Below are 57,521 nucleotides of genomic sequence, written 5' to 3'. Positions count from 1 at the left end.
ACTAGTAAACACAGAAGAAATAGACCAGATTTGACATTTGAAAATCATGTGTGACTGAAAAGTCCTGATAGTTATGCTATAAAAATATTTTTAAATATTTATTTGCACACAGAAACAGAGAGAGAGAGAGGGAGAAACAGAGAGAGAGGGTGTGTCAGAGCCTCCAGCCACTGCAAGCAAACTCCAGATGCACATGCCACTTTGTGCATCTGCCTTTATGTGGGTACTGGGAAATCCAGGTCGTTAGGCTTTGGAGGAAAACGCCTTAACTGCTGAGCCATCTCTCCAGCCCTAAAGGCGCTTTTAATAATATTATTTTTTAGTAATTTTCAAGAGTTTTAAAGTTTTTGAGTCACTTCATTCAGTTAGTTGCTAATGGCCTGTGGAGTATGGGCCATTTGAGATTAAATAATGTTCAGGCCACATTTCTTGTCAGATAGTATTAAAATCAGGGAATGGGAGATCACCCCAGTGTGACATGATCTTGAAAAGCAGGAAACAGTGTGAACTTTTCCACAGCCTACTTTTGTCTCCATTCTGTTGCCAAAGTCCAGAATAATCTTGTCTGATGACTGGCAGCCTTTAGTAGTAATCATTAAACAAGGAATTCAGTACCCCCAGCATCATGACCTAACCTTAGATAAGTCATTATCTCTATGTCACTTTGATCATCAACTCAGTATACAGTAACAAGTTTGCCAAACACAGAACTGAAAAGATGAAATAAGATAATGTATATATGATAAGCTTTGAACTTTACATGAGTTTTAACAAACATTTTGTATGTGCTGGAAATACTTGATCTCTAGTAATAAAACAATAGACCCATTTGAACTTGTAGACTAGAAAAGAAAGCAAATATGTAAGACACACAACACAGGGGAGTGACTGGTATAGTAAAGAATATAGAGATAACTAAAGCACGCTATTGAAGTACAAAGAGGGAGGCAATCCCAGTAACTGCCGGCTCCATATTTGGGCCTAATTATTCATATCTCTCGTTATTGAAGATGGAATTTGGGATGTGTAAAAAGGAAAGCAATAAAGAAAACTTATGAAGGGAAGTGTTATTAGAGTAAGGCTTTAGTGGTAAGTTCTGTGAACAAACGCAGCAACATGGGAACGTACCCCAGTCAAAGGATGCCCTAAATTATGGCACAGTGGTGTTAAAGCATATATTTGAGGAGGGCCAAACATGTACCAGTTCTTCACCAGAAATGAATAACTAGCATGTAAAGTTCATGGAAGTGGAATAAACAAAAAGGCAGGTTGAGAAAGGTTATTGTAGGTTCATCTTAAGAGTTATGTGATATATATAATAAAATGCACTTGATCCCATGGTTAGGTATTGGGCTGCTAGTTTGGAAAATACCTCAGAAACAAAGTATCATGCCTCACCACACGGATGGCTTTCCATTCCACTTTGCTCATGATTGTGAAGTTTCCCGCAATGTGCTCTTTTTCCACTTTAAACCTAAAAAGCCTAAAGTGTCTCTGAAGATAGCAATCATCATCCATTTCACTGCAATCTACGGAAAACGTCACTCAGCATGTTTTCATCATCTAATGTATTCCCTCCATGGGCCTCTCTCTTCTTGCTTACCTAAATACACCTGGAGATATAAAAATTTAAGTGATGCAAACATATGTAGAATGCATCAAGTGCTAAGATCCTTGTAAGTAGTCTCAGTACTGTCTTGGTCTTCTAAAAATACGTACATGAGTTCAGGCTTATTATCTAGAACCTTACCTATTTTTTTTAAATTTTTTTTATTTATTTATTTGAGAGCGACAGACACAGAGAGAAAGACAGACAGAGAGAAGGACAGATAGAGGGAGAGAGAGAGAATGGGCGCGCCAGGGCTTCCAGCCTCTGCAAACGAACTCCAGACGTGTGCGCCCCCTTGTGCATCTGGCTAACATGGGACCTGGGGAACTGAGCCTTGAACCGGGGTCCTTAGGCTTCACAGGCAAGCGTTTAACCGCTAAGCCATCTCTCCAGCCCAAACCTTACCTCTTTTTAAGATGAAATGTGAAATAGTATTTACATAATTCTTCATAGCTTTAGCACTGTGACATAAGTATACAACAGTAAAAACATATCTGTATGTTTTTTCAGATGGTATGTGGCAGTGATGTAGGGAAATGTTATGTTTGGGTCACTGAGTCCTTAAATTGTGATTAGTGTGATTAAGGAACTGATTTGTAATTTCAACTATTTTACACTAACATGTCAATAGCCTCATGTGGCTAGTGGCTATCCTGGGTTGGTTAACTCAACTGTGTGAAATGTGCTATGAACGTTTTTCAATCCCAGTTACTGGCAGGCTCCACATTTGGGCATAGTTACTCATATCTGGACGGATTACTTAGGCAAAGCAAAGCTTGATGCATTTACATGAATCTGAAGTAGTGGTCCTGCTTTGTTGACACAGGGGTCAGCTTTAAAGCACCTTGTGAAACAGCTTTGAGGTAGTGAACAACATGAGGCTTGATGATGTATTCAAATGTACCGTGTGTGTTAATAAAACAATCAGTTTTTCGCAAAAGTGCTTTATTTCTTTCAAGTTCATGATGCTGAATCAAGTTAGGAAATTCTAGTCAGACATGATTCTTTTGTATAGTGTTTAATCTTTATATGATCTGCTGACGATTCTACAGCGAAAATTCCCTCCCCTTGAGCTCTTTTCTGTCTCTTCAGTGAACCTGCCTTTTTTTTAATTTATTTTTTTATTTTTTCACTTCTTGTTTCAAATGGTTGTCTCATTTCAACTTTGTTTTTAGGAACTCATTTAAGAGTACTATAATAAACATTAGAGACAGTCTTGTGATTTTATTTTTTATAAGCAATTTGGTTACTTTTAAAAATTTACTAAGCAAAAATGGTCAGAGCTATCTTATTCAGGAAAATGAATCTGAGTAGTAAGTCTAAATCAACATATGAAAGTGAGTAAATAAAAACAAAACCAGGAAATCTGAGAAAAAGTCTCATTGGAGTAGATGGTATCACAGAGCTGGGGAAGGAGCATGAGAGAGTCCAGAGGCGATCCAATGCTTAGACCATTCAGTTTTCCCATCCTGTCCACCTGGCTCACTCTCTCTCTCCGCCCCCCCCCATATTCTTTACCACTCAGAGTCACCTCAGTAGGCCAGCTCAGCCTCACTCTGCTCTTGCCCTTTAGAGCTCTCTTTTCTTTTCTTGTTCCTCTCCTTATACTTTTACTTTTGACCCTCTCCCAAAGAACGTAGTCTTGTTTGGTTTTCATGCTCTCTGTGCCTCAGCCACCTGAGAGGCAGGACCATTCTGTGGCATTAAATAGCACATATTTACTTTAAAAAATTCTTTCTTCAATCTACCTATAGCCAAAATTGTATCCCCCCATTTTTGCCTCTTCAGTTCACACTTCAATTTATATTTCCTTTCTCTACTGCTTCTGTATCTTCCAAATACTAATAACTTTTTTCATACTGAGTTTTGTTCTTTCTTTTTCTTTCCACTCACACTCATAACAACTAACATGCTAGTCCACACAGTACTATCAATGCTCCTTCACTCCATAAAATGTTTTCTGCTTAAGGGATGATTGTTTTACAGTTGACTAGTGCTCTATAGAAATAAATTTTAAACACCGAGCATATGCCCTGACAAGTAACCTCCCGCCCATGCTCATGCAAGCAACCCTGAATAAACTCAGTGGGTCTCACAAATACAAAACAAATAATAAAAAGGCAGCAGGGCTGGAGAGATTGCCTAGTGGTTAAGGTGCTTACCTACAAAGCCTAAGGACCCATGTTCAACTCTCCATCTCCCACATAAGCCAGACTCACAAAGTGACACAAGTGTGCAAGATCGCACGTGCACACAGGTGACATATGCATCTGGAGCTCAAATGCAGTGGCTGGAGGCCCTGGTGCACTGATTCTCTCCCCCTCCCCCCCCCCACCACTCTCTTTCTCTCACATAAAAAAAGGCCAGTCTGTTGAGCTTGCCTCAGAAAAAAAAAAAAAAAAAGGCATCAAAGTAGAAAAGGGATTGGTTGGGAGGAAGAAGGAGTTCAAAATGGAAGGGGAAAGAAAGGTAATGGGATATGATTATGATCAAACTAAATTATATATGTACATAAAAATTATCAGTAAATAAAATTTTAAGTCTAAAACAATTCGGATGTACAACTCAGCACAAAACTAAAAGTAACATGAAAAATGAAGACAACATGTTTCCTCCAATATCTACCAATCCCAGATTAATGGTCCTGAATGAGAAAATTAGATGAAATCCTAGAAAAAGAATTGGAACAAATGACAATCATATTCAAAGAAAAAAAAGAGGATGTGAATTAATTCTAAAAGAACACAAACATCTAAATGAAATGAGGAATTAAAGTCAGGATATGAAATTTTTTTCTATAAAGTAATTGCAAACCAAAATTAAGAACACATTAAAAAGATCATTCAGGCAGGGGAGATGGCTCAGGGGATAAAGGCACTGGCTTATGAAGCCTGGCAGCCCATGTTCAATTCTCTAGTACCCATGTAAAGCCAGATGCACAAAGTGGCACATACATCTGAAGATCCTTTGCTTTATCAAGAGGCCCTGCTGTGTAGATCCTCTCCTCTCCTCTCCTCTCCTCTCCTCTCCTCTCCTCTCCTCTCCTCTCCTCTCCTCTCCTCTCCTCTCCTCTCCTCTCCTCTCCTCTCCTCTCCTCTCCTCTCCTCTCCTCTCCTCTCCTCTCCTCTCCTCTCCTCTCCTCTCCTCTCCTCTCCTCTCCTCTCCTCTCCTCTCCTCTCCTCTCCTCTCCTCTCCTCTCCTCTCCTCTCCTCTCCTCTCCTCTCCTCTCCTCTCCTCTCCTCTCCTCTCCCTCCCTTTCCCTCTTCCTACAAATAAACATAAATTTTTTGGTTTTTTGGGTTTTCGAGGTAGAGTCTTACTCTAACCCAGGCTGACCTGGAATTCACTACGGAGTCTCAGGGTGGCCTTGAACTCACAGCAATCCTCCTACCTCTGCCTCCCGAGTGCTAGGATTAAAGGTGTGCACCACCATGCCTGGCTAAAGTGTTTTTCTTAAAAGAATCATTTAACCTGATCAAGTGAACTTCATTCCAGAGATTCATGGATGGTTCAACAAACTTAAGGCAATAAATGTAAGTGGTCAAAGTGCTAAAATGCTGAGCGCTCAGCTAAATTGAACATCTATAGTATTCTTTTCAATGCTCAAAGAAGATTGCAGAAGAGGATTGGAAGGATAGTAAGATCCAAAAGATGGGGAGGAATGCTGTAAAATGTCATCTTCTGGGCGTGACATGGTCTTTGCACTCATGAACGTACAGTGGCCGTGATGACATTGACAAGACCTGCCCACATTCCATCATACGCACTGGGGGTGGAGTTGAGGCCCACTCCTCTGAGGAATTATTGGCAGTTAATGGCAGTTGAATGAGGAGATTTTTTCCCCCAGTGGTATTACTACTATTGGCAAGCTGCTTACGCTCCTGTAAATCCCCAGCCATGCTGGCACAAGCAACCCCAACTAAACTCTGTGTCACAGAAAACCAACAAGGGAAGTAGGGGGAGACGCAAAAGAAGTGTGGAGGGGAGAGTAATGGAGGTGAATATGATCAGAATGTCTTATGTACATATATGAAGTTGTCAAAGGATAAAAACATTAAACAGGGCTGGAGAGATGGCTTAGCAGTTAAGATGCTTGCCTACAAAGCCAAAAGGACCCAGGCTCAGTTCCCCAGGACCCACGTAAGCCAGAGGCATAAGGTGGCACATGTGTTTGGAGCTCATTTGCAATGTCTGGAGGCCCTGGTGTGCCCATTCTCTCTCTTGTTCTCTCTGCCTCTCTCAAATAAGTAAATTAAAATTAAAATATTTTAAAAAGAACATTTAAGTAAACAGAAAAGCCAGAATGAGGTAGTCTTACCATTTTTTACTCCATCCACCCATTTTTCTCTCTTTTTTTAATCCATTATAAATAGAACTCCCTATGGATTTGAGCCACTTTTTTTTAACCACTTATTCACCATCATGGAGAGATACCTCACTCGCTGTCTGGTACAGCAAGCTTTAACAGTCATTTTTTTTAAAAAAAAATTCAAATAATTTAAAACTTCAAATTTAAATTAACTCTATAAGGCAGCAGTGGGATTCTATACTATTACCATTGTGTTTGAAGCCATTCTACCTCTCTTTTTTTTTTTTCTATAGCCACTTAATTCCCATTTATGTCCTAACTACTCCGTGGGATTGTCACAGGAGCAAGAACTGTGCTTCATAGAGCCGACTCATGATAACATCCAGGTTCTGGCAACGGCCAGACATCTTTCCTACAGAGCCTCATGTGTCCTTTCCAAGGTACCTGAATGTTCTTTAAATTCACAGATCAGCATGTTCAACAGAATTGCCCTCGTTGCAATATTATCAAGATTTTGAAACAACAGTGAATTACTGTCATCACTCAAACGTCGCACCATCGTTGGGATGTAGCTCAGCAGCACAGCACTTGTCTACTGTGTATGAGAGGTTCAGTCCCAGTGCTGGGGGGCAGAAAAGCATGTAGTGATTTGATAATTTTAGTCACGTGGTACTTGTACCAAACCATCATCTTTAGGTAAGCCCTATCCTGCACTGTCACAGGCCAGGGTTCTCTTCTTACTACATTATATTTTTACTTAAAATGTATAAGGAAAAAGCCAGGTGTGGTGGCGCACGCCTTTAATCCCGTCACTCGGGAGGCAGAGGTAGGAGGATCGCCATGAGTTTGAGGCCACCCTGAGACTCCATAGTGAATTCCAGGTCAGCCTGGGCCAGAGTGAGACCCTACCTCAAAAAAACAGAAACAATGTATTAGGGCTGGAGAGACTGCTTAGTGGTTAAGGCATTTGCCTTAATAGGACCTTGGTTCTATTCCCCAGGACCCACATAAGCCAGATGCTCAAGGTGGTGCATGCATCTGGAGTTCGTTTGCAGTGGCTGGAATCTCTGGGACACACATTCTATCTCCCTCTCCCTCTTTCTCTCTCTTAAATAAATAAAAATAAAAATATTTCAATTAAAAAACATATTTAAAAGTTCTGGGTTAGGAAGGGCAGAAAAGGGAATTAACATTTATTGAACATATATCATGTGTCACATATGGTATAAATAAATATTCTCTTTGGTCTTCACAGTAGCCTAGTGAGGCAGGTAGCCTTCCCTACTTTACACATAAAGAACCCCTTTGAGACAACATAGGATCTTTCATTTACCTATTAAAATTAATTTCCATTAATTTTCTTTTTATTTTTCCTATTGCAGATTGGGACAACTGTATTCCAAAAGATAGTCTACTTCCACTCAATAAATATTAATTTAATGAACTGTTTCACTGTACCTCAATGGGTGATTAGAAATTAGAAGCTACCATTCTCCCATAGCAGATAAAAATTCTCTAACATCTGTTAGTGACCAGCTGAGCTACTAATCTTTCTTGCTGGGTTCCCATCCTTTCTGTTACACACACACACACACACACACACACACACACACACACACGGCAGAGAGAATTTTTTTTTCCACAATCTAACTTTGTTTCCTTTGACTTACTGTCCTCACCGGCACTAGGACACAAATCTGAGGTACAGTATCTCTTAAATGTTCTTATGAGAGGCCTCCTCCAGGTCTAATTAAAAGTACTACTTTTAGTGTCTCAGAGTGGGGTATCTGTACTCAAGGTTTTTTTTTTTCTTCAAGGTTTTTCTTTGTAATTCCTCTCCAACGTTTATGAAGTGGCTGGAGATGAAGAACTTTATGTCCCATCAGCATTAAAGCAGCACAGTATCTTCCTGAAAGGGAAGGAGATCTTGGTCCCTACCTATATTCCTCAGCAAAAAGAACCCTGGATTTTCTTCCTCATGGACTCCTATACTGGGTTTCTGGTCATTCATGCTATTGCAGTTTCTCTAACAGTCTAGATGCAAATGTTTTCCAGGAGTAAACTAGCCTGGGGTGAGAGGAGCCAGCAAAGCCTTTGGAATGACGTAGTCCTTTGCTATTGTTTTGACTCAGGCCTTCAGGACTGGATGAGCAAACTGGGACCGACAGCAGTTCTCAGCTCGGGGATGTGGTGCCCAGAGCCTCATGTAGCAGCATTTCAGATTTCTTGGGGAAATGTGTGTTGAAGGGATCCATGCCGTTGCTCTTGCTGCGTGGTCCACTAGACAGCCCATTCCTTCTGCTCCTGCGGAAACTGGTTCCAGGTGAACGTGAACACTCATGTGCGGCTCTTGTCGCGGAGGACGTCTGTCTTCAGGGAATGCTGTAGGGCTCTGTCTGTCTTCAGGGAATGCTGTAGGGCTCTGTCCGACTTCAGAGGATGCTGTAGGGCTCTGCCTGTCTTCAGAGGATGCTGTAGGGCTCTGTCCGTCTTCAGAGAATGCTGTAGGGCTCTGTCCGTCTTCAGAGAATGCTGTAGGACGGACTCTCTGCAGTGACGCCAGCCACACCCGCGTACAGCTCGGGCACCACCAGCTCTGGCACTTGCAGCACCGCCTTGTCATTGGCGGATCTGGCGGCGGCTTCTAAGCGCAGGCGCAGCTCTCCAGGCAAGGGCCTGCTGTCCTCCTTCCAGCGCCAACAGGACTTCATGATGTTATACCTGACATGGGAGCAGGAGAAACATGATGTTATACCTGACATGGGAGCAGGAGAAACGGACAAGTGCATGAGGAACGTGTCTCCTCACCATAAAAATCAGAGTTTCCCTACCACTCTCCAAAAAACTGACCAAACAAAACTCAGTAATTCTGCAGACTTCTTTTTGTGCCCTGCCCATGGCACCTCCAGAGACTGACACTCTTTTTTATTTTTATTTTTGGTTTATTTTTATTTATTTGAGAGCGACAGACAGAGAAAGAGGCAGAGAGAGAGAGAGAGAGAGAGAGAGAGAGAGAGAGAATGGGCGCGCCAGGGCCTCCAGCCACTGCAGATGAATTCCAGATGCATGTGCCCCTTGTGCATCTGGATAACGTGGGTCTTGGGAATCGAGCCTCGAACCGGGGTCCTTAGGCTTCACAGGCAAGCGCTTAGCCACTAAGCCATCTCTCCAGCCCAGACACTGTTTTTTTCCCACGCTTTTCACAAGTAGCTTAATATCATCTCCTCAGTATGGCATCAGGTCTGAAACTGAAACGTGTCTATTTTACTCTGTGAGTGAGATGCCATTTTTAATCCTTGCCATTGTATTGCTTCACACCCTTTCTGCTGATTTCCATGTTGTTTCAGACATCTACTTGTCAAGTTTGTGAGGTTAGGCACTTTGTCACTGAGGTGTCTCCCCCAGCATCAAGGACTGTCTTGCCACACAGAAATCCTATAAGAAACATGGATCAGTTGTTCAGTAGCTATAGAGTTAGCCACTCCGAGCACTGTGCTCTGTGCATGTACATGCATGCATGTCTGCAGGCAGCTAAGATATCTAATGTCCAAAACATGCATTATATAGCCATTGCTTATTGTGGAGGAAAAACAAGTGCTAGAAACATGCCCCTTTGGGTGCTGAAAGTTTACAAAATCTTAAGCGAAATTTTTGTTAATCTAATCTCTGCTACACTCTTATACATAACTTAATTTTTTTCCCATTGACACAAGTCTCTAAAGTTTATTAATAATGGAATTCAATGTGTGATTTGGATTCTTTTCATTTTATCTCTACTGAGGGATTAACTGACCACCACTTTCTGCTGACCACATCTCTCCCTGCTCTGCCTTTCTAATATATATATTTGTTTATTTATTTGACAGAGAAAGAGGGAGAGGGAGGAAAGAGAGAGAGAGAGAGAATGGGCATGCCGGGGCCTCCAGCCACTGCGAACGAACTCCAGATGCTCTGCCTTTCAAAAATATTTTATGTATTTATTTATTTGACAGAGAATGAGGGAGGAGAGAGAGAGAGAGAGAATGGGCACGCCAGGGCATCCAGCCACTGTGAACAAACTCCAGATGCATGCACACCCCATGTGCATCTGGCTAATGTGGGTCCTGGGGAATCGAACCTGGGTCCTTTGGCTTTGCAGGCAAGTGCCTTAACCACTAAGCCACCCCTCCAGTCCATTGCTCTGCCTTTCTAATGTCTTCCTCCTTCCTCCTTTTAGTAGGTTATAGAGGTAAAGTAATAAGAGACAGTACACACTCAATCAGCAAGTCTGGTATGGTGGACATCTTCTGTGTGTGGTGCTGGCATTGAACCCAGGGCTCCTGGATCTGCTCTGTCCCTGAACTACATCCCCAGACCTTGTGATGCACATCTCTGAACTGAGCTTGGTGGAATGTGACCATTTAGACAAATGAGGCAATTCTGCATTGGGTATTGCATCTTCAATAATGTCTACTTGTGTTAGAAGCTTTTTTGTAGAACTAAATAATAGGTACTTGTTGACCTGGAATTCACCATGTAGTCTCAGGATGGCCTCAAACTCAAGGCAATCCTCCTACCCTGCCTCCCAAGTGCTTGGATTAAAGGTGTGCGCCACCACACGTGGCTCTAAATAATATAGATTCTCAATAGAGTTCTCAGTGGTTGCCTTGATATTGTGTGTGAGGTTGTATGTATGTATATACAGGAATATATGATAGGTATGCTTACATTATATTTTAATAATTTGATCTGAAATGTTGCCCACAAGTTCAGGTTTTAAATTTGCCTGGTCCCTAGCCTGTGACATGATTTTTGGAGGCTTTAGAAATCTGCAAGGTGGGCTTGGCTGATACGTCACTAGAGGTGGATCTTGGACAGTTATAGCCTCCCCTGATTCCAGCCTGTGTTCTCCGCCCCCCCCCCCACTGGTCCACAACCATGTGAGCAAATTTTCTGCTCAGGGCTGGAGAGATGGCTTAGCAGTTAAGCACTTGCCTGTGAAGCCTAAGGACCCCGGTTCAAGGCTTGATTCCCCAGGACCCACGTTAGCCAGATGCACAAGGGGGCGCACGCGTCTGGAGTTCGTTTGCAGAGGCTGGAGGCCCTGGCGCGCCCATTCTCTCCCTCTCCCTCTCTCTCTCTGCCTTTCTCTGTTTGTCGCTCTCAAATAAATTAATTAATTAAAAGAAAATTTTCTGCTCAGATGCCACAGGCTGAGCAGCTCTGTCAGCCTTCTCTACCATAACAGGCAGTGCACTCAGACCATGAACCAATGTAGTCCTTTTGTCTTCTGGCATTATTTGTCAAGCATGTTGTTACAATAAGAAAAGTGACACAATATTTGGGTCAATGTGTTTTACTTTACATGTTTTCTGTAAGGCTATGTATTATGCACATAAGAAAAGATAACAGGGCTGGAGAGATGGCTTAGCGGTTAAGCGCTTGCCTGTGAAGCCTAAGGACCCCGGTTCACGGCTTGATTCCCCAGGACCCACGTTAGCCAGATGCACACGCATCTGGAGTTCATTTGCTGTGGCTGGAGGCCCTGGCATGACAATTCTCTCTCTCTGTGTCTGTTGCTCTCAAATAAATAAATAAAAATAAAGAAAAAAATTAAAAAAGAAAAGATAACAGTCATATGAGCCACAGTGAAAAAATGTGATTGATGGGGAGCAAGATAATGATTAAAATTATAGAAAAGCAAATATTTAAAAGTCGCTTACATGGTCTGAGTGCAGCTACTGGGTCTCTTCATGATCTTCTTTCTCTGAAGATACTGCAGGATGCTGGCAGGAGGGACTTCAGGATATGGTGGTGCCCCTACCAACATGGAAAAAAAATTAAGAGTAGAAAGAGAACTTTCGGGCTTCTAATATAAGAACTGAAATAACACCCCTCTCCATTGACTTGAGCCAACTGTCTGTGAAATCACCATAGGAAAAATCCTAGGGACAACATCAATGCTTCCTGCTGATCAGGTAAGAATACAGTGACTTGGGCTGGAGGAATGGCTTAGTGGTTAAGGCGCTTGCCTGTGAAGCCAAAGGACCCAGGTTCAATACCCTAAGACCCAAGTAAGCCAGATGCACAAGGGGGTGCAAGCATCTGGAGTTCGTTTGCAGTGGCTAAAGGCCCTGGTGTGTCCATTCTCTCTCTCTCCATCTCTCTTCAAACAAATAAAATAAAAAGTAAAATGAATAAGTAAAGAAAGATAGGATGCTATTAAAAAAAGAAAACGGTGACTTTTGAAAAGCAGGTACTTGGGAGGTAAATCTAATGTGGAAGATTCTGAGTCTTTAGGAAAGCAATAAAATGAGATGAAGCAGGACATCAGACGTGTCTTCCATTCTTCACAACATGGGAAGGTCATGTAGCTTCTTTGTTAACTATATTAACGCATTTGAAGAAAACATTTTTTTTATATTTTTATAACATTACTCTGGGAATTTTCCTTTGCACTTGAAAGTATCCTTTGGAATTATTTCATTCAGGTGGAAAAATGAGGAAGACAGCAAAAATAAAAAGTTCAGAAAGGGACAGTGGGAAAAGAAGGGAGGAAGTAATCATCACTTTTTTTTTTTTTTTAGTTTTGCTGTGTGTATGTGTGTGTAATATGTGTGCTATGCAGGTAGTGTATGCACATATATATGCAGATATGCAGACCCTGTGCCTAGATATGAGGTCATGGGAAGACACTGGGGGATCTTAGACGATAGAATAGGTTCTGTTGTTCTATTGCTTTTCTACCTATTTCCCTAAGACTGAGTCTCTCAGTGGACCTGGAGATCTCTGGTTACACTGGTGAGCCCCAGAGATCCTCTTGTCTCTGCCCACTTCCACTCTGAGGTGACAGGCAAGCACAGCCATGCCTAGGTTTTTGTTTTTTGGTTTTTTTTTTTTCAAGATTTATTTTTATTTATTTATTTATTTATTTATTTATTTATTTATTTATTTATTACAGAGAGAGAGAGAATGGGCACACCAGGGAGGGCCTCTAGCCACTGCAAACAAACTCCAGATGCATGGGCCACCTTGTCATGCCTAGGTTTTTATGAGTCCTGTGGATTAGGTTCAGGTTCCCAGGCTCATGTAGTAAGGGAGATGAGCCATTTTCCCCCAGTCCCAGTGTCATTACTTAAGACTTTTGGGGAATGAGGCTTGGCACCCATGTCAGCCTAGTGCAATCTTCCAGTCTAGACTAAAACACTTTCTCAAGCAAAACATCAACTACCCTCCAAACGAGCAAATCTGCCTATTTGCGTACAGACGCAGTTCTGGATGATCCTTACCTAAAGTCACCATCTCATAAAGTAGAATCCCAAAGGACCAGCTGCAAAAGAAACAAAGCCATATACTTAATTTCTAGTTTTCCTTTTCTAAAGAGAGCTCAGCATAACACCAAAACACCCCATAAAGAGAGAATGATGGTGAGTAAAGGGTATCTGACAAAATGAGCAAGGTAACAGAGCTATTAGAGAACATTTCTGTCTAATTCTCTTAGATGCTAATCTTTGAGGACTAGATCCTTGTCTCTTCTCCCGTAGTTCACATTAATAAATGTTCAGTCTTACTCATTAACCTGTGTGTGTATCTGCGGTCACACGAATCCATTCACCAAGACCAAGGAATTCCCCTCTGTCTTTCTCAGCCTTTCCTTCCTTCTTAGCTGAAACTCTAGCTTTTATTGACACATGACCAAGACAGATGCCTCATTTAACCACAACTCTCTCAGTGGATTTAACTGGCCAAACCTGGAAAAATAAAATACTAATTAAGCTTTAGATATATTTGGACTGAGGATTTGCTAATCAACATGACTTGAGAGATGCCTATTTCACTCCTAGTACTATGATAAGACGATTATATTTTACAAGTCAACTCTGCTGAGAAGTGGGAGTCAGTGGCACATTCATGAAAGTGTTGTAACTGACTCGCCATGTGAACTGATGCCGGAACTTCCTTGGTGTCTTATGGTGTACACAGTTCATGGGATATTGTGCATTGTAGCTATGCGCATCTTCAAGAAGTTGGCGTATAAGATTATCAAAAAGAACTGCAACTTCTTACAATTCCTGATTATACCAATTGTATGTGCAGCTTCAGTTATGTGACATTATGTAATCAGTTAAGAGTGTAGAGGCTGCTTAAATGTATGTATAAGGTATTGTCCCTCTAAAATGTTGAATATTTTTAAAATAGTCTATAATCAGATTGAGGAGATGGCTTAATGGTTAAGCACTTGCTTGCAAAGCCAGAGGACCCAGGTTCGATTCCCCAGGACCTATGTAAGCCAGATGGATAAAATAGTCAATAATAATATATTGTGAAAGAAAAATGCTGGGGCTGGAGTGATAGCTCAGTATGTAAAGTACTTTGACTTGCAAATATGGAGACCTGAATTTGATACACAGAACCCACATAAAAATGCTTTAGTAACATGCCATGGACCTGTCGCCCCATCCCTGGGGAGGCAGAGACAGGAGAATCCCTGGGGCTTGCTGGCCAGCAAGACTAGCAAACTGCACTAGCTTCAGGCCAATGAGAAATCCTATCTCAAAAAAAGAGAGAACTTCTTGGGGAGATGACTCAGCAGTTAAAGGTGCTTGCTTGCAAAGCCTTTTGGCCTGGGTTCAATCCTCTAGTACCCACACGAAGCTACGTGCACAAAATGACCATGATATGCCCATTCTCCCTCTCCCTCCTTCTCTCCTCTCTTTTCTTCTCCTCTCCTCTCTTGTCTCTCTGTCTCATAAATAAATAAATGAATGAATTAATTAAATAAAATATTTATTTTCAAAAGGTAAGGAGGCATGCTTGAGGAATAGCACCTGAAGTTTCCCCCTGGTATCACAAACATGCATGCATGCATGCATGCAACCACACTCATGTGTGCACACATATATACACACATGCATTAAAAAATGTGCTGACATTGTGATGCACACCTGTAATTCCAACAACTGGAAGAACGAGGCAGGAGGTTCACTGATTTGAGGCCAGCCTGGACTACAAATAGAAACCCTGTCTCAATAAACAAACAAACAAATAACAAATAAATGGATTTGTTTAAAATAATTGTGTGCATGAGTCAAAGGATAGAGGATTGGAAGAAATAACAGAAAAATTTGGTCTCAACTTGTTTTAGTTGTTTCCAAGTTTCTCACTGTACTTAGAACCATCCCAAAGTAATCAAACATTTGTCATTACAGGTACTAAACAAGAAGCATGACTCATAGCCAAGCATGGCTGCACACACTTACAGTCCCTGCACTTCAGATGGAGAAATATAAGGAGTTCAAGGCCAGCCTAGACTACAGAGAGCATCTCAAAACAAACCCACATAACTTATGCATTGTATTTTCATTTCAAAGCCCCATCTTAAACTGCGAAGCACAGCTTTGTCTCTTCTTCAAAAGAATGCCAAATAAATATGTATGTATATTGTTTGATTTAAAGTAAATAATTTGGCATATATACATTTCATTAATTTTCCCTATTACTGGCCTCTTTAAGTAAAAAAAAAAAAAAGGCTACAGGGTCAAAGTCATCAGATATTAGTGTGAATTATATTTTCATTTTTCTTTTCCAATAAAGACTATTTCACAAAAAAAGATAAAAGAAATCACTTGAAAAGGCCCTAAAAGAAGACTGCAGGCAAGTGGCAAACATGAACTCTGTCACATAACAGTCTGCTTGAGAGAATGTCTGACTTCCAAGTAGGGATCTCATTTGCACACTCAACTGCAACAGACCTAGTCATTCCGGAAGCACTCCCAGGTCATAAAGAGGAGAAAAAAAAGGGCAGGAACAACCCGTACATGTCTCCCCTGATGCTGGCAGGTCTCAGAAGAAGCCGTTCTGGAGCAAGCCACTTCAAAGGGACGGTGTGAGTGGAGGAGATGGCCCCTCGGGCGTAGACTTCGTAAGCCAGGCCCAGGCGGCAGAGCTTAGCAGTCAGATCGCTTTGGATCAGGACATTCCTGGCGGCAACATCCCCATGAAACAGATGCTTATCCTGCAGGAATTCCTATCAGCAGGAGATCAAAGGTAGTCAGTTTTCTGAAGGTCAAAGTTCACAGATGACACAATCCAAGGAAGCCTCCAAAAGACAAGGGCATTTTCTGCTGTAAGCAGTCCGACTAGCAATGACTTTCTGGGCTGGAGAGGTGGCTTAGTGGTTAAGGCACTTGCCTGCAAAGCCTAAGGCACAGGTTCTATTCCCCAGAACTCATGAAAGCCAGACACACAAGAAGGTACATGTGTCTGGAATTTGATTGCAGTAGCTAGAGGCTCTGGCACACCAATGTTCTTGTTCTTTCTTTCTTTCTCTCTCTCTCTCTCTCTCTCTGTCTCTCTCTCTCTCTCTCTCATAAAACAATGACATCTTTTCCAAATGGCTAACAGATCACACATTTTTATTTTGTGTTTAGCATGGTCAGACTGAGCAAATAATCTACATGGCATGACCACAGGATTTTTCCCCCCAGGGTTGGGAATGAACCCCAGGCTGAGGGCTCGCACTTGGGTCTCATGCATTCTAGGTGAACACTCTATCACTGCATGCCACCCCTCCCCCTAATACTGGAATAAGAAAATTTAAACGTTAAGGTGATAGGGCTTTTTCAGTCATTGATGAAAAAAAGAAAAGAAGAAAAACCAGTGATTAGCAGTTTTCAGTCTCCTGTGAGGTTCTGGAACAAAGAAATGATGCTATAATGAGAGGAATTAAAGAATGTATTCACTTTGAGGTTGATAAGTGAGACAAGTGACTATGCCATTGCTTGTTACAGAAAACACAGGTGCCCAGCAGAGGCATCCTTTCATGGATGCATTACGATAGAGAACCTCTGCATTCATGGTCCAGAAGGCTGAACCGGACATCTCACTGGGGTGCACACTAACCGTGCCCTCCAAAGTGTGCTGACAATTCCACCCATGTCATGTGGTTCATCACCCCCATGGGGGCTTCAACTATAACTTCTGCTCTTTTTTCACATCACTGCTTTTCTTTCTGTTTCTCCAGATTCCAGTTACATGCCTGATGGGCTAAGGCTAGAGCTTAGTGCTAAAGTTCTTGCCTAGCGTGACCAAGGGCCAGGGTTCAATTTCTACACCACCACAAAAATGGAGGAACAAGCTGGGCGTGGTGGCGCACGCCTTTAATCCCAGCACTCGGGAGGCAAAGGTAGGAGGATTGCCGTGAGTTTGAGGCCACCCTGAGAAGACAGAGTGAATTCCAGGTCAGCCTGGGCTAGAGTGAGACCCTACCTCGAAAAACCAAAAAAGTAAAAAATAAATAAATAAATAAATAAATAAATAAATAAATAAATAAAATGGAGGACCAGAACTATAAGTCTAATTAGATCTTTTGTATATTTCACATATTGTTATGGTAAGATACATAAATAAAAAACTAAATAAAGGGCTGGAGAGATGGCTTAGCGGTTAAGCGCTGGCCTGTGAAGCCTAAGGACCCCGGTTCGAGGCTCGGTTCCCCAGGTCCCACGTTAGCCAGATGCACAAGGGGGCGCACGCGTCTGGAGTTCATTGGCAGAGGCTGGAAGCCCTGGCGCGCCCATTCTCTCTCTCTCCCGCTATCTGTCTTTCTCTCTGTGTCTGTCTCTCTCAAATAAATAAATAAATAAATAAATAAATAACTAAATAAAAAGTTTAAAATAGTAGCATCACAAACCAGCCATTGCAAATGAACACGGCTCATGCGCTACCTTGTGCCTCTGGCTTACGTGGGTCCTGGGGAATCGAACCCAGGTCCTTTGGCTTTGCAGGCAAGTGCCCTTATTTTTTTAAATACTTTATTTATTTACTTATTTGAAAGAGAATGGGCATACCAGGCCTCCAGCAACGGCAAACAAATTCCAGACACATGTGCCACCTTGTACATGTGGCTTACATGGGTCCTTAGGTTTCACAGGCAAGTGCCTTAACCACTAAACCATCTCTTTAGCCCAAATCCAAACAATTTTCTAGAGATAGTCATAAAAATTTACTGAGAGGTTCAGGTGAAGGTAACTTTTTTCTCCCTTATAAGAGAAGTTCTTTCTCTTATATCTTTAAATTATTTAAAAATAAGGAACAAACTCCCAGCTGGCCCTTCCTGTCCTTTCTTTTGTACTTGTTCTTTATTTTATTTATTTCATTTATTTATTTATTTATTTTGGTTTTCCAAGATAAGGTCTCACTCTAGCCCAGGCTGACCTGGAATTCACTATGTAGTCTCAGCGTGGCCTCTAACTCACAGCGGTCCTCCTACCTCTGCCTCCCAAGTGCTGGGATTAAAGGTGTGCGCCACCACGCCCAGGCTGTTCTTTATTTTTTTAATATCTGCATTCCTGGTCACATTCATTATCAATGCAAGATTACAACCAAACATGCTCTGAACTGGTCATTCTGGTTTTTCGGGTGTAAATGTATAAACTTCTGCTTCTATGGCCCCTTCACCTATTCACCTTCTCTGCGTATCTCGTCCACCCTGTCCCTCCTTCCTCCTTTTGTATCTAAGTGTCGGGTAAATCGCTCTTAGCGCTGGCTTCTGCAGTTGAGGGCTAAGCGACTTTTTCTTTAAGTCCTTTAAGTTCCTACAATCAATCCTAAAAGACCACCTTCTGCTGAAAATGCCCCAAATTCTACTGCATTACCTAAATGATTTCATAAAGAAGAGAGTAAAAACCATTGTCACTCATTGTTCCCCCTAACTTTATGTGATTATCTTGAATATATATCTCCCATTTAGAATTTATATGATCATCTTGAATATATATCTCCCATTTAGAATTGTCAGCATGGAAAACAGAGCATAATGAAAAAAAAAAAAAAAAAAGACTACCACCACTGGTGTCTATTTAGGCCGCTCTTACCAGAGCCAAAAGGACCTGCTTTCCAATGTGATATACTTGCTTCTCTGTGAGATCGTAAAGAACACTATCCATGGTCATCACATCCTAAAGACACAGAGAAACAAACAAACAAAACAAATTATGTGAAAGTGACATGAACATTTTATTTAGTTAGTTTTTGAGGTGGGGTCTCACTTTAGCTAAGGCTGACCTGGAATTTACTCTGTAGTCTCAGGGTGGCCTTGAACTCATGTTGATCCTCCTACCTCTGCCTCCCGAGTGCTGGGATTAAAGGTGTGAACAACCATGCACAACTGAAAATTTTATTTTTTTTAAATATTTTATTTATTTATTTGAAAGAGAGAGACGAAGGAGGGGGGCAGTAGAGAGGAAGGAAAGAGAGAGAGAGAGGAAGAGGCAAGTAGAGAGAAGAGGGAGAGAGAACGAGGCAGGTAGAGAGAGAGTGTGAGAATTGGCATGCCAGGATCTCAGAACCAATGCAAACAATCTTCAGGTACATGTGCCACTTTGTGCGTCTGGCTTACATGGGTACTAGGGAATCAAACCTGGGCCCTTAGGCTTTGCAGGCAAGCACCTTAATCCCTAAGACATCTCTCCAGCCCTGAAAATTTTACTTTTAAAATTGTGGTAGATATATTCTAAAATGAAGATATCAAAGCTAAGAAAGACACTAAAAAATAAGGAACAAAAGTGAGAACAAGAATAGGTTGGAGAGATGGCTTGGGGGTTAAGCAAACTTCTAGCACAAGCCTGAGGGTCCAAGAGAACCAGAAAACACCCAAATTCTAGTCTCCAGCTCCCTCTCAAACAGCTGGGCATGGCCACACATTCCTCTGATTCTGGTCCTGCAAAAGAAGAGGAGAGACCAGGAACTCTCTAGGCCTCACAAACAAGCAAACAAATAAGCAAACAAAAACCATCAAGCTCTGGTACCAGTAAGAGACTCTGGTTCAAAATTAGAAAAGGCAGAAAGGTGATGGAGCACAGCGCCCTGATGTTCTGTTTTAGCCATCATAAAGGCAAATGCCTCCTGCACCCCCACCACAGGCAAGGGCACATTCACGCGCATGTCACCACACATGCCATATTATACACACACGTAATACATACAAGCAAAAAATAAACAAATGGAGGGCTGGAGACATGGCTTAGCAATCAAGGTGCTTGCCTATGAAGCCAAAGGACCTGGAGTCAGTTCTCCAGGTCCCACGTAAGCTGGAGGCCCAAGGGGGCGCATGTGTCTGGAGTTCATTTGCAGTGGCTGAAAGCCCCGGCATACCCATTCTCTCTCTCTCTCTCTTAATAAAATAAAATAAGTGAAAAAGAGTCAGAGACAAGGACATGGGAGATGTGTAGATATGGAGAGGAATGTGATTGCTGCAGTGCAGAAACAAGGAGGAGAACAGGTGAACAGAGGACCAGAAGTAGTCCTTGTAACGCTTCCCACTGGATCCAGCGGGAGGTTTTCCGGGGCCGTGTGCACGCACGTCATTAATCTGCCACATTATCTCAATGCAGCTTCATTGACGGCCTGTATTGAGACAGTGCCCATGTTAGCAACTTCAAAGTAAACAGAACGTAAGTCATAAAGAGAAAAAAAAATTAACATTCTCTAATGTTGGCTGACCAGTGAGCCTCAGCAATTCTCCAGTCTCTGCTCCCCTCAGGACTGGGATTACACACATGCAGGGCCATGCCCCGCTGTTTATCTGCATACTAGGGAATCGAACTCAAGACCATCTCTGGCCCTCTTAGGCCCCGATGCTTGAGTGCCAAGCACTCTTTCCCGCTGGGCCTTTGTCCCAGCCTCTATGTCTCCTGTTTTTACACAGCAAACTCCAGACCAGAGAAGTAACAAGGAGCTAGTGGGTGGAGGCAAGAGCCCATACCTTAAACTTGCACTGAGTAACATGGTGGCCCCGAGCTACACATGTCCACTTAACCTTACACTATGTGAAATCAGAAGTGCAGTCTCTCAGTTTCACCTGCCTCATTTCAGGTGTCAGAATCCACCTGTGATGACAGGGTAACAGGTAACACAGGTGAGCAGATAAGGAACATTTCTGTTATTGCAAGGAGTTCAGTTGGAAGGTGGTGCTCAGTTATTCTGGTACGTTCTAACATCGTCGCTATGGTTTTTTTTTTTAATTAATTATTTATTTATTTGAGAGCAACAGACACAGAGAGAAAGACAGAGAGAGGGACAGAGAGAGAATGGGCGCGCCAGGGCTTCCAGCCTCTGCAAACGAACTCCAGACGCGTGCGCCCCCTTGTGCATCTGGCTAACGTGGGACCTGGGGAACCGAGCCTCGAACCGGGGTCCTTAGGCTTCACAGGCAAGCGCTTAACTGCTACGCCATGTCTCCAGCCCCGTCGCTATGCTTTGTCACTTGTGGTGTCCACTGCCACGTGACCTGCTAAACATCCAAGTCTTCTCTCCTCCCCCTCGGCCATGCTTCTCACCCGGCGGCAAGTCCAGAGAAAGCTGAGCAGGTCCCCCGGGGCGACGTCCTCCAGCACCATGTAGAGCGGCAGGCTCTCTGTGCAGCAGCCCTCCAGCTCTACCAGGTTCCTGTGCTTTCCCAGGTACTGGTGGAACTGGATTCGCCCCACGAAATCCTGAACCTCCTGGAGTCCAGCTGGTGCTGTGGGCGACAGGAGAGCCGGGCAGGGGTCATCACGGCCTAACCGAGGACGGCACAGCAGGTGGGAAGCAAGAGAGTGCTGCCGGCGGTTCGCAAGGCTTCTGGGGAAGGGCCCGCCAAAAGGAAGGACGTGCAGGCAGAAGAGCAAACAGGCAGGGACAGATCGGAAGACAATGATGCTCACTGTCACCTATCTTTTATCAAGGGCAACCCAGAATCGCCGGTCTTCAAACCGGACAGGTCCCCATCTGCCTGAGTCGGCAAAATAATCTATCCACACGGAAACATTATCACTATCTGGGCCTTCTAATTAACATTCCTGCTTGTCTTTCCCCTAACCTCTGTTATATTGTCACCGTTAACAGTCTATATTGAGAAAGAAAGAAAGAAAGAAAGAAAGAAAGAAAGAAGGAAGGAAGGAAGGAAGGAAGGAAGGAAGGAAGGAAGGAAGGAGAAAAAGGTCTAAAAATCAAGAAAGAATATTTCTCTCTCTCTTTTTCTCTCTCAAATAAATAAATAATTTTCAAAAAATGTGTCGCCAGAGCTGGGGCTGGAGAGATGGCTTAGTGGTTAAAGCACTTGCCTGTGAAGCCTAAGGACCCATGTTAGGCTCTGCAGGTCCCATATAAACCAGACACATAAGGCAACGCAAGTGTGCAAGGTTGTGCATGTGCGCAAGGTGGCACACTTATCTGGAGTGTGATTACACTGGCTGGAGGCCCTGGTATGCCAATTCTCTCTCACTCATGCTCTCAAAAAAGAAAAAGTATGTTGGACTTGCCTCAAAAAGGGAGGGAGGTGATAGGGAGGTGGATGAGTGGTTAAGTTGCTTGCCTGTGAAGCCTGAGGATCCAGGTTTGATTCCCCAGTGCCCACATAAGCCAGAAGCACAAGGTAGCACATGCATGTGGAGTTCATTTGCGGTGGCTGGGGGTCCTGGCACACCCATTCATTCTCTCTCTCTCTCTCTGTCTCTCTCTCAAATAAAGAAATACAGTATTAAAAAGGAAAGAATATTAAATCATAAGGAAGAATGAAAGAATCTCAGAATCTTAGAACAAGCAATACCAAGTATGGAAAAGAAACTACTGCAGTAACCTCAGTAGGCAAGAATGAGTTAACCACTGGACGACCTCAGGAAGAAGGAGAGTGTCCTACACATCCTCTCTCCACTCCCTTCCACACCGCTGTGATCTCAGTCTCTGTTGACAGATATCTTAATGCTCACAACTCCTGTGCACACTTACTGTTAGGGGCTCCCAGTGGAAAAGCGAGACGGAGGAGGAACACTTTTCATTTTACCTTCTAATGCCTTGAGGATGACGCTCTTGGGCTTTGGAGGGTCCCCGGTGTTCATCCTGGCTCGATAGATGACCCCACACCTGCCGTTTGGAATCTGCTCCAGAACTTCGGACAGCTGCTCCCTGGGCACCTGCAGCTTAGCCAGGGCGGGCGCAGCGGCCTGCAGGAAGCTCTCCACTGTCGTCTCCTTAAGGGGGACAAGCACTTTTCCTCTGCCTCCTGCTGCTTCCGAGCCCAGGCTCCTCAATGGAGGCTCTGGGACACTGCCTAGAACAGAGGTCATAAGGAGCAGCTCTTCCTTGCCCAGGGGCCTCCAGAGGGAGTCTGGAACACACTGGCCAAGTCTGTTACTTTCCCTGTGGCTAACGTGCTACGGCTTCTCCGTGACTGAGCATCAACACAAAACTTGGAGAGCCTGTACGGGAATCCTGTGACTCCCAGACAGCTCCACGTGAGCTCCTTGAAGGGGTCAGGAAGTGCCATTTCTACCGTCCTCGGGAATTTCTTCGGTGTTCCTTGTGAGTGGAGTATGGAAACAAAGGAGTTCCTGGAAAGGTCTCTCTGCATCACAGACACCTAAGTGTGGTGATAATTTCCAGTGACACGTGGAACCAGCCACTACAGAATTCCACAGCACCCTCAGGACCTCCTTGCTTCTCTCACACTTAGCCTTACACGTGAGCTGGTTCCCTTTTGTCATAGCCTTACCAGTGCTCCAGAAAATAGAGCACCATCCTCTGCATTACACTTCCAAGGCTAGAATAAAAGTCATTCTTTTTCATCACATAATTTGGAGGTGAAGTAAGGATGGAATGAACCACAGAAGAACATGTAATCCTTTGGGGGTGTTAACAGAGCCTCGGGCTGGACCTTTTAGGTCTTCCTCCTTGGCTCTTAGACACATGTGTAGTCAAAAGATTTCAAGGAGCTGGAGAGATGGCTTAGCGGTTAAGGCACTTGCCTGCAAAGCCAAAGGATCCAGGTTCCACTCTCCAGGACCCACGTAAGCCAGATGCACCAGGAGGCACATGCATCTGGAGTTTGTTTGCAGTGGCTGGAGGACCTGGCATGCCCATTCTTTTTCTTTCTCTCTCCCCCTCTTCCTCCCAAATAAATAAATAAAATATATTTAAAAAAAAAAAAAGATTTCAAGACCTGCACTAGAGAGTATGCATGGTGGCATTGCAATAGCTTGGGGGTACAGTGAGAAGTAGGGACATACATAGCTGTGTGCCTGCAAGGCCGTTCATTGAATAACCTTCGGTATGCTTTGAGAGGCACTGTGAAGGATAGAAATCACCCTAATTCAATGTTGCTTGGCTGTATCTGTCTCCAGGACAGGAATAATCAAACTGTGCTCCAGAGACCACTGTATTGACAAGTGTTTTGGTGGCCAGCATCCATTCCTTTTCCTTTTATAAAGTTCTTAATTCTCCTGAGGACTAAGCCTCTTGCCTTGGCCTTTGCTGGAATTGGTTCCAATCCCAGTTCTGGTGAAGAGCATGGGCTGGGTGTGGCCACTAAGTCCACTGAGGAGAAGTACTAAAGAAATGTGCAAGAGGGCTATTTTTTTTTTAGGCAAGCCCAACAGACTGGCCTTTGCTTATGCAAGAGAGAGAGAGAGAGAGAGAGAGAGAGGGCACACAGAACTTGTGCACCTGGGCCTCCAGCCACTCAAATCAAATTCCAGGCCCATGCATCACCTAGTGCACATGTGTGACCTCACACGTCTGCCATACGTGGGACCTGGAGAGTCGAACATGAGCCCTTACCCTTTGCAGGCAAGCACCTTAACCACTGAGCCATCTCTCCAGCCCCAAGAAGTCTACTTTGAATCAACAAGAGCACACTTGGACCATTTGTTGAGCAGAAACTGTTTATCTTGGAACTTGACCATGGGAAGAAACCTAGATGAAGGTAAGGGGCTAACTAGGGAGGAGGCTAGTTTTGGAGACATTTTCTGAGACTACACCAGCCCCTGCTGAAACTCACCCTTCCCTTTTTAATCTATGAGCCAACAAACAACTCCCTCCCAGCCACCACTGGCTTATTAACTTTGACAGGTCTGGACCACGAGAAATGGAAAGACTTCTAAATCATACAGCATTCAACTCACCTCTAGATCACACAGGATTAAGATGCATTCCCAAACTGACTATATTCGTGAGGACAGGAACGATCCCCATTCATGTTCTCTACTGAATCCACACCACCTAGTGTGATGTCTGGAATATTCTTTGGATAAGTGATTAAGTGCACCCGAATCAAACAGTTTGGTAGTCCAGGAGGATCAAGAAGACAGAGGAGGTCGGGTAGGGCCTCTCATGCCTACTCTTTCAATCACCAAGAACGTGTGTAGCTCCACTCATGACCTCTGAGAGAACAGATCACTGCATGCACACGCATGCACACACGCACATATGCCATCACGGGCTGGAACCCTTGCTTCTCATTACAGTTACTAAGACTCGCTGCCTCTTGAAACCTGTCCCATGCTTTCACTAAAACAGACCTTCCCCCACCTAGCCCAGAGTTTCAGCTTTACCCTGAGATCCACGATGTCGCTGTTGGGATCGTTGTCCCCTGATAAAAAGCCACAAGATGACTGCAAGAAGGATGAGGAAGCCGCCAACCAGGAGAGTCGGGACGATGATTATTTCGTACTGCTGTCCCCGGACAACTGGATAGACAATGGAGAATGAAGAAGGCTGCAGTCATGGAAAGTCATCTCTCTTTATTTTTTTAAATTATTTTTCTTTATCTGAGAGAGATAAATAGGCAGGGGGAGAGAGAGACAGAGAGAGGGAAAGACAGAGAGAGAAGAGAGAATGGGCGCAGCAGGACCTCCAGCCACTGCAAACAAACTCCAGACACGTGCGCCCCCTTGGTCACCTGGCTTACGTGGGTCCTGAGGAATCGAAACTGGGTCCTTTGGCTTTTCAGGAAAGTGCCTTAACCACTAAGCCATCTCCCCCGCCCGAAAGTCATCTCTTTTACTTTTTCCCTCTGTCCTTGTCAATGGAAGCACAATGGGGAGCCATCTTTCACCAGAATCCTTCTTCGCCGCTCCCTGTGTTTCTCCTGACATTTTTCCTACTCTGATCTTTGAATCTCCGCCTGACACAGAAGCTCTCACTCCACAGGGGTGATGGCTGCCAGTCCCCATTCACTTATCACCACTGTCCTGTCCTTATTTCTACTACAACTGAAGTCACCCTTCATTTCTACTCTGGAACTTTGTCCTCATGACCCTAACCTCAGAGGACAGGCATCGTGGCATCTGTACTTACTGCACAACTTGTCGCTGAGGTGGCACTCTAACAGCGCCCGGGTCCTGTGCCCTCTCTCGCCCATCGCCACAGGGCTGCCCACGTCTCCACTAGGCCACGGAGGACCACACAGAACACAGGCACAGCTGCGCGATTTCCAAGAAGTGAGTCTTTCTAGAAAAGGTAATGGAACACCCATAGAATTCAAAAGTGCATTCATGACTCTCCGTCAACATACACGTAGGGCCCTCTAAACTCCAAACCACTTCCCTCACCATCCTGTCCGGTTCTTGGGCTGCAGACATCTTATTTCCTCCATGATATTCTTCCTTATCCATTATACAGCTTCACGGCCCTGCTCTGATCCGTTCATCCATCGCTACTGAATTTTTTTCTTAGCTTTTTTTATTGACTATGTTCATAAAGTGCTTTGATCATTATTCCTTCCCCATTACTTCCTCTGCTCTCTCCTTCACTGTCTCCCTTCCCCTGAGCCTTTTTCTTTCCAACTAGTCCAACTTCTACTATTTTACTGATTTGAGAGAAAAGGGGAGAGAGAGAGAGAGAGAGAGAGAGAGAGAGAGGATACACCAAGGCTGCAACAAACATAAGATACATATACCACTCTGGTCTATTTGGCTCTAGGTGGGTACTGGGGAATTGAACCTAGGCCATCAGGCTTTGCAAGCAGGTGCCTTTAACCACTTAGCCATCTCCCAGCCCCCTGCTTCGAATTTGATGTCTTTTTTTTTTAAATATTTTTTGCCCTCCTCCACTACCTGTGACAAAATGTTGATGGGCCCAACTCTGTACAGGCCTTGGACGGTTAACTACAGTCTCTGTGAGGTCATGAATGCAATGGTCACTTCCTTTCTGGAAGACAGTGTTCTGAATGTCAGTGAAATTATTTTAAATATGCCTCCCCACCCTGGACATCGGCTGCCATGCTCAAGTACAGACTCGCAGCACCCGGCTAAAGCACCTCTGCGACAATCCTCAAACAGGCCAAATTTCTTTTCAACAGGTATCACATTTGTAGATATAACATTTAGTTTCATTTTTGTGCTCAGCTAATTCAGAATTCGTGCTTGGCAGATTTCAAAAAAGATGATCATGCGTTTGCTTGCTTCCTCTGAAACACTTTCACTTTCAGAACGAATGAACAGACAGCATTTACCAATCAAAACCGCTTAACTCCTCAGCTCCTGGGACTCCTGGGCACTTCCTCTACTCATATTGGATACAGACGCTAGACAATCTTACCAGGATACAGACTACAGACAGCATCACTGTCAGACTACTTTCTCTTTGTCTTGATTTTAAGTGAAAAGGATTTATGTGGGGCTGGGCAGATGGCTTAGTGGTTAAGGCTCTTGCCTGTGAAGGCTAAGGACCCAGGTTCGATTCCTCAGTACCCATGTAAGCCAGATACACATGATGGCACGTGTGTCTGGAGTTGGTTTGCACTAGATGGAAGCCCTGGAGCACCCATATTCTCTCTATCTGCAACTCTCTCTCTCGCCAATAAATAAATAAAATATCATGTATGTGGATCTAGAATAATAACATAATAACATAAAATGTTAGAGTATAAAAATCTTCTCCCACCCATCCTTCTTCATCAATCCAGTTCCCATCTCTCCTCTAAACAGACCCCAGCTACTAGATCCTGTGTGTGCCTTGTGGTTGAGTCTACGATCAGTGTACATTTCAAATGACACCTCCAGAAACCTGGCCCTCTCTCCCTGAGGAAAATGGAAAGCTACCAATCTCCATGTGTTTACCAACTTCTTTTGTTTTGTTCTGTTTTTCAAGGTAGGGTCTCATTCTAGCCCAGGCTGACCTGGAATTCACTATTAGTCTCAGGCTGGCCTTGAACTTGTAGCAACCTCCTACCTTTGCCTCCCAAGTGCTGTGATCAAAGGCATGAACCACCACACCTGGTCTAATCTACCAACTTTTTATTTTGTCTTGCTTGAGAAGATTTGATAACTCTATGCTCAGCCCAGCCTATTGCTTTAATTCTGACTTGTCAAAGCAGAATATGGTGATTTTCTGCTAAGTAGTCCTGAACGTGTAGTCCTACTTTGTGGCGACTTGATAAAAATATTTTAAATTTAATTTAATTTTTATTTATTTGAGAAAGAGGGAGAGGGAGAGAATGGGCATGCCAGGGCCTCCAGCCACTGCAAAGGAACTCCAGACACATGCAGCACCTTGTGCATCTGGCTTATGTGGGTCCTGGGGAATTGAACCTGGGTCCTTTGGCTTTGAAGGCAAGCACCCTAACTGCTAAGCCATCTCTCCAGGCCTGTGATAAAAAAAAAAAAAAAAAAAAAAAGATTTTTAAAAACCAGCAGTACAGTCTGCATGGCATGATGCTGGTCTGCACCTCAGCTGTCCCATAGCAGATGCTGTGGTTGATGTTATATAATTATTGATCATAGTGATCAGAGTTTTCCTTACTGAGGAAGACACACTGTGTGTGAAGAAGATCCAGCCAAAGAAGCCTGCCGGTCCTGTCCCTCCCCTCTCCACCCTCCCTGAAGCCCCAAGAGCACGTGTTGCGGATCATGTTTGGACAATTCAGAAGGGTTGTGACAACTCGGAAGGCACGTGAGGCTGGTGGACAAAGCCAGGTCAAATAGGAGAGGGTAGGAAAAAAAAGATGCACACAGGAACCTTCTTTAGGGAATCCCCAAAGTTCAGAACATCACAGTTAGAAAGCACAGCCCACCTCACCCAGTTTGAAAGCCCCAAAGAACAGAAGGGCAGGAGGTAGCTGGGAAAACCCCACAGTTGACGCGGCCACAGGAGGAAGGCCAGGCGCGGCCACATCAGAGAAGCGGCACCTGGGGAGGGCGGAGGCCCTGGAACTAACCAGAGGCCACCTGACAACGCCTCACTGCCGTGGGCACTCTTCTTTTCATTTCCTCTTGCTTCCCTTGCAGGGCATTATCAGGTGTGATTGTTTTTTTGTTTGGGGAGCAGCCAGTTGAACAAGTTTGGCTCACTGCGTAGTAGGTGCTATGAACACAATCTCTATCATAGTACATGGAAAAAAAGAGTCGGTCAGCAGTCAGCTCAGACTCGGGAGCTCTGCCCAGAAACCAAATGACACGCCCACCAGTGCATACTGAAGGACGTAATCTACCCCTGTGCTGGACTGCTCCGAGATGGCCATCGCTAAACACACCTTTTCCCAGTGCCCTAAACCACCCTTACTCCATGTGCCTGGATATCACAGTACACAGAGTAACCATTTTAAGGTACCATAAGACCTTCCCCTGCACTTCCTGAACTGGTTCTCCCCGTGGATTTTCTCTGTCTTGGTAGACTGAGTAGGCTCTGTTAGCACGCAGTAGCAACCCAATGCAACTGGACTCCTGGACAGGGAGGTCAGCACATTCAGAGAGTCTGCTTTCAAGACAGTCATACACCACAATGGTCCAGTCCCATCATTACCTTCGTGTTCCTGGGGCCAAACACCAGACCAAGAGGAGGTGATGGGAGGCAGGGGTTAATTGTGGCTTACAGCCTCAAGGGGAAGTCTCAGCGTGGTAGGGAAAGAATGGGGAGTGAAGAGTGGACGTCACTTCTTGCCACAGCCACTGGCAGAAAACAGCAAACAAGTATGCTGAACTCTGGGCAAAGAGGAAGCTGTTTGTGAGCCCACCCCTAGCAACACACCTCCTCCAGCAAGGCTCTACCGCCCAAACTGCCACCAGCTGGGGACCAAGCATTGGAAGCACATGAGTCTATGGAGGCATCTGATTCAAACCACCACAGATGTGGATGAGACAAACCACCCCAGGATATTTTCTTCGTGTGGCTACTTTTTAAAAAAGTAATATACTTTCTGATACCTTTATGGAGGTATATAATGTATCATGATTACATTTACCACCCTCCATTACTTTCTTTTGTGACCCTCCCACTTCGACTGAAACTCTTCTTTCCAGTGAGCCCTCTTTGACTCTGATGCCTTTTTATTTGTTATTTATTTGCAAGCAGAAAGAGGGAGAGAAAGACAGAGAGGCAGGGAATGGACACTCCAGGGCCTCTAGCCACTGCAAAGGAACTCCAGATACATGCAGCATTTTGTGCATCTGGCTTTATGTGAGTAGTGGGGAAATGAACCCAGGTCATCAGGGTTTGCAAGCAAGTACCTTTAACTGCTGAGCCATCTCTGCAGCCCATCTGATGTCTTTTTATTTTTGTGTGAACCACTGAGTTTAAGTAGGGTGATTAGGATTTCTTGCATGAGCATAAGTGGAGAGATATTCACCAGAATATGGGCAATTTATCAGGGGTCATACCACTGAACACCACTGAAATGTTTCTTTCTCCTCTAGCAATTATTAATAAAAAATAACTTTTCAGAGAGAGGTGGGTCTTTAAGAACCCCACCACCATACACACACACCCATAGAGGAATCTTGGCAGGCCCAATCTTGTACAGGCCTTGTGCAGTTAACCAGACCTACTGTGAGTTCATAAGTCCAACCCATCTATGATTTTTAAAGCATGCACCCCAGGTATACCCACATTACCACACAACCCTACACATGAAATCTTGTCTATACCAACAGTATTATTCCCCATACCACCTTTCTCCCTGTAATTCATAATCAACAGGCGAATGTTTTTATCTCCACATCTACACAAAGCTAAGGAAAGGGGTGTCTTGATGCCCAATTCTGTGGGATGTGTTAGAGTTGAACCCATTTCACTACTTAGAAATGCTTGTGGCCACTATCTGTATCTATGAACATGACAAATACATTAAATCAATCAACAAATTAATATTATGTATTTTTAACTTTTTAAGCTTTTATTTTATTTATTTGAGAGAGAGAGAGAAAGAGAGAGAGGGTGAGAAAGCGGTAGATACATAGAGAGAGAATGAGCACACCATGGCCTTCAGTTACTGTAAATGAATTCCAGACACATGTGCCACCTTGTGCCTCTGGCTTATGTGGGTCCTGAGGAATTGAACCTGGATCCTTTGGCTTTGCAGGCAAGTGCTATAACCAATAAGCCATTTCTTCAGCCGTAATATTATATTTAAATACTTGAGTCCTGGTACCACAAATCAGAACCACTAATAAGCCGGGTGTGGTGGCACACACCTTTAATCCCAGCACTCGTGAGGCAGAGATAGGAGGATCACTATGAATTTGAGGCCACCCTGAGACTAGGTTGTGAACTGTAGGTTGGCCTGGGCTAGAGTGAGACCCTCCCTAGGGAATAAAAAAAGAAAGAACCTCTAATAATACCTGGACCCAGTGTTGTATTCTCCTAGGAGGTTAAGAAACTTTGGTGTCACAAAAGAACATCAGTAAGTTACTAATAGAATTAATACGGATAAATGATAATAATAATATGGATTATTTATGTTACATATATATAACTATTTAAAGTATTATACTTAGACAATTTTCCTGTTGTACCAAAATATTATATACTGGCTACTTTAACATGTCTTGGCTGGACTTCAAAATGTTTTCTTGTGTAACACACTGGCCCACAGAGAGTCCCATGAAAAAAGTCAGGGCACTGGAATCGAGGGGCCAGTGAAGTTATGAAACTGTTTATTTTGGTATCTCATTTGATGGTTGCAAAATGTGCTTGTTGGCATAGCCTGCCTGTAGCTTGCCTGTCTCTGTGCCTGCCATGCCAACTCTCTCCAGGCAGGGTTCTAACTGACATGGTATCACTGTCTCACTATGCCTGTTATTTCTTGATTTTTCTCCTCTCAGGTACCAGTGTTTTGTTTGGAGGGTTCAACTACCTTCTTGAATTTAGCATCCATAATACAATGATGAAGGAGACAAAACAGGAAAAGAGCCGGGTGTGGTGGTGCACGCCATTAATCCCAGCACTTGGGAGGCAGAGGTAGGAGGATCGCTGTGAGTTCGAGGCCACCCTGAGACTCCATAGTGAATTCCAGGTCAGCCTGGGCTAGAGTGAGACCCTACCTCGAAAAACCAAACAAAAAGAAAAAAAGGGAAAATAGTGAAGTGATGCATGAAGGGTCCCTGGATTACTTAAACAGACCACAGAAGTTAGTTGTTGAAATTAGACTGAACCAAACATTCACACATACCTTCCATTCTGACACTCCGCATACAACACGAACACAAAACCACGCTGCATTTCTGCGTCTGCTTTAAATGCATCAAGAGATGGTTCTATTTGCAACAAGCCCTTATTCATGATATTTCTGTTCAATTAGCACAATATCAACTCCCAGGCACAATCACAATTTACCCAGAAGTTTTCAAAAGAAACTCTCCCATCAAAATGCAGCTGCCATGTATGGCTTTGAAAGAGAGGTTTGTTCCCCTAGACTCTGCCTGCATGTGTACTGTGAAAATCTCCTTGGCTAGGGCTGGAGAGATGGCTTATCAGTTAAGCGCTTGCCTGTGAAGACTAAGGACCCCGGTTTGAGGCTTGATTCCCCAGGACCCACGTTAGCCAGATGCACAAGGGGGTGCATGCGTCTGGAGTTTGTTTGCAGTGGCTGGAGGCCCTGGCATACCCATTCTCCCTCTCTCACTCTCTCTCTCTCTTTCTGCCTCTTTTTCTGTCACTCTCAAATAAATAAATAAATAAATAAATAAATAAATAAAAAATATATTCAGTAAAAAAAAAACAAACCTAAGTTAGTTTCTTTGAGGAAAATAATTAAAAAAAAAAATTCCTTGGCTGACCTGAGCAGGGCCCTGGTAAGGAGCGATTCTGTCCACCTCATCCCCAGCCTCAGGACATGCTTAGCAGCCCTTGCAAGTCCTCCAGGTAGATGCCTTTCAGACATCCAAGTGTTCTGCCCTAACAGGTCACGAGTTATCAGTGTCGAGGGTCGGGGGCACAGGACGCAACACACTAAGAGTGGGAAGGGTCAGCGTTCCATAAGAAGCCTTAGACTGCCACAGACCCTCTCCTACATGGCCACCCAGCCTTCTTTTCTCCCACCACTAAAGCTATCTAACAACAAAGCTCATTTTCCTTGAATGAACATATTAAGTTGGACATAAGACTTGAGAACTAATCTAGAAGATCCTAAAATTACTTATGTCCAATAGCCTAAAAATTAAAATAAAGATAAAAAAGCTGTCTCTCCTGATTTTAGACTTTGCATTTGAGCAAGTAGAGTGTGCCCAGTCATGTGATCACTAATCTCTCCATAAGGAGAAAGGCAGGTGTTGTGATTGACCTTTCCACGCACAAGAGGAAAATCGAGTGTTGTGATCAACCCTTCCATGCACAAGAGGAAAGGCAGAAGTGAGGAATTAGGTGATGAGTGGCTATTCATTAGCCATGAGAGAAACTGATAAAGGCACATAAACAGCAGACTGAGGGTTCATATCTGGGCCTGATCTTTTATTTACAAATCCAGTGTTCCTTAAGAGACTGCAATGCAAGTGTGAAAACCAACAGTGTCAAGACAGACTAGCGTCAGAATCCACAAACATCACGGAAACCACAAGGCTAAACCTAAATTTGCCAGCAAGCAAATTCGCTAGAATTTTGAAAGAATACATGGGGAAAATATCCCTGTGTGTCCTTCCAGTTCTCACAGAGTGTACACAGTTGATGTCCATTGTCTGTCTCCTACGTGTGTTTGGAAATATGGGTAAAATCAATAAAGTAAAGGTAGGACTCGACCAGAATCTTCAATTTTGGCTTATCTCTTCTTTCATTTTCCTGAGTCAGGCTTTCTCCCACAATCCCATTTCTGTCTTAAGCTTTTGCAGAATACCCATCTCCTCCTGTGCAGCTCGGGAATTGAGATACGTGAGATTCTGTTGTTTCCTCTCCCGGGCCGTCCTAGAGAGCTGGAGCCTAGAAATGCACGTTGAGCGCCCACCACAAAGGGGTTCTACATTGGTGCCTAGGGTTTCTAAGCCTGTTTGAACAGAGCTGTTTTTGGACATAGTGACTGTGGACAGCTCTTCTTGGTGCTATTTCCACTTGTCTGCAGGTATTCCTGAGCCATGTGAGACAGAAGATGGGCACCGGTTTGTAACCCAGCACCTCGGCAAAGTTGACTCTGGAGAGCAACAGAGGGGCAGCTTTAAGGCAGGTCATCTGCGTAGCATCGAGGTAAGGTGACAGCGAGTCACAGACATCACAAGCAGCACCAGATGCAAGCAGAATGACTTAGATGAGCACATTTGATTTTGCGAGAGCTATTACGCAATTACAAACAGTTGATTTATGCAGAACTGTCATTCTAGTTTTTTTTTTTTATAATCCCAAATCAACAGCCCATTACCTTGACACCAGAAGCAATATGTACCTTGAATAATTTCTGCTGGTTATTGTGTCCGCCAAGGTTTGCTCAGTAACAATTTCCCAAAGTCCTCAGCCCAGAATACTAACTCCCCAGAGGAATAAAACAAGGCAAGCCCACCCTAAACATAGTCACCTGGATCCCCCTGGCTTTCCTTTGCCCCGTGGGACACACCACACACTGCCTGCACCTACTGCCAAGACCCTCTCCCAAATGCCATGCCCACCATGTTGTCAGTCACTTTGTGTCTGCAAGGCTTGGGTCCCCCTCTTTGGGATTCATCCCAGCGGGCTTCACTTTCTAAGCGGGTCCTTCTGAGTCTTCAAATATCTCTTCCGTATTCCCCATAAGTACTGAGATCTGCCTTGTTTTCTGTCCATTTTGCCCAGTTCCCTACCTCTGGTAGATAAGGGAGCCTGGACTGGGGACAAGAGAAGAGACTTCAAACAGTGAGGTACCCTGCGCCCCCCACCACCACCACACACCTCACACCCACCTTTCTCATTCTCCACTGAATGAGCCCAGGTCAGACAGGCAGAGAAGAGATGGGCTGATTTCACAATGAGGAATTCAGCTCAGCTGCCTTTGCCTTGATGCAGAGTCACACGGGGTGTGGGCTGGTGATGCTTCCATACAAAGCACGCAATCCCAGGCCAAGGACAAGAGGCTATCCAGGTGAAAAGTCCCTTCCCAAGAGAACATCACCACTGCCTTCCCCAGAGCCAGGAGCCAGGGCAGCGTGCCCTCCTCTCCTACGGAGTGCGGAGGGGCTGCGCCCTGGGCACTGGGAGGGCGGGGATGGCCCTGACTGGCTGTTACAACTGAGTTCAAGGTTTGGAGTTCGAGTCCAGGTTTGGGGAGTGATCTGGGAGCTGAGGGACGGAGTTGCTGTTATAACCAAGTCACAGGTTTGAAGTTGAAGGCCAGGTCTGGTGGGCATCTAATAGCAAAGCACCTGACTGTGGCCTGCCTTTCCTGCCTGCTTGGGGAATTAGCAGAGCTCCTCTCCGCACTGGCAGAGAACTGTCCCCAGGAGCAGGAAGTGAATCACTAAAGGGGCAGGCGAGGCAACCAGCTCCCTCGGCCCCTCATCCCGCCCCACCTCTGCCTCGTGAGTGTACGGTCATGTCCAACTTAAAAGTGGAAAATGACATTATTTTGTCAACCATCGAACAATAAACTAAAGGGAAAATGAGTCGGAGGACTCCAGGAGCCCTGTAAACAGCTAGTCACAGCCACACCCATCTGTGACCTCACTTCTGTGGGAAGCAGACGACAGCGGAGCTCACGAACCAACAGCAAGTCCCGAGCCCCTAAGAGACTCCAGCTCAGGCTCGGAGGAGCAGAGAGCGATGGAGAAGGACACCGACATCGTCCTGCAGCCGCCACAGGCGAGGGCACGGCCGTGTGCACACACACACTAGACACACTTGCACACAGCGCTCCACACACACGCACCAGCAAAAATCAATGGGAATTCCACTCCTAATCTGCAATCTTGACATTTAAAAATTTTTTTGTTTATTTTTATTTATTTATTTGAGAGCGACAGAGAGAAAGAGGCAGAGAGAGAGAGAGAGAGAGAGAGAGAGAGAGAGAGAGAGAGGGGGAGAGGGAGGGAGAGAATGGGCACACCAGGGCCTCCAGCCACTGCAGTTGAACTCCAGACACGTGCGCCCCCTTGTGCATCTGGCTTACATGGGTCCTGAGGAATTGAGCCTCGAACCGGGGTCCTTAGGCTTCACAGGCAAGCACTTAACCGCTAAGCCATCTCTCCAGCCCAACATTTCTTTATTCTCTAGGGAAAGAAGCATTTCCTGAAAGAAGCGGAATGGGGACTTCCCTCCCACTGCTCAGTTGCTCATTTGTATCAGTTTACCTAACGGAGAAATTGTCGCAGACACTCGAAATGGAAAAGTATAAAGTGAGTGGTTTTGTTTTAGCTTTGTCCTTGCTGAGTGCAGAAAAGGAAGTGAATGCCAATTAAAAGGGAACCTTAAGGGCTGCAGAGATGGCTTAGCAGTTAAGGCGTTTGCCTGCAAAGCCAAACAATCCCGGTTCGATTCTCCAGCACCTATGTAACCCAGATGCACAAGAGGGCTCCTGCATCTGGAGTTCGTTTGCAGTGGCTGGAGGCTCTGGCACACCCATTCTCTTTCTCTCTCAAATAAATAAATAAAATATATTTTTTTAAAAGGGAACCTTAAGAAGCTCCTAGACTTTCCTCCCAAGTACCTGTAAAGGCACTGAGATGCCATGTACTAACGGGCTAATGGTAAGGTCCAAGGCATGAGGCCATAGTCACAAGTATTTAAATGTCATTTGCTTTGTTATAAAGCACATAACTATTTCAAAATTTCTTTTTTTTCTGCATGTGTGTGGGGTGTGTGATTACATTTGCGTGGGTTTGTAGGGGGGCAGGTGCATGTACATGTGTTGGGCAGGTGAGCATGCATGTGTGGTGTGAATGCATGTGTGTGTTGCAATGGGGTATAGAGGCCAGAGGTCAATGGCAGACATCTTCCTCAGTCCTTCTCCACCGTATCTTTTTGCTTGGAGGCAACACCGCCCTCCTCCTGAACCTCAAGCTCAACAGCTTGACTGTCCTGGCCAGCCAGCGAGACCTGGGAGTCATCCTGTGTCTGTCTCCACAGCACTGGGCTCACATGCCCAGCTTTCTCACGGGTGCCGGGGACCTGAACTCACGTCCTTGCGTTTGCATGGCAAGTACTTTACCCACTGAGCTGTCTCGCCAGTGTCTCCTCCCCACTGGTTTTATGCTGATGTAGGCTCTCGGGGATTCCAGTTGGTTCTAGAACAAGGATGATCATGAACTTCCGATCATCTTGCCTTCACCTCGCCATAAGCTTACTAGTTTTAATTTTATCAGGGTTTTAACTGAAAATGATGATTCTCAAAGCTGCATCAGTGTTTGTTTTTTTTTCATCACGGTTATAGTTACTAAGTCCTTTTTGTTTCCACATGAACTTTACTCTCAGCTTGATTATTTGCGAAAAAAATCCTAGAATTTTAATAGAAATGATGTTAAACATGTAGATCATTTTATTGCCAGTTTTCTCAGTGATACCTTCCTGCTCTAAGAACAATGAATGCTTCTCCTCTTCCTTTGTATCCTTTAGTTTCCTTCAAGGAGGTTTTATTGTTTTCAGTATGTGAGTCTCACTATCCAGAGAAGGAAAAACAGAATTTGTGTGTGATTTCCCTGTACAATAATCAATTCAAAAGATCTGTAAGATACATTTTGCTGTGGTGAATTTACACAGCCATTCTACAATATAGAGAGATTCTAATATTAATTATATATGAGGAAATTGAGGATTTATTAACATGCATGACTTTCGTTAGCCATGTAGACCCAAAAACCACACCACCTAGCAATGTATCCTCTCGTCTACATTCTGATTTTATTTTTCTTCATTAACAGTCCAAATAGTGATTTTTGGTAATGTCTGTTTGGCTACAATTTATCCTTTCTTGTGCCAGTATAAAAATTTGAGTAGTGAGTGTTCAGTCTGGGTATGTCCCCACATAATTATGTGGGTATCAAATATACCTGTACGAGTTTAACTTTCCTCACTTTTAACTTTAACAACTGTTCACAAAGAAGATATATAATAAAATATATGAATATGTCTCAAAAAAAAAAAAAGATCTGTAAGACCTGAAACATTGAAACTGCTAGGGTAAAACATAGGTAAAAATATTGAACGTGTAGGCATGAGCAAAAATTTTCTGAAAGAGACTCTAATAGCACAGAAAATAATACCAATAACTGGCCAGTGGGATTACAAAAAATTAAAAACTTTAGCATGAGCCGGGCGTGGTGGCTCACGCCTTTAATCCCAGTGCTTGGGAGGCAGAGGCAGGAGGATCGCCATGAGTTTGAGCCAGCCTGAGACTACATAGTAAATTCAAGGTCAGTCTCGGCTATAGCAAGACTCTCTGTCAAAAAACAAAAGCAAAAAAAAAAAACACATATATGTAGCACAGCAAAAGAAACGATCACAAGAATGAAGAGATAGCCTAGAGAGGGCGAAAAAAGTCTTTGCCAATTACATATCAGACAGAGGATGTGTACCTATGACATAAAGAACTGCAAAATTAAATCAAAACAAAATCTTCCAATTAATAAAAGGGCTAATGAACTGAATTGTCAATTCTCAACAGAAGAGAATCCAATGGCGTATAGATATGAGAAAGATGTTCAACATCATAGCCATCAGGGAAATGCAAATTAAAACTGCTCTGAGGGCTGGAGAGACAGCTTAGCGGACATGGTGCTTGCCTGCGAAGCCTAAGGATGCATGTTCTACTCTCCAGGTCCCAAGTAAGCCAGAAGCACAAAAGTGAGGCAAGCTCAAGGTCACATGTGCCCACTAGGTGGCACAAGCATCTGGAGTTTGGTAGCAGTGGCTGAGGCCCTGGTGTGTCAATGCTCTCTCTAAAATTAAAAAAATAAAAAAAATTGATGTGAGATCCTACCTTACCCCAGTCTAAAGGGCTAGCATCCAGTAAACTAATGATGACAAATGCTGATAAAATTATGGGCAAGAGGAGCCTGGATTCACAGCTGGTGAGAAGGTAAGCTTGTGGGCAGCACTGTGGAAATCCTTATGGAGGTTACTCAAAAAAAAAAAAATAATAATAATAATGGAAACAGAACTACAATGTGACCCAGCTTCAGGTACACCAGGCCAGTACTCTACCTTTGAGTTAAGTCCTCAACCCTTGATTAGACTTTAAATAAGAGTCCATAAAACTGAAGGCTCCAATGTCAGTGTTCAACCCTTAAATCATCGAGACACACCAAAGGTAAAGTCCAAAGAACTCTCTGTGAGGATTTATGTCAAGCACTATTCCAGTATCTAGACAATTGCAGCCTGTCACAAGCCAGGGCCTTGCTGATACTACCAAAGGTTTACTGCCCACCTGTTTGCAGATAACCTCTGTTCTGGCTTTTACTCTAAAGTCTGGCTGCCTCCATTGCCTATTCATTGCTAATTCAAACGTACCAACTTTATTTTTTTAAATATTTTTGCTAGTTTATTTGCAACCAGAGAGAGAGAGAGAGAGACAGACAGACAGACAGAGAGAATGGGCTCACCAGAGCCTCCAGCCACTGCAAACAAACTCCAGATGCATGCACCACTCTGTGCAATCTGGTTTTACTTGGGTACTGGGGAATCGAACCTGGATCACTAGGCTTTGAGGCAAGTGCCTTACCCACCGAGCCATCTCTCCCGCCCTTACCCACTTTAGGAAGACGCATGTGGTGAAAAGGAATGGAATGTAAGGTAATTACAAATAACTTGTAGTTTACTGCATTTTTTTCTCACAATTCTACAATAATTTGAATAGTATTCAAGATTCCCTTCATTCTTCTAGCAGGAAGTTGGTTGAGACGACCTCCTGGCTGTTGACCAGCGTCGCAAGTGTGCAGCGTCGCAAGTGTGCAGCGTCGCAAGTGTGCAGCGTCGCAAGTGTGCAGCGTCGCAAGCGTGCAGCGGCGCATGTCTGATCAGCGCAGAGCTGCCTGGCCCAAAGTCAGGAGAAACCTCGGAGCTCTGCTCAGAAGACAGGTGGTTTCTTGACTGTAAATGGATTAGGTGTCCTTAAGAACGAATCACGGCCGGGCATGGTGGCACACACCTTTAATCCCAGCACTCGGGAGGCAGAGGTAGGAGGATCACCGTGAGTTCAAGGCCACCCTGAGACTCCATAGTAAATTCCAGGTCAGCCTGGGCTACAGTGAGACCCTACCTCGAAAAACCAAAAAAAGAATGAGTCACAGGTGAAGACACGAGAGTTACCATGAGGTCACTTGGGTTCACAGGAGCTTCTGGGGCTTCAAGCAAGGGTGCAAACAGGAGGTTAGCCCTCAGTGTCAGAAGCATTCCATTTACACCCTGCAAAAGTGACAAGCACCCTGTGCATTCTACACTGTCATACTCCCCAAAGACACGGAAAACTGAGAGCCATCTTTTCTTAACCCTCTACCAACACACTCTGAAATGCAGCAGAATTCTAATTACTGCAACAGGAGCCCTCTGAGGGGGGGATTTGAGAAAAGGGGATGGGAAGGAAAGAGTAAAGGAAGGTTATGATGGGAGGCAAAAATGATCAAAGTGTATCATATAAACTCCATCATGAGACTATTATTCTGTACAATTAATATGCAAGAATGAAAGATGATGGACAAGGGCTGGAGAGCTGGCTCAGTGGTTAAGGCACTTGCCTGCAAAGCCTAACAACCCAGGCTTGATTCCCCAATACCTATATAAAACTAGATGCACAAAATGGCACATATGTCTGGAGTTCTTGTGCAGTGGCTGAAGCCCTGATGTGCCCATTTTCATTCTCTCTCTCTTTCTCTACTTGCAAATGAATAAAAGTAAAAAACAAGAAAATTTTTAAAAAATGATAAGCAGGCTGGAGAAATGGCTTAGCAGTTAAGGTGCTTGCCTGCAAAGCCTAAGGACCCATGTTTGACTCTCCAGAGCCCACATAAGCCAGACCCACAAAGGTGAGGCAAGTGCAAGGTCGCACATGCCCACTAGGTGGTGCAAGTGTCTGGAGTTCGATTGCAGTGGCTGAGGCCCTGGTGCACCAATTCTCTCTCTCTGGAAAAAAGAAAAGAATGATGGACAAAAGAGATCTTCGACACAAGCAAATGATCTAAACCCCATCAGTTAATTAGCATGTAACCCAAGACTAATACTGGGGTCTGGGATCTCCATCTGCTATTCATTCCGTGACTTCCTAGCATTTGGAAGGCTGAGTGGGTATTTCTTTTTCTTGTACTTAGCTAACTTCTGTGTGGATGAGAATGAGGAAGACTAAACTGGTTCTCAGAATTCACACTGTACATATATTTGGCAGTGTCTGTTCCCTGCAGACTCCCCCTTTCAAGGAAGCTGTTTTTCCACCATGAGAGAGCTGGACATCTATGGGAGTGAACTTCAATGTCAACTTGACTATATTTGGAATTATCTAGGAGATGCACCTCTGGGACTTTCTCTGAAGGCATTTCCAGAGAGGGTTAACTGCCCAAGGAAGAACCACCCTGGATGTGGGTGGCACCATACTATGGGCTGGGCCCAGACTGAATAAACAGAGAAAGAGGAAAAAGAGAGACATCTAAATGAGTGCATATTCCCTTCTCCACTTCCTGACCCATGAGACGCGGGCAGTCTCACCCTCCTTCCCTCATGGGCGCAAGCTACTTGGACCATACCAGCCTTTCCAGTCAGGGTGAACTGTACCTTGACGTTGTGAACCAACATAAATAAAGCCTTCTAAATTTGTTTCTTATCAGATATTTAGTCATAATAAGAATATAACATCCAACTTGGCTGATGCTACAAGAGAGAAATTACTATGTGGACCTCTCCCAACTCCCCGAGCTAAGGCAGTACAAGAAACTTCAGGAAATGAGGCTACATGTAGTCAAGGAGCAGAGAGGAACCTTCCATCCCTTCCCAGTTTTCCCTTCCTTGTCCAGAAGTAATTGTCTCCAAGTATACTCTCCTCTTATTATTATTCTGGTAGAAAACTCAGAGAAATTCTGAGAAGTCCAAACATATATGTCTATTTTTAAGTGTTTTTATTTATTTATTTGCAATCAGAGGAAGAAAGAGGGAGACAGAGAGACAATGGGTGCACCAAGGCACAGTCAGTGCCAGTGTGTGCCAGTGTAAACACACTCCAGATGCATGCACCACTTTGTGCATCCAGCTTTATATGAGCACACATGGGAAACTGAACCCAGGTTGCTAGACTTTGCCAGCAGGCGCCTTAACCACTGAGCCATCTCTCCAGCCTGCAGTCTCTTTCTTTAAAGCTAGAAAGATCCCTGGACATTGCCCAGTCTACCTTTACTTTTCATTTACTAAAAGAGTAAAAGTTATAATAATAAAATAAGACCAATGAGTTCTTTAGTCACAAATGGTGACAGAGCTTAGAATAAGATTTCAGAGCCAGAACTAGTTGAGATAGCATATTTCTGTAATCCAGCACTTGGAGAAAGAGGCAGAGGCAGGAGGATCAGGAGTTCAAGGTCATCCTTAGCTATGTAGTGAGTTTAAGGCTAGCATGGACAACATGAGACCCTGTCTCAAAAAAATAAAAAAATTACTGGGCCAGAGAGATGGCTTAGTACTTAAGCGCTTGCCTGAGAAGCCTAAGAACCCTGGTTTGAGACTCGATTCCCCAGGACCCACGTTAGCCAGATGCACAAGGGGGCGCACGTGTCTGGAGTTCATTTGCAGTGGTTGGAGGCCCTGGTGTACCCATTCTCTTTCTCTCTCTGCCTCTTTCTCTCTCTGTTGCTCTCAAATAAATAAAAATAAACAAACAAAAAAATTACTGAAGAGGTAGTAGAAAGAATGTAAGAACTAAAGGAAGGAGAGAGGTACTTTGCAATGCTATCTTCTAGACACAAAGAGGTCAGATATTCATGACCTCAAAGTGGCTGACACTATTTACACAAGACCTGCATAATAAGGGGAGGGGGGAATGATGACATCAAAATAGGAGCTAGGGCTGCAGAGATGGTTTAGTGGCTAAGGCACTTACCTGTGAAGCCTAAAGACCCAGGTTCGATTCCTCAGTAACCACATAAGCCAGATGCCAGATGCACATGGTGGCACATGTGTCTGGAGTTCATTTGCAGTGGCTAGAGGCCCTGTCATGCCCATTATCATTCTCCATCTATCTCCTTCTCTCTTTCAAATAAATAAAAATTAAATAAAATAAAAAGAGAAGATAAGGTAGTTGGAAAGAAGGGACTCAGTGGAGGAGGGAGAGGGAAAGGAAAAAAGGAGGGTGTGGGAGAGAATTATAATCATGGCATACTGTCTACAGGTATGGAAGTTGTCAATTAAAAGTTGAATAAGAAGCCAGGCATGGTGGCACATGCCTTTAATCCTAGCACTTGGGAGGCAGAGGTAGGAGGACTGCCATGAGTTCGAGGCCACCCTGAGATGACATAATGAATTCCAGGTCAGCCTGAGCTAGCATGAGACCCTACCTTGGAAAACCAAAAAAATAAAAATAAAATAAAATGGTAATAAAAAGTTAAATAATGGCTGGAGAGATGGCTTAGTAGTTAAGGCACTTGCCTGTAAAGCCTAAGGACTCAGGTTCAACTCTCCAGCTCCCACATAAGCCAGATGCACAAAGTGATGCAAGTGCCAAGGTCACACACGCACTCAGGGGGTGAACTACAGTGGCTGGAGGCTCTGGTGCCCCAATTTGCTCTCTCACATTAAAATAAAAAAAAGTCTGTTGGGCTTGCCTCAGAAATAAAATAAAATAAAAAGTTAAATAACAAAGGGAAGAATTAAAAAATAAACGCAAATAGATTCTAGGACCTGGATTCAAGGCAGGATTCTATCTACATCAACACCTGTGTAATAAACAGGTTTACCTTCATACAGTCCATCCCTTTCACTCCCATTCTCCCCAGTTGAATGTGTCCCAGACATGATATCCTAATACAGAGCACTTGGCACCTAAACTACTTATCTGTACTTAATACTGCTTCTCAATATCACCCGTTCCTCCCTGCGGACTGTCATTTCCATCAGACATCACAGTCGGCCTCTTAAGCTCCATGTTTACACAGCTCTGCAGGAAGGAATTGAAATGACACAGATAACGCCGTGAGCTTGAAACGAGGGGGTGCTGGGCCTGTCTCAGGGCGGTCCCTCTCTCCCTCTCTCCCTCTCTCCCTCTCTCCCTCTCTCTCTCTCTACCAGCTGCAACAGATTTATTGAATTATTAGTTCATTTTGCCTACACAAGGAGGGCTGTCATATTAATACGAGTCTCACTTGCGGTTAAAGAAGCTTTCTCTTTTCAAATGGCAGTGACCACTGGTCACTCAAAAGTCACCACAGTGCTGAGGTGGTGGGAAGAATGTCAGAGCCAAAGAATGGGAGAACTGCTTACAATGCTGTCTTCCGGATACAAAGTGGCCTTGGGGGGCTGGAGAGGTGGCTTAGCGGTTAAGCGCTTGCCTGTGAAGCCTAAGGACCCCGGTTCGAGGCTCGGTTCCCCAGGTCCCACGTTAGCCAGATGCACAAGGGGGCGCACGCGTCTGGAGTTCGTTTGCAGAGGCTGGAAGCCCTGGCGCGCCCATTCTCTCTCTCTTCCCCTATCTGTCTTTCTCTCTGTGTCTGTCGCTCTCAAATATATAAATAAATAAAAATTTTTAAAAAAGTGGCCTTGGTATTCAAGACCTCTCACTGGCTGAAACTACCTTCACAAGACCTGAATCATAGGAGAAAAAAAATAGATGAGATCAAAATAGAAGAGAGACTAGTTGATAAGAAGAAGGGATTTGGGAAAGGGGACTTGGGAGGGTGAGAAGGGAAATGGTGAAAAGGGGAATGGAGGTTATTATGATCATGGTATGTTGTCTATATTTATAGAAGTTAATAGAAAGCTTTTTAAAGGAAAAAAGTCGTACTGGGTCTATAAGAATTTTTTAAGGTTTTTCTGTTTGTTTGTTTTTGAAGTGGGGTCTCACTCTAGCCCAGGTTGACCTGGAATTCACTGTGTAGCCTCAGGGTGGCTTTGACCTCATGGTGATCCTCCTACCTCTGCCTCCTGAGTGCTGGGATTAAAGGCGTGCGGCACCATGTCCAGCTCCTATAAGAAATTTCTAAAGGAAAAGAAAAACTATAGAAATTAATGGCCACAAGGATTACGCTGCAATGTCAGACATGAAAGGAGTGGTTTTTAACAGCATTAGGCAGAAAGCTTCATAGTACCCCAATTGACACACTTTTCTTTCTGTTTTTAGGCGGGCCACTTTTTTCTCAATAAAGGGGATTAAACTTCCTTGTTACACACAGCAGGAAAAGACCCTCACTCCTGTGAGTCATGTAACTGCTGCTCCGGAATCACAAATCCAGAGCCCACCTGGCTACAGAGTGAGTTCAAAGCCAGATGGGCAACACACTGACCCACAATAAAAAGTAAAAAAAATAAAAATAAACAAATAAAATAAAACAAAATAAAAAGAGGGCTGAGGATGGAGCTTCATGGCAGAGCACTTGCCTGGAGAGGAGAGAGGATTGGGTTCAATCCCAATATTGAGAATAAAAAGAGGATAATAAATTCAATTAAGGACATAGCATCCAAGAAATACCTCATACAGGATTAAAAAAAAAAAAAAACCTCTCTATTCCCAAGATGCCCATGTTCTTATCTCTGGAACCTGTAAATATATTAGTTTTTTAAGGTGCTAAAAATTTTAAAGCAGAATTGAATTAGCAGATGGAATTAGCCAATTGACCTTAAAAGAGGGCGATGACCCCAGACAACGGAGTCCTACGTGTCACCACCATCCTTACGTGTGCCAATGGAAGGGAGATGGCCGTGTGAAAGAATGTAGCACTGGACCCCGGCTTTGCAGACGGAGGGCCTGCCTAAGCGAACCCTGGAATGTTAGAAATGACCTCCTGTGGTGATGCTCCATGGGTCAGAAAGAAGGGGCACACCTAGGGTAACACCCACCATCTGTCTATCAGGAGGGCTGGAAGGGGCAAGGAAGGGTTTCGCAGAAGACAACTGAGCCAATTCCCCAGGGGTCACTGAGGGGCGCGCATGCTTTAAAACGGAGGTGGCTCAGTGCAAAAGACCACTTACCGCTGAAGCAGGAGGGCCTGAGAGGCCTAGAGTTTGATTCCCCAGCACCCACATAGGAAGGTGGACCTGGCCAAGTGTGACGATAACCCCAGCTCTGCAGGGCAGAGGCTGGAGAATCTCTGGGGTTCACTAACTGAAAAAGGGCGGTTCCAAGTTGAGGGAGAGACCTGTCTCAAACAGATCCGTGGATGAAGGATAGGCCAGAACAGAGCACCTGAGCTCTCCTCTGGCCTCTGCATGCACATCTGTGCGTGCACACATGAGAACACACTCACACACACGTGCTTAAGCCACACACCACAAATAAATAAATAAAGCAATTGTCAAGGCTGAATCATGCCTCCTCCCATTCATTTAATGACACCCCAGTACCCTGGACTCCCAAATTTGAGATTTGAGGATATGGTCTTTAAAGAGAGAAACAAGATAAAACAGAGTAGGGCCCGAGTCCCACACAAATGACCTTCTTATAAAGTCGGGCAGACACTCGCTGCAGGAAGAGCACTCTATACCAGGCCAAGTCCCTAGCGCAGGAGGCCCGAAGTAGATTCCACAGAGCCTCCGCGGAAACGGATCTGCAGGTGCCTTCACTAGCTCTCTGGTTTCCTCAAACTTGAAACAAGGATTTCGTGTGCTCAAGCCACCCAGTTCCAGTTTCTTCCTTCCAACATCCCTGACCATTTTACACAGCAATGGAGGCACGGGAGGTATGGGGGGGGGGGAGAGAAAGCATATAATTTCCACTGAAACAAATACTCCAGGCTGACTTAGGAAGGCACCATGATCCCATGGATCAAGAGTTCTGCGGCCCTTTCAGGGTATGCGGGCCACACACCACATGGCGGCTGAGGGCTGTGACTTGAGAGAGCCTGATCTCAGGTTGGGGAGAGAGGACGTTTTTTTAAAAAAATATTTTGTGTTTATTTATTTATTTGGGAGAGGCAGAGTAAGAGTAAGAGAGAGTGAGAATGGGCACACCAGAGCCTCCAGCCACTGCAGGTGAACTCCAGACGCATGCACCCCCTTGTGCACCTGGCTTACGTGGGTCCTGGGGAATTGAACCCGGGTCCTTTGGCTTTGCAGGCAAGCGCCTTAGCCGCTGAGCCATCCCTCTAGCCCAAGCCCTTTTTACAGAAGGAAGTTAACTATCACACAAATGAAACCGGAACAAAGGGCATAAAAAAGGGGAGATAAAGGTGAGGGAACTGACCATAATAAAATGAATAAAAATCAATAAATGGAAAGAAAAATGAGAGCAATTTGGCCCAACAAGGGAAAGCATGTAATTTGTCAGCATCTCTTTTAAACATCACCACAAGCTGTGCGGACAAGGAATGGGGAATCCAGACTTAGGAGCCCTGGGCCCTCCTCTGAAGGGCTTTGGGGCCTCGGGCAAATAATTCATGTACCCTCACTCTTTCCACACCCCCTCCTCCTGGTTGCCACCTCTCCAGGAGCAAACCAAGCCCGCCCCCCACCCCAGCCCTGGCATTCTCACCCAAGCTGTGAGATAACCCACCTAAAGCCACAGAGGTGGAAACCTGGAGGTGCTGTTTCCAAAGAAATACGGCCTCGCTGATTGCCTCTGGCCACATAAATCACAGAGCGACCATTCCACCACCAGCACCCCCAACCTCAAAGCCGCCCCCCAGCAGCCTCACGGGATGCCCCTCCTTCCCTTGTACCTGCAAGGCCCACTTCACGACCTTGTCTCTCGTAGTGTCCTTGGGCTTTCGGGGGGAGCAGGCCCAGGTCAGGGGGTTCAGAGGACGGCGGGGCTGGCCAGAGCCAGATGTGCCAGCCTCCAGCCCAGGCTTCCCGCTGCGCTCCTGGCCTCTGTGGGGCGCGGCTGCCAAGCTAGAGGATGGAGTTGGGGCGGGTTCCCCACAAAAGGAAGTCTGTGGGTCCTGAGGTTTCCTGGACTTACCACACACCAACCAGCAGGAAGCCTTCTGGGCTGAGCGCTGTAAAACGTGGAGCTCCTCTCCCTTGTTACCTGGCGAGTCGGCGGCCCAGGTGTGCAGGCTGGAGCCGCCCGCGCAGGTGGGGAGCGGGCGAGGCGAGGCGCGTGAGCGCCACCTGCTGGCTGCTTCCGGAGCCGCCGCTCCGAGGGCCCTTGCAATGGAGATGAGCGCACCTTTCGGGGGGATTAGCCCTTCCCTGGGACACCCCAGCCTCGGACAGGAGTTAAAAGGCAGCATGGGGCTGGAGAAATGGCCTAGCGGTTAAGCGTTTGCTTGTGAAGCCCTAAGGAACCTGGTTCGAGGCTCGATTCCCCAGGACCCACGTTAGCCAGATGCACAAGGGGGCGCACGCGTCTGGAGTTCGTTTGCAGTGGCTGGAGGCACTGGCGCACCCATTCATTCCCTCCCTCCCTCTCTCTCTCTCTCTCTCTCTCTCTCTCTCTCTCTCTCTGCCTTTCTCTCTGTGTCCCTTTCAAATAACTAAAAATGAACAAATTTTTTTTTTTAAAGGCAGCATGGACCACGACCACAGTGAGGAAATCTAGGAGGAGTAAGTTCAAATGAAAGTGCCAGGGATGGGAATCCGGAACTAAGAAGCATGGGCACCCTTGAGAAGATCCGCAGCTCTGAGAATGGCCTGTCTTTAGAAGCCAAGGACTCACACAAGCTCTGTTCTCTACCCTTGACTCATCTCAGGTAACTCATAGTGGTCAATCGTTATAGTACACCTGTCCAGGTGACATCCCCAGAACGAAGTTAACATGGGTGCAATACAATATGAAATATTTGGGTATTTCGGTTCTCTGGAATATTCTTGTTTGAAAATGTTTAAGATGATGATGATGATGATTTGTTTTTTCGAGGTAGAGTCTCACTCTGGCCCAGGCTGACCTGGAATTCACTATGCAGTCTCTGGGTGGCCTTGAACTCACGGCGATCCTCCTACCTCTGCCTCCCCAGTGCTGGGATTAAAGGGGTGCGCCACCATGGCCGGCTAAGATATTTTTTATATATTATTTATTTGCAAGCAGAAAGAGAGAGAGAAAGGGAGAAGACAGATAGAGAGAGAGAGAATGGGCACCCCAGGGCCTCCAGCCACTGTAAATGAACTCCAGATGTGTGTGCCACCATGTGCATCTGGCTTATGTGGGTGCTGGGGAATTGAACCTGGGTCCTTAGGCTTCGCAGGCAAGTGCCTTCATCACTAAGCCATTTATCTCTCCAGCCCCTCGTTTGAAGTTTTTATTTCCTTCAGAAATCCTTTATTTTTTTCTCCTCTCTCCTTTCCTTTAACCCCACCACCAGCAGCACTCTCCTTTTCTTTCTTTCTTTTTTTCCAGTTTCATGAAACCCGGGTTGGCCTCGTATTCACTACGTAGCAGAGTTTGGCCTTGAAACCCCAATTCTCCTGCCTCCATCTCCAAAGTGCTGGATGGCAAGCCTGGTCCATCATACCCAGCTTTCCTTCAGAGCGATTCTCGAGCAGGATTAGGGGCCGCAGGAGGAGCTCATTGGTCGTGTGCAAGATTACAACATAAACAGACAAGCTGTGCTATGAAGACCGGAAGTGAACAGGGAGCTCTGCATGGCGTCTGCCCCTGGTAACCGCAGTACCTCAGGGATGGAGGCGAGAGGATGGCCATGGGCTTAAGGCCATCCTGGACTACATAGTGAGTTTGAAGCTAGTCCAAGTTACACAGTGAGAAACTGTTTCAAAACTCCAAATAAGTGCCGGAGAGATGGCTTAGCAGTTAAGGCATTTGCCTGTGAAGCCTAAGGACCCAGGTTCGATTCTCCAGAACCCAGGTAAGCCAGATACGCATGATGGTGCATGTATCTGGAGTTTGTCTGCAGTGGGTGGAGGTCCTGGCATGCCGATTCTGTCTGTCTGTCCTTCTGTCTCTCCCGTAAATAAATAAATAAAATATTTTTTAAAACTCCAAATAAGCCACCCCTCCACCCAGCACAGCACACACTGGGATCAGAAGAGCAAGTGTACTGTCCCCTCTATGCACGGTCTTTGCCTAGTCCCCCACCTTGCAATCCAGCTCTCATTGGTATTTGTGCAAATCCTCTTTAATGGCATACAGTTTTTTAACTTTATTTTTATTTATTTGAGAAAAAGAGAGAGAATGGGCACACCAGGGCCTCCAGCCACTGCAAACGAGCTCCAGATGTGTGTGCCCCCTTGTGTATCTGGCTTATGTGGGTTCTGGGGAATCCAACCGAGGTCCTTTGGTTTTGCAGGCAAAGGCCTTAACCACTAAACCATCTCTCTAGCCCCCAAGGCATACAAATTTTTAATAAAAGTACAGAGGAAGAACATTTCCCAAATCTCAGGAAAGAAATGCCCATCCAGGTACAAGAGGCATATGGAATGCCAAATGGGAGGAGAAATTCTCCACATCACATTATAGTTAAAACATTATTCGTTTTAAAAATATTTTATTTTTATTTATTTATTTGAGAGCGACAGACAGAGAGAGAAAGAGGGAGAAAGAGAGAGAGAGAAAGAATGGGTGTGCCAGGGCCTCCAGCCACTGCAAACGAACTCCAGATGCATGCGCCCCCTTGTGCATCTGGCTAACATGGGTCCTGGGGAGCCAAGCCTTGAACCGGGGTCCTTAGGCTTCACAGGCAAGCGCTTAACCACTAAGCCATCTCTCCAGCCCTAAAACACTATTGTTTATCTTTAAAAATAAAATAGTGTTATAAAATAATGTTAGGGCTGAAGAGATGGCTTAGCAGTTAAGGTGCTTTTTCCACAAAGCCTAAAGACCCATGTTCAACTCTCCAGATCCCAGGTAAGTCAGATGCACAAAGGTGAGGTAAACACAAGATGTGGCACATGCCCACTAGGTGGCACAAGCGTCTGGAGTTTGATTTCAGCCATTGAGGCCCTGGCCACCAATTCTGTCTGCCTCTCTCTCTCCCCCTCCCCACACACAACTCTCTAAAAAATAAAAATGAAAACACTAAACATAGAAAACAAAGAAAGAGTACAAAAAGCTGAGAGAGAGTAAAACACCTTGTCACTTATAAAGGTAAAGCAATCAGAACATAACATTTTTCAATGGAAGTACTAAAATCAAAACAAGGGGGGAAAAAGGCTTGCAATGATGTATTTCAATTCTTGAGAGACCACAGCTGCCAACCCAAAGTACACTCGGGAAAATTATCTCTCACAATAGAAAGAAAAAGAAAAACATACCACGATCAAATCAGGCTTGATGGGTATGTGGTGCACACCTTTAATCTCAGCCCTTCAGTGGCAGAAGTAGGAGGATGGCTGTGAGTTCGAGGCCACCCTGAGACTACAGAGTGAATTCCAGGTCAGCCTGGACTGGAGGAGACTTTACCTTGAAAAACCAAAAGTAAATAAATAAATAAACAAACAAACAAAATGGGCTTATGTACTAAGCCAGCTCTACAAAAGACAGTGAATGGATATCCCACACTGAAGAGAATAAACATATTTTAGATACTACAGGAGTGAGAAAATGCTTTTTAGGTAAATGATGCCAAACACCAAAGTTCACAATTCATCAACATGTAAACACACAATTTTCACTGGTAACTCCGAATACTAATTGTATTTACCACCTAATCAAAAGGGAATAACAGAATGGATCAGAAAATGGGACCCATCTTTTAGCTGCCTTCAAAAACCTTACTGTCAATGGCAGATACGACCTTAGGGTGAAAGGATGGGAAAAAGATACTTTCACCAAATGGAACTAGGAGACAATCAAGTGTAGCTATTTTAGTATCTGACAAACTAGACTTCAAAACAAAGCAAATCAGAAGAGAGAAACAAGGTCACTTCTTTCTGACCAAGGGGAAAGTTCATCAAGAGGACAAGAGGACATGGCAATGCTAAACATATACACACCGAACACAGTTGGATCTAATTTGATAAAAACAAATTCTATTTGATACAAAGTCAGAAACGAGTCCCAATACACTAATAGTGAGTGACTTCAATATCCCACTATCACCAATGGACAGGCCACCTATGCAGAAAATAAACAGAGAAGGAAATATTTAAATGACACCATCTAACAAATTGTCCTAATGGACATTTACAGAACAGCTCCTTCAAACATTACATATTGCACATTCTTTTCCACAGCCCATGCAACTTTCTTTAGAATAGATCACATATTTGCAAGTCTCAAAAAATTTCAGAAAACTGGAACCATTCCTTGTATTTTATTCTAGCGCAAAGCAGCAAATCTACAATAAACCAACAATGCAAACTACAGAACATCCACAAGCTACTGGAGATTAAATAATACACTGATCAAGAAAGAAAGAAAAGTAACCCAGAACTGACAGAAAATGGACACACCACAAGGAAGTGAAAATTAAAACTGCCTCAAGATTCCATCCCATACTAGTTAGAATGGCTATCATCAAAAACAAAACAAAAATCAAATAACAAATGCAGTCAAGGGTGTGGTGAGAGAGGACTGCGTAGTCACTGTTGGTGGGAGTGTCAATTAACACAGCCGAGATGGAAATCAGTGTGGAGGTTACTCAATTGAAAATTAGACCACCACTCCTGGACATGCAGCCTGAGGATGCCACACATTACTATCCAGATACCAGCTCGTCCTTGTTCACCACGGCATGATTCACGATAGCTAGGAAGTGGCTTCCACATAGATGTTCATCATCTGATGAATGGATAATAAAGACGTGGCACATATACACAATGGGATTTTTTTCAACTGTGAAGAAAAATGAAATTATAAAGTTTTAAAGAAAATTAAATGGTTCTGGAAAATATTATATTAAATGAGGCATCCCAGGTACAGAAAGACATACGTCACGTGTTCTTTCTCATATGCAGATCCTGGCACTGAACTTTTAGAGTGGTATGCACGTACAGTAAGAATCAGTACAAGGGTTGGAGAGACGTGATTACGGCACTCACCTGCAAAGCCTAAGGACTCATGTTTGACTCTCTAAGTCCCACGTAAGCCAGATGCCCAAAGTGACGCCAGCGTGAAAGGTCTGGAATTTGATTACAGTCCTGGCATGCCAATTCTCTCTCACACACACCACACACACACATTTTTTTTTTAAAGGACAGTCTCTTGTGCTTGCCCTCCCCCCCACAAAAAATTCAGTACTAGAGGCCAAGAAATTTGAAAAGGACCATGACTGGGGAGGGTGTTGGGGGACATAGCAGATTTGTAAGCAGATGGACAGAATACTGGGAGTGGAAAGAGTTAAAGGAGGCTCAGAGGAGATGGAAAAGAAAGAGGTAAGTGAAGGTTTACCTAAAGCTAAACACAATATGAATCAGCTGTATGGAAACCTACTCCTTGGTTAGAAAATAAAATTTCAGCCATAACCTGTTATAGGAAAATCCTGGCTCCAGGGTTGGGAAACTTCCCAGTGAGTTGGCCAGGGAGGTCCAGGAGGCCCTCTACATAATACAAGCAATGTTCTTGCTTCCCCGACCAGAACGGGAATGTGAGACCTTATTGCTAAAGTCACCACATGCGTAAATTTGCTAGACACTGAGAAATCATGCTGGGATGGAGCTGGAAGCTTCCTCCCTGCTGGGTAACTGCCGCAGGGCCGGACAGTGCTGTGCAGCCTGGGGGTGCTGGGGCTGGGGTGGCTAAGAAAGTCGTCAGCAGCTTTCACCATCAGTGAGCCACTGGAAGTGTGTAACTGGCCAGCCAGGCGCGGTGACCCCATCACTGCAATAGTGTCATGACGGTCACGGGAGCCAACACTGCTCTCTGACGGGGTCGGTGTCCTGGGTCTTGACCTTACTGTGGCTGTCATTGCTTGCACAATAGTAGGTCCATCAAAATGTCATTATGGATGATCAAGAAAGGTGGGGAAAAATAAACATCAAAATAGACAAGGGAGGGCTGGAAGATGGCTTAGTGGTTAAATGCTTGCTTGTAAAGCTTAAGGACTCTAGTTCAAGGCTAGATTCCCCAGGACCCACATAAGCCAGATGCACAAGGTGGCACATGCATCTGGAGTTTCTTTGCAGGGGCTGGAGACCCTGGCGTGTCTATCCTCTCTCTCTCTCTCTCTCTCTGTAACTCCCAAATAAACATATAAATAAAAACTTCAAAAAATAGACAAGGGAGTGATTGGAGGGAAGATGTGGTTCCATAGAATAGATACATATATATATATATGTATATAATATATACACACACACACACACACATATATATACACACATATATATAGATATATATATATATATGTGTGTGTCAAAAAGTTTTTTAAAAGAAAATAAAAGTCCACAACTCCAAAATTCAATTCAAAATTGCAAAAATTTAATAAAAGGTATGACCAGAAAAATCCAAATAAAGTAATAATTAAATAAATAATGGATAAGAGTTTAATAAAGTGTAGATTTTTTTTTACCTTATTTTTATTTAATTTAATTTTATTTTTTTGGTTTTTCGAGGTAGGGTCTCACTCTAGCCCAGGCTGACCTGGAATTCATTGTGGAGTCTCAGGGTGGCATCGAACTCACGGCGATCCTCCTACCTCTGCCTCCCAAGTGCTGGGATTAAAGGCGTGTGCCACCACACCCGGCTCTTTTTCTGTTTTGTCTCCTTCATCATTGTATTATGGATGCTAAATTCAAGAGGGTAGTTGAACCCTCCAAACAAAACACTGGTACCTGAGAAGAGAAAAATAAAGAAATAACAGGCATAGTGAGAGATGGGTTGCCAAATTGACAAGGAAAGGATCTGTGATGGTTGATTTCACCAACTTGATGGGATTTGGACTCGCCCTGGAGACCACATTCTGGGCTTGTGTGTGAGGCTGTTTCTAGGTTAGGGTAATTGACGTGGGAAGACACCTCACTGTAGGTGCCACCATCCCACGAGCTTCGGGTTTGGGACTGTGTACAAAGGCAAAAACGGGCTGGAGAGGTGGCTGAGCGGTTAAGGTGCTCGCCTGTGAAGCCTAAGAGCCCATGCTTGATGCTCCAGGTCCTACATAAGCCAGGCGTACAAAGGTGAGGCAAGCACAAGGTGGCACATGCCCACTAGGTGGCGCAAGCGTCTTGAGTTTGATTGCAGAGGCTGAGGCCCTGGCATGCCAAGTCTCTCTTTCTCACTCTTAAAAAAAAAAAAAAAGGTAAAAGCTGAGCACCAGCTTTCATGTCTCCCTGCTTCTTTTTTTTTCCTTTTATTTATTTATTTTTCTTTTCTTTTCACAATTTTTATTAACATTTTCCATGATTATAAAAAATATCCCATGATAATACCCTCCCTCCCCCCCCACACTTTCCCCTTTGAAATTCCATTCTCCATCATCTTACCTCTCCATCTCAATCATTGTACTTACATATATACTATACCAACCTATTAAGTACCCTCCTCCCTTCCTTTCTTTTCCCTTTATATCTCCTTTTTAACTTACTGGCCTCTGCTACTAAGTATTTTCCTTCTCACACAGAAGCCCAAACATCTGTAGCTAGGATCCACATATGAGGAAGAACATGTGGCGTTTGGCTTTCTGGGCCTGGGTCTCCCTGCTTCTTAACTGCAGATGCAAACATGGCCAGCTTCTTCTAGTTCCTTCTGCCACAAGCTTCTCTGCCATGATGGACTGTGATCTTGACTTGGGAGCCAACACAAACCCTTTCTTCTTTAAGTTGCTTTTATCAGGCATTTTGTCACAGTAACGAGAATCGTAAGCAAATATGTCCCCTTGGAATTATAACTTTTGCCTCCATCTCAAATGCAGGTCTTTCTATCTAGCTCTCAGTGAAGTTATAACCCTTGTGGCCCTTCAACGTGGACATTTCTGCCTTACTTTTAATTTGATAAGCATTCACTGGGTGTCCCTTGTCTATTCTGCTCATGATAAGCACTGGAGGGAAGGAAGTCATGTGGAAATACACCTTAGTGATATCTCCATACCCTTGTTTAATCAGCACAAAACCAAGCTGGCAGATCCCAGTCTCTCAGCTCCACACAGACATCCATTCCCCTGTTGTATAGCCTTTCTCTCTTTAGTGGGACCCAGGCTTGAAGCATGGTATAGGGGACACCTGTAGAGTTTACTTACACAAAGCATGGGCGAATCCCTAGGAAATCACTTCTTACAATGGAAAAAAAAAAAATCAGGGCTGGAGAGATGGTTTAGTGGTTAAGGAACTTACTTGCAAAGTCTAAGAACCTAGGTTCGACACCCCAGAATCCAGATAAGCCAGATGCACAAGGTGACACATGTGTCTGGAGTTTGCTTGCAGGGGCTGGAGGCACTGGTATGCCGCTTCTCTCTCTTGCTAAGAAAGAATGAAAAGAAAGAAAGAAAGAAAGAAAGAAAGAAAGAAAGAAAGAAAGAAAGGAGGGAGGGAGGGAGGGAGGGAGGGAGGGAGGGAGGGAGGGAGGAAGGAAGGAAGGAAGGAAGGAAGGAAGGAAGGAAGGAAGGAAGGAAGGAAGGAAGGAAGGAAGAGACAGGGAAACAGTGAAGGCTGGCAAGATGGCTCAACAGTTAAAGACACTTGCAAAACCTGGTGGTACAGGTTCAATTCCCAGAACCCACATAAAACCAGATGCACAAAGTGGCACATGCATCTGGAGTTTGTAGCAGCAAGAAACCCTGGTGTGCTTTCTCTCTCTCTCCTTCACTCTTCCTCACTCTCTCTCTGAAAATAAATTTTAAAAATTAAAAAAGAAAGTCAAAGGCTGAAGTCACCAACTACTCACAAAGAGAGCGTGCAGTTCAGTCATGTCTGCCACCTACTGTCCTCTGGCTAAGCTTTGATGACGTACAACTGAATCCTAAGGAAGGGACTATAAATACACCTGGTGATGTTATTTCACCAAAAAAAGTATCAGGGAGAGAGGATGACCATGAATGAGCATACTGCTTTGCGATGGTTTCAAATAAACTTAACGTCAAGCGGATGGATTTTCCGGCTTTATGTGAAAACACCACCAACCTCACCTCAGAAAGCCCGCGATGGCTATCAGAAGGTGGTGGCCCAGCATCACCTGAGACTCACCTTAAAGACTCACTGGCAAAAGGACAAGATAAGATGGGACTTCATAAAAGCTTCGACACTAGACGCACCATGGCAATGGTTGGCACCTACATGAGACTCTCCAGGCATGATGGGCAGTAGACATCACCGAGGGAATTTAAACCAGTAATGAGAATGTCGGGTTCCATATTAGTAGTAAGTTGAAGTCGCTAAGAGGTTCCCTTACTCCCTGGAGGGCTCCCAGGGATGGAGACGTGGAGGGGAGGAATCTGTTAGGAAAAACCAGGCTGTCTACGATCATCTAATGGCAGAGAAGAAAGTGGCATGTTGCTGTTTAGAATGACATTGTGTGTTAACTTGAAATTTTTTCTATCCCTAATTTAAAACTCTGACAGATGCCATTCCAGGTATATTACTGAGTTAGATTCACTTTCAAATAACAGTCACCTCATTTAACATGCCCGTGTAATAATAGCAAAAACAAAAGGGTCTTAACACATGTCAATAATAACCCTACAAGGGTTCATCTTATTTGGTAAAGACTATATGAATTTTCAACATTTACTTTCCTCCGTTAGTGACTGTCAGCTTCAAATTTAGAAA

General features: G+C 44.4%; 1 protein-coding gene across 2 annotated transcripts; it reads right to left on the bottom strand.

Annotated features, from left to right (window-relative positions):
- Window positions 1-7,082: 7,082 nt before the first annotated feature.
- Styk1 (serine/threonine/tyrosine kinase 1) lies at window positions 7,083-47,992 on the bottom strand. Of its 2 annotated transcripts, none has more exons than XM_045139718.1 (10): window positions 47,890-47,992; window positions 26,010-26,162; window positions 25,265-25,399; window positions 22,720-22,986; window positions 21,236-21,417; window positions 18,773-18,856; window positions 15,716-15,924; window positions 13,187-13,227; window positions 11,621-11,717; window positions 7,083-8,639 (listed from the first exon to the last, which is right to left on the bottom strand). In XM_045139718.1, exons 2-10 carry the CDS (start codon window positions 26,071-26,073, stop codon window positions 8,441-8,443), a joined length of 1,278 nt encoding a protein of 425 aa, XP_044995653.1. In that variant the 5' UTR covers window positions 26,074-26,162; window positions 47,890-47,992; the 3' UTR covers window positions 7,083-8,440. The 2 variants fall into 2 exon arrangements, with proteins under 2 accessions (XP_044995653.1, XP_044995654.1); XM_045139719.1 differs by lacking the exon at window positions 47,890-47,992 and adding an exon at window positions 47,648-47,880.
- Window positions 47,993-57,521: the final 9,529 nt, after the last annotated feature.

Source organism: Jaculus jaculus, chromosome 23 (assembly GCF_020740685.1).
Source record: "Jaculus jaculus isolate mJacJac1 chromosome 23, mJacJac1.mat.Y.cur, whole genome shotgun sequence".
NCBI classification, from domain to species: Eukaryota; Metazoa; Chordata; class Mammalia; order Rodentia; family Dipodidae; genus Jaculus; species Jaculus jaculus.
The sequence above is the reverse complement of the archived record's forward strand: the minus strand, read 5'-3'. Positions and strand labels throughout refer to the sequence as shown.

Bases quoted from the DNA above. Each gene is read 5' to 3' on its own strand.
- Styk1 (XM_045139718.1), bottom strand. From the start codon at position 26,073: ATGGGCGAGAGAGGGCACAGGACCCGGGCGCTGTTAGAGTGCCACCTC. The intron at 25,400-26,009 runs GTAAGTACAGAT...TTGTCTATCCAG, and splicing joins CCTCAGCGACAAGTTGTGCA to TTGTCCGGGGACAGCAGTAC. The intron at 13,228-15,715 runs GTACGGGTTGTT...TTTCTTTTGCAG, and splicing joins GCCAGCATCAGGGGAGACAT to CTGGTCCTTTGGGATTCTAC.